Source organism: Molothrus aeneus, chromosome 6 (assembly GCF_037042795.1).
Source record: "Molothrus aeneus isolate 106 chromosome 6, BPBGC_Maene_1.0, whole genome shotgun sequence".
Taxonomy (NCBI): domain Eukaryota; kingdom Metazoa; phylum Chordata; class Aves; order Passeriformes; family Icteridae; genus Molothrus; species Molothrus aeneus.
In genome coordinates, this window is record NC_089651.1 from 15981011 (window position 1) to 16053099 (window position 72089).

Genomic DNA, 72089 nt, shown 5'->3' on the forward strand with positions numbered 1-72089 from the left:
TTTGGAAATTTTCCACCTATTCTACTGGCTGCATCCATGAGAGTATTTCTGCCTCTGGCAATAGATTCTGCTCAAGTCTCACTATGCCGATGAGACATACGGCTCCGACGTATGGCTCCAGTATATTTCTTGAGCGAGGAGGGCTGGTGTGAGCAATACAGCAGGAGGTGCTACAAATAGGCAGAAAGTTTTGCAAAAACATGGAGTGGGAAGAGTGTGCTCTTGCAGCTAAAACCTGTGCTTTCTACATCTAATGGAAACAGTGCTCTGCTTCCAAAATTGCACAAAGCCGGCAGCTAAAATAACTTCTTTTTGACCTTTTTATCTTCTCCGATCTCTCTGAGCCTTGCCATTCTCCTCTTGCTGTCCCCAGCCACCTGCCTTTGTCATTAGCAATAATCAGCAGCAATAAATAGGAGACATTTCATTGCTGAGGAAGCAGCCTGAGATATTTTGGGCCAAGCCATCCGGGCTTGAGCTCACAGACCCCACTAGCCAGCAGGAAAAGACACAGCTAAAGTCACCTTGCTTCCTATTGTGGAGTTACAAGTTCTGCTGTGAGCAATGTGCCCACACACAGCAGCTGAGAGGGTTGGGTCCCAGCTGGAAGTTGTCTGGGCTGGAGAGGAATTACCACCCGGCAGGGGTTTCTGCAAAAGCAAAGGAAAGAAGGCAGAAAAAACCTCCAGGGGCAGCACGGCTGGAAGTAAAACCCAAATACAATGCATCTCTGGTGGGACTAGTGAAGGAAAGAGAGGAGATCTCTGTTGTGGGATGGACTGAAAGGTCTGTGCAGGTCCATGCAGGACTTGCAGAAGAGGCAACCTCTTGTTGGTTGTCAGGGTCTGAAATTATGTGACTGAGAGGGGATAGGACCCCAGACTGGGGAGGATGGATCATCAGGGCAGGGGGATGGAGGTGCTCTTTCAGGTGCCCAGCTCTAAAGATCTATCTGCAGAGGCAGATACCTTTAAGGCTCTGGGTCTCACGTGCTTCAGTCACATTTTAAAAATAGGACAGGAGGCTTCCACATCACTTAGGTATTTTGGAAAATTTTACTCAGCCTTTCTACAGCTCCTGTCAATCCTTCTCAGTGTGGTGCCGAGATGCATTCATGGCACATATACAAATAGCACACTTTCCTGGCCCCTCTCAGCCATGGCTGGAGACACCTTGAAGGAGCTAATGGTTGGATTTAATGATCTTTAAGGTCTTTCCAATCTTAATGGTTCTTTGATTCTGTGACTTCCCCTCCTCTCCTCACCAAGAAATGTTGGGGGGAGGAGATGCCTCTGGCTCTCCTGGCAGCAGTGCCCCCCTGTCCTTGTGGTGTCAAACAAGACACCAAAAAGCATAACACCACAGTAACCAGAACAAAGGCCATCTCAACAAGGAGATGCTTTTACCTCCAGGGCAGAAGTGATGTCTGGATTCAACTTCCTCCTCGTTTCCAGGGACTTTGCCACCATGGGAGAGGCTGACCCAACACAGAGCCTCTGAGGTCTCTGACACAAGCCAGTGGAAAGATGACAGCACATGACATTTGCAGATCCCTTCACCTGCCCTGAAGTCACTGCTGGACAAAAATATTATCAATAGAGAAGCAGATCAGGGTAAGGACACTGCCTGGTATGCTGCCCATTACAGGAGCTAGCAGTGGGGAAGGATGTTTCCTATTTGGGCTCTTTCAGATTGGAAAACTCTACAAAGTTCATCTCAGACAGTCTGATGCTAGGGACTGTTTGTTCCCGGTTTTGGCAAGGTCGTGAATGATGCATGAGTAACAACATCCCCAAATTAGTGTAATATGCTGTACCAGGTTAGAAAGCATTCTCTAGCTCTGTTTTTCCTCTGCATGTGTGTGTATTTCTCTTTAAAGGAGAAAGGAAAGAACTGAAAACATTGCAGTTGTGTTTTTGTTGGTTGGGGCACTGATGAACCCTGTTCCGATTGGGCTGGTTATGAATCACCGGAGAGCCATATCCACACCAAACAGTGCTGCAGCCAACCTGATGTCTGCTTGGCAGTCGTACTGAGCAAAAGCTTCCTAATTATTGGTTTTTTTGCTGTCTGAATCCTAGTGGAATAAAGAGAAATGAACAAACTACCTCTGAATTTAGGAGACTGAGTGCAGAGGAGGGTGAGCATGTGTGCACATGCATATGTGCACATGTACTAATGCACACATGGTTTGCTTTGACTCTTGGGATAAAGGAGAAACCTTTCTCCCTGATTTATTTGCCTTTGTCTATCTAACTCCCTTTCCTCCCTTCCCTGGCTGATTTTGTTTGGGGCATTTGCAACATGCCCACCTCATCCCGACCATCAGGAGTGGGGTTTTCCTTACTGTGTCCACAAAGGATATCACCCTTCCTCCTGTGGCACATCCCCCCAGGGCTGCTGTACCCAAGAGCTGCTCTGACACTCCCCAGCCACCACCTCTGCCCATTCTTTGGGGAGGGAGTCTTCAACCACATGGCACCAGCACCTGTCCTCTGCCCCAAGCATTTCTCCCACTCCCACAGAAGCGCTGACACCCTCCCTGAAATCCTGGGTTTAGCCCCTTCTCCTCTGACTCATGCTCTTTCCACAAAGGGATGCCTTGAAATCCCCCTCTGTTGCAGTGTGAAGCAACATCCTGTTTGCAACATCCTGTTTTAGCTATCCCAGTTTCCCAGGTGTGCCAACCTCTCCCTTCCCCTCCCCCTTGCCCCCTTGCCGACTGCTGTCTGTCAATCTTAACATTCCAGCAAGGGCATCATCTGGTTGGTCAAGTTCCAAAGATGCTTCCCAGCCCTGTCATTGGTCATTGGCCAGTCTAGGTGTCATTTTCCCCTGAGGCTGCCCCCCTCCCACCTGGTTGGTGGCACACCTACCCCTTCTCCGCCCCCTTTCCCCGGGCTTAAAAAGACACGGGACCATGGGGTTGGGATTCTGTTGGAGCTGTTACCAAGATTCAGAGATCTGTGACCATGGAATAAAACTCTGGATTAACCCTCCGGCAGGATCCGTCTCCTTTTCCTCTTCACCATTGCCTAAAGCCTTTCCATTAGAGGTAAAAACTGAATTCCTGCTTGCCTGGACTTGTTCCAAATGCCAGCTGCAACATACAGCCAGCCAGGGGTGTCTCTGAGGTGGAAACACCACAGCTGCCACCTCTGGTCAAGCAGCAAGGGCCAGAAGAACCCAGGCACGTTCCACCCGCTAATATTGGGATCATATTCCAATACCCCTCCTTTTCCCCCTTTCCTCCAGGGCTTGTGGGAGCCACCGGAAAGGTGCCACTGGAGGATGCTGAGCCTCAGCTCTGGCCAGCACCACCACTGCTTTTTCCCACAGGACCCTCTTGGCAAGGGGGAGGTCCCTGGCGTCAAAGGCCGCGGAGCAGAGCGACACCGGGATCTCGGACCGGTGTGGTAAGAGAGAGCTCTCTCCCACTGGGTAACCCGGCAGCAACTGCTATTTCAGTAAACATATCATTTTGTGCTCAGTAAACACACATTCCAGAGGAATGCTCTCATTGTTTTTTTGCTCTGTAATGCATTAATGAAGAAATAAAGTTTAGGTTGTGTAATGGTGACAGCTTGAAGTCATTTTGCCTAGTGTTATTTCTCAGCAAAGGCTCAGCTCTCCCTGGAATGGGAGAAAGAAAAGACGACCAGATTTCACTTCAAATTCACCAGCATGTGCAAAAAAACAATCAAAAACCAACAGCAGTTAACTCACTTCCACATGCCCCAATAAAACTACCTCTCTCACTCACTCCGAGCTTTGTCATGTATGGGGTTGTTTATGGAGGAGACAATACAAAGTGGGTTTATACAAGGCTCTTGTTTTAATTTTTGTTTTATATCCACTGGAACCCTCAAGTAGTGAATTCATTTCCTGATATAGTAAACATTTCTGATGGCCAGGATTCCTTCTCTTTTCCCAAATGAACACAAACCCCTGCTCTAACTCACCAGCAGTGCAGTCTATACAAACAGACCCATCAGCTAAATTTTCAAAGAATGCATCTTAAGCACACAGCTAGGAAAATAAACAAACAGCAACACCTTCATGAGAGCCCAGCAGTCCCTGCTGCAAGTGGGAAGCTTTTCTTCCCCAAAATTGCTTGAGCCCTCAACTGCATCTGGAAAAACCATCAGATTTTTCCCATTACTACAGAAAACAACCTCATCCTTGTAGCTGCACACCAATGGGTGCTGGCTCAGTGCTACATGATCTCCACAGCCCCTCTGATTTGTGACCCTATTTGCACTATGCAAATGTCTTCTGACAGCTCTCTTTTCCTGTCATTAAAACAAACAATGGCCCCTGAAACCAAAAAGGAAATCAGTAACAGGCGAAACTCTTTTTCTCTCTTTTTCTCTCTTTTTCTTTGCTTTTTTTTTCTTTTTAATATTTTTTTCTGGGTCTGGGACTAACTGTTAGTAATTATCGTGAAATATTCACAAACCTTTTCTTCTTCCAAACTGTTTTACTCATCCCAGTGGCCAGCCCAGCATGTCTAATATAATTGCACTTCCAAAAGACCTAAAATGAAAAAACCCAAAACAATGATCAACCAGGTAGAAAAAACACCTCCTGTCTTTCTTTAGGTTTATGTATCTCTATATTCGTACATGCATGGAAAAAAATAATTATATTACTAATTTGAGAAGCATTAAAAATAGATCCTAGTGTATGAAGTAATGAGAAATAAGAAGGTATTTAGGACTGGGGGAGGAGGTTCTCAGGGAAGAAGACACACCTTTCTCTTTAGTCATCTCTCTATTTTCCAGAGTATCTATCCTGTCCTACACTCTACATCCAGCCAAAATGTTTATTGTTGATGGCCATGCCCTGCCAATAGCAGGTAGAGGACACCTGATTCCACTCCTCACAGATGTTCTGCTTTTGATTTCAGTGGGAAAAGCCTACATTCAGAGACTTCAGCATAGTTACATACTCCTGGGATTTGTTTCTTTGTCTTTTAAATAATACGATATACATAATCCTAAACTGGGCCAGTTTCCCATCCCATCACACAAGCTTTGTGCCTGTAGGGCTCAGCTGAAGTCAATGGTGTTAATGTTGACATAAAATCGTAGTGACCAAGTGGGAAATTAGGCCCGTAATACTTGATTGTCTTTTGCAAAAATTTTCTAAATGGTCTTAATGGTTTTGTTTGTGGTATGTGTTGCTCACTCCTGATTGTACTTCTGCCAAGTTGTACTTTTAACTATAAACACTGACCTCTCAGAAAATTTGAAGTAAAGCAAACCAGAAAAGATGTTCAAAATAATGTTACAACCTAATTTAGTTTATCCCTTGGTAATTTCATTTGTAGATAATGACCAATGCAAACAAAACGGAACCCAAGCCGTTCCAGCCTTGCAATTGCTTTCACATGTGGGCACACCAGTTACAGCCAGCATATGGTTAAGTCTCTGTCTGCATCAGAACAAGTGTTTGGAAGATGGGGGGCAATTTGAGGTGACACCAGCCTTGGATCTCTGCTTGTAGGTGCCACCTATTGAACATTAGCCAATCTGCCCACCTTGGTGAGCCCACCCGGTCAGATCTTCATTTTTTCTGCAATCCCCATCCTTAATTCTTCCAGTATCAATCAATCTACTCGACATGTCAATCCCAGAGGAAATATAGCTGGGTGACTGCTTGCCAAATTCAATTAACCATGCAATTGTAGTCCTGTCTCCTGGCCCTGTTCCAGTAAGATATTTGCATGCTCTCTTGATTTTAATCTCATGATCTGCTCCAAGTAAACCTTGTTGAGTTTAGGCCGCTGTTTGCAAAGGCTACAGGAACTTCACAGATGTGTTTGACATGCCATTATTACGTGAATGGTTTCTTTGGCCGTTTCTCAGTCTTTGGGCTGGTTGTAAACTATGCTGCCTGACTGCAGTTCAACTATTTGTTGTTGCCTTTTTTTTTTTTTTTTTTTTTGCTAATTTTCATTTGTACTCTTCTTGATGAGTTTCTGCGTGTGTCCCTGTTTATCTCCGTCATGTGGCAGAGGTCCTCTGCTTTGATTCGAGGAGTCTGGAACCCACAAGCAGCAATCAAAACCAGTTATGCAAACCCCTCACTGCACAGATTTGCACAAGTGTTTGTCCCACAGCTCACATTTACACAAGTATCTCCAACATATCCCCATCCTCTGAATATTTGAGCAAGTGTTGTTGTACCTGCCTGAGCGCTTGCCAGAAGCAATCACTTGGAGAATCACTGCCGGTACCAAAATAAACTCATGGTTTTTATTTGAGGGAGGACTTGTAAATAGTATTTTTCTAGCATTCACCCATTTCTAAGTGGAACTCCCTGCGTGATGAATGCTGTTTACAGCGCAGCTCTGTTGTGAAACAGGGAAAAAAAAAGCAGATTCTTGCACTTGCTGGCAGCACGCCAATGCAGTGGAGGAAGATACATCCCCTCCTGCTGTCACTCCATTTCTTGCCCCATTTCTTGCTCTGCTTCACACTCAAAGCCCACATGGATACACAGGATTTTCATGCTCTGGGAATGGCAAATTTTAAGAAAGATGAATGGGGAAGTCCTAATCTGGGTGGAGAAATTTTGACATTTTCTCTACAAGCCTGGCCCTGTTTTCACCACTCAAAGAGGCCTTAAAGGAAATACGTGGTACACCCTGCAAGGAATGATGAGCCAAGGCAAAGACAGGGAAAGCTCCTCCCTAAATAGGGGAAATGCAGGTATCAGATGAATTTCTGAAAAGCATCTCTTCCTAAGTCAGCAATGGAGCTGCAGTAACAGGAGGGGCTCAGGAGAGGGTCAGGACCTGGTGCAGCACAGGAGGAAAGCAGGCCAGAGAGCCAGAAGCCCCATCTCCCCCACTTTGTCTCTCCAGGTAATTGTGGATTCTTCTACACACCCCAAGAAACCCACACTTTGCAGTGATGAAATCACACATTTCTCCCACAAGTAAAAATTTTCCTCTCTGCTTTTTCCCATTTTTACTGTGTTTACAGTGAAAGGGAAGTCTCTTTGCAGATGGAGCGTAGGAATGGGAGAGTTGTATGTCTCTGCAAGAGCCACATAGTCCTTCTGAAATCCTGCACTTTCAACCATTCAAGACCTGCTGTTTTTCTCTCCATGTCATCCTCAGGGAGGAGGAAAAAAAAACATCTGGAAGGTACTGGTGGCTCCAGGGTGGCTTGGAAAGCTAAAAGATATGAAGGATTACACAGAAATGCAAGCTCAATTAAGGCCAACACTGAAATCGAGAGCAACTCTGGCAGTGTGAATGGCATTACTCCATATTTCTGAGACTTGAAGCTGCTTTTGGTCCAAGGTCTGATCACTCCCCCCTGCTCCCTCCATCAGTTCTCATGTTTTAAATGAGAGCTAGGTGCAAGTGTCTTTTCCTCCATGGAGTCCACTGGTCCCCAGGCTGGAAAGTAGTTGCCAGCTTTAGAGACACTTTAACCCTCTTTTTCCATTTGAGGTATGTGTCCTCTCTTCACCCACACTTCTTTGCTTTGTTTTTGGTTTTCTTCATTCCCATTTTTAAAGCTGATTACTTCCCTTGCTGCATTAACTGTTCACCTGTTCCTCTGACTGAGGAATGGCTTAAACACTCTTTTGACATGGTCCCTTGAAAATGGGTTGCACGGCTGCGGTCAATGAACATAGCGTGGGAAAAACGCATTAATACTTTCACCAGTAACACTGAGGACGGCTATAAATAAACCCTTCATTACAGTATTTATATATTATTACATCATATAGCCACTTAAACCAGAGAGCAATTGCAAGTGTTGAATAATGTAAGGACAATGGCCTGTGCATTAGTTCCACTGTCATTGGCATTATGTGTTTCCTGGTGACATCGCCGCGCTCTTTGCTTCACCCAGCGTTGCGTGACATTGGTGGTGACGTTAGAGCATCAACGGGCCCTCTGCAAATGACAGACAGCACTTTGCACGACACATGTAGCCTGGTATTATATAATAACGGTGCTTCACTGGAGAATTTTGGCAGCACATGCTCTTTTTCTGAGTGTCTCATTCAAACCAAGTGTCAGTTTCTCGAAGGTTTTCTTTAAAGCAATGGGTCCATGCTGCAAGGGCCCAGAACCCTCCATGCATGAAGGAGGGAGATTTGCCTCACAGTGATCAACCATGCATCTTGGGAATCACCCCATGTTGTGCTGATGAGACCTGTTGGTTCCCAGGTGGGTCCTGCCTGCTCTGCTGCCTTCTCCAGCTAGAGCCAGAGGCATAGCCAAGAGAGATGGTGAGGGCAGGAAACTGGAGATGCTCAAGTCTGGCAAGAAAGAATTTCAGTGGTGATACTCACACTCATATCATCTGAATCCAGTTAGGGGGTATACAGAAGATTTCCTCACAGAATGAATCAGATTACTTAGGTGTGTTTTCAAATCACACAGAAGTATCATAATTCTTCTGAGATTTATTGTTGTTGTTGTTTTTGTTGTCGCTGCTCTTCTTCATTTTTCTTCCTTTTGTTGCTGCTCTTCTTCCTTTTTCAAAACACTTTTCGGGGTGGGTGGACACATGGTTGGTGTGACTGTCCTTAGACTATGGCTGAGTAAGCTTTCTTGCTGAGTATGGATTTCAGTTTCCCCAGTTTTGATATGCTTCCCCTTAAGGAAGCCCGGCAAAACAAAACCCCTTTCTCTTGGCTTGAATGTCTTGCTGCTGGTTTTTGTGGCAGGGATGCTCATCTCAATTACACTGTGGTCAGCAGCATTCAGTGCCTCACTGATCCTCACTTGTCAAACAAGCTCCTGTGTGGCACAGAAGACTGTGCAGAGTCTGAAGGATCTCCACCACAGTACTTGGAAGGGGCTGCTTCCAGAAGAAGTCATTTCAGATGTTGAGAAATCTCATCTCCAAACTTGTCCTCACATGACATATGACCAATTTCTGCACAAAGATCTGCAGTTGACTTTTATTACAGCTCTGATTTAGCTGCTTCTTTGATTTATCACAACAATGCACATTCAATATCTTTCTTCTGATGTGGAGGCCAGAAGTATAACTCTACTCATATGTTTGTATTCTCGGGACTTCGGATTTCGCAGATTCAGAAACTCATTCATAGAATCACAGGATTTAAGGCCAGAAGGAACCATGAGAACATCTGGTATAACTTCCTATATTTCAGAGCCATTCAGTTGCAGTCAATTAGCCCAGTATCGAGCCCAGTAGCTTTGCTGCATCTTCGAGAAAAACATCCAGCTTTGGACATACCAATATATGGGAATATGAACACATCAGAAGTTGGAGACTCATCAAATTACTTGATTTCGAAGCTCACATTAATTTAAAAATGTGCTTTGTTTCTAATCTGCTTTTGTTTGGCTTCACACGTAGACATCAGCTTTACACTTTTCTCTGCTTCATAACTGAGTGGCATTGCATGGCACCCTACATTCTTCAAAGCCTGGAGTTGGGTTTTTTTTAATCCTGGCACCTGGACAAAAAGTTGATCTATTTGTGAGTCAACTTTACTGCAGTTTTAGCTATTTAAAAACTTTTTGCACTGTTGTTTGCATTATCATTTGTCCTTAACTAATACAGAAAAAATTCACTGGAGATATTAAGAAAATATTTTTCAAAATACTTTCATTTAGAGAAATGAAGAGAAATTGAACTTGCTGATGTAAAAACCAGACAGACATTTCTTGCTGAAACAAGGGCTCTGACCAGCCTTGCCAAAGGACTTCTGAGCACTTCACCCATCTCTCTGCACAGATGTGTTGTATATTACTACACTCTCCCCATCCCCTTTAGACATGGAGATGGAGATAGATCTGTGTTTCGCACCATCAAGGTATATTTTCCATCTTTGAAACTATTTGCGCAGCCTTATTCTACATCCTTTCTATTTTTCAGCAGCTATACCATTCACTGGAATTCCTGATCCTGAAGAGCTTGATCATGGCAGTAGCTTGTCCTTCTGGCTATTTGTCAAGGACATACTTTTCTCACCATTGCAAATTTACACCAGAAGCTTTTAAGTTTTGCTTCCTTCCCCCTTCTGAGAGGTCAGAAATTTTAATGATATACAAATGGCCTTCTGATAGAGGCTCATTTCAATTTTCATTTTCTGAACTTTATGACTTTCTGCACTCCATTCAAGTGTCTTTGGTTTTCATTAGTTTTAGGGTACTCAATAAATAGCAGTGGAAGAACTGGGAAGCATCAGATACTTGTCTCACATGGATTTCTCCATCTTTTGCAGTACAAGAAATTCAAGAAAGCTGCTGTTTGGGCTGAGAATGCAATAGCTGGACACTGGCAGAGAGAAATGCCAGTGGAATGTGGGTACCACCTATCCACTGTGTTGCTAATATTGTAGGTTTTACCTCTGGGCCTGAAGAGCCACGTCATCTGTGTGGCTGCAAGTCATGCTCTGAACTTGTTTTGGAGAGCTGGTGGGTGATTCTAGAGACTTACAGCTAAGGAATGTGGCTGTGTCTCACACAACACTGTTTCAAAGCATCCAGGCTGGAGTTGTTGGCCCCCCAGGAGCCACAGAGTGTGGAAGGGGGAGAAAATCATTAATATTAATAGCACCAGCCTTGGAGGAGCACCCCAGGGCTCCATCAGTGAGGACAATGCCAGCATGCAAGGTGGAGAGCAAAGTAGAACACTGTCCCTTTGCTCAAGGACAACCATGAGACAGATGTACCTGAACACACAGTTACTGCACCTTTTGAAGGCTTCTGGAAATGAGCTATCACTTCTGTGGGGTCATTTTGGCAATGAGGATATCCAAAAGACTATGAAAAATGAAACTTTCTCTGAAACAACATTTTTACTTGTAGGAGGAGAGCATTTGGATGGAGGCACCCTGGTTGTTTGTAAAAACCAGAAGAATGTAAAGTCTGTCGCAAAGCCTGTCAATTCTGGAAGATTCTGACTTCCTTCTTTCTGGGTTTTCACACTGTTCCATCATTTATGAAATAGTTACACATCCCATGCTGCTGATATATGACCCCCCCATGGATTTTGCCAGTTTTACTGGGAAGGAGCTGAAGTCCAAAAGAAAATTAGAGGAGCTGAAGGACTGAGCCACAGGGGAAGCCTCTGGTAAAGGCAGGAGTTATCCTGCTTTCCTTGCCACACTTACTCTCTCTTTGAGTCTTGCAACAGCCATGGTAGACAACAGCAAGCTGGCCAGAGTAGTGACCACACTCCTGTAGATCTCCGAATATCAAAAGCATTTTGGTGTGGGTGTGCAGGCTCAGCCTCTCCTTCACTAAAAAAAAAAAAAAAAAAAAAAGAAAAAAAGAAAAAAAGAAAAAAAGAAAAAAAAAAAAGAGCAAAAAAGTAAAAAGGTATAACACTGCTGTGAGGGAGCCAAAGGTGATTCTTCCTTTTTTTCTTGGCCCTCTTGCTATTTCTGTGGGAACTCAGCAGTATTGTTTCCAGAAGGCTTGGTCTCTGTCACCCAAGTGTTTGGCATGTTTGGGGACACCCTTACTACTTCCCTTTCCTCCCCTGCAGAAGAGTCCAACTCAGCTTTGACCACAAAGCCCAGGAGGCCTTGGAGTTTGTCTGAAACAAAAGAAAAAGATTGCGAAAGGCAGTGGTGTCAAATAATGGTTCCATTTAGTAGGAATTTTGCTCCCCTTGCATTCCCAGGCAGCACCTGCTGTGTGAGGCTCTTGGCCAGCTCCTCTGAGCCTCTGTGGTAAAACAAACAAAAACAGCAGGGAAAAAAATTCCTCTTTATAACGCCTGTTATCCTCAGGCTACCTTCCAATGCTGCCTTGCCTCCCCATGTTGATTGTACTCTCCAGGGAAACAGGCTACTATGGGGCCAGAAAGCCTTGTGCAAATGGGCAGTTGAGCAACGGAGGAAGAGACCCTGTCTTATTGAAAACAAGACTGTTTTCCTTCTTTTCCTTCATGTCTAAATGCAGAAGGGTCCTGATTGTTGTCCCTGCCAAGAGAAAAAAAAAAAAAAAAGAAAAAAGGAAAACACCCTGACATGTTATTACTTCCATAGCAAAAGCAATTCGGAATTATCCTGTTATCCTGCATTAGTGGAAAATAGGGCTGGGAAGGGATGGGTATCCTGGCTGGAGGGGCAGGGGAGCATATCTTTGTAGATGTTTATAGTCCCCTGTTCAGCCCTTTCTGTCCACTATTCCTTCTTACATGTCTTAGCATTCCAAGGCTCTTCAGAAGTTGCTTTCTGTTTCCAAGCATGGTGGAACTGGCTGTGCTGGAGTTTATCTATGTTTGTCTGGGGACTGGCACAAATGGCCCACCTGCCTTTTACCTGCTCAGCCTTCAGCTCTGCCACACCACCAGTGTTGCTGGTGGAGGCTTGTGCAACCTTCAGGAACCAGGTTAACCTCTCACAAGAGTTTGAGGACACCTTTCTCTCCTCACACTTCCCCTGCAATCCCCGCTTGCTCTGCACATGCTCAATTGAGGAAGGAAAAAGACATTAACCTTAGTTTTGATCCTACCTTAAAGCAACATCTTGCAGATAAGCTAAATAGCCCTGGGACAGAGATTCACAGGCTGCTGTGATCCCCTGGCTGGACCCTAGGAGTTGTAGGCATCACTTCAATTTCTGTAGCAGAAAGCTTATGTCTCTCATTAACACTGGAATTTCCATGAGTGCCACTGCTGAACAAAGTCCCAAGCCACCTGCCACAGTCCAGTGCTCATGCTCACAGAGGCAAACATCCTATCCCTAGAGCATGTCCCCAGCACTGGGGTCTTCACTAAACAGCCCTCTCCTGGTTGTGATTCCTCCTCCTGACCCCTTTCCTCCCTCTATACCCCTAAAGCCAAGCACAGCACATCGGCTTTTCCCAGTGACTTTGGGATTTCAGGCCAGAGTTAGCAGTGAACCGGCCAGAATGGTGCAAGGAGCCTGGATAATTACTGCTGGAATTGTGCTGCATAGGCCCCGTGTAACAAACTTGCCTCAAATAACCCAGCTTGAATGTCAGAGTCCGTGCCGTATTGTGTTTCACATTGTGGCTGTGGGAGCGCTTCCCCAGCAGGAATCAGGGTAACAAATCCCTTGCTCTCGCAGGAGGGCCCCATAAAATGAATGATTCTGGATCTCACGCTCCTGAGGAGGTCTTGGTTACTCCAGCAGTTGCCGCTCATAGCGGGAGCGACCATGGGGGACAGAATGAGGGAAGGGTGGTTTGGCAAGCTTTGCTGTATCATCAGCCCAGTGTCAGAGCAGGAAGGAACACCAGGGCTCTGCTCTCCCCTCCAATCCATACTTTTGCATAGATGTTAAATTAAAAAGAAACTAAAAAAAAACCAAAACAACAGAGAGAGGATAAACCCTGAGGCTTAGATTTAATTAAATGTATCTGCTTGAAATCCTGCATGGCTGCTGGTGCAGGAGGCTCCCAGTTTCTGTCAGCTCAGACTTACCTGCAAGCAGCACCAATGTCAGTACATTTATGGGGTGGCAAAAAATGAGACATGCTTGCTCCATGAGCACCATGCCAAACCCCCCTGCTCCCTCTTGGAGCAGCTTATGGCATCCCCTCTGCCAAGTCCTGTGGCTCAACATCCTGCACAGTTGCCTCTCCATCCACATCAGAAACCTGAACTCCCCCACTTCTCCTTGGGAGAGGGAGTTCAGTTCCCTGAACTATCTCCAGTCTCTTCTTATCTTGCTTTCCTTGTCAGCCAGTGAACTGTGAAGTGACAGCAGAGAAAAAAATGAACTCTGACCTCATTTTTCCCCCCTACAATTAGCCAGAACTGTGCCTTTTATTTTTTTTTTTCCTCCCCATTTTTTAAATGATTAATAAGACAACTTGGTCCTTAGCTTCTGCAGTGAGGCGAGTGTGCTGACAAAGCACTGCGATGCCTCTTCCAGGTCACCCGGCAGCAGGCCATGCCTTTATGAAAACATAAAAATTGGAGGGACTATTTGAAGAATTTGGAGACTGAGACACAGGAATTTCACCCTTCAGACCCTGGCAACTGCATGTCTGTGGTGGTCTCTGAGCCCCAGCGACTGCCATGGAAAGGAGTAACTGCTTAACCACAACCTGCAAGCTGTGAAAAGCAGACTTTTTTCTTCTTATTATGTTTCCTTTAAATATGCAGCCACTGCCCTTTACCTGTTTCATGTGGTGATGGCCTCAGGCTGTGCAGCAAGATGGATGCAGTGGCAGAACACAGATCTGTAAATACTATCAGTGGCAATGCACAGGGAGATCCTCACTCCTGCTCACTCTGCACCTGAGCATCGCTCTTCCATGTGTGCTCATCTGTCTCTTGAGTTTCCAAAACTCCTGTTGCAGTGGGGAGTAGGGAATTAAGGCCAGGTGGAGTTTATTCTTTTAGATCATCTTTCCTATTTTTGTGCCTTCTTCATGCCACCTGTTACATTTGGAGACAGAAAAAAGCCTCTGTGCACTCCCAGGCACTGCCAGGGTAGGAAGAACTCATCCCAAAGGATGCTTCAGAGGGGGCAGGCTGGCAGGGGAAGGACCTTCACCAGCACAGGCATAAATGGACAAAGGACTGGAACAATTGGAAGGACCTTCACCAGCACAGGCATAAATGGACAAAGCACTGGAGAGCAGCACGGGGGGGGGGGGGGGGAACAATTCTGCACTGGCCTCTGGTTGATGGATTAACAACTGGATTGGCTTTCTCCCTTAACAGCAGGTAGTGCCTGCCCTCCAGTCCTGTCAACTGGAAAGCATCACTTAAGGAGCTGCTTTCCACACCACTCCCAGCAGACCTCTCTGTATCGCTGGGGCTTGAGAAAACCAATGACAGGCCAATACATGCAATACATTCAAGACATTTTAAAAGCAGACGAGCGTTCCAGTGGAGTCTGTCAAGCTGCAGGGCTACAGCCAAAGGGGTAGTGGGGTAAGAGGTTTTTTGAAGGCATCCTTGGCATGTTAGAGAAACAATTTGCTCTTAGCTATATCTGTGGAGTGGCATGTAGCACAAACGCTGTGATTCCTGTCCTATCATGATGTCCTTGTGTACCAGCTGTGGGTCACTCGGTGGGAAGAGAAGGCTGTGCTCTTGGCCGAGGGACAGCAGGGGAACTGCCAGGGGAACTCTGGGCAGAGTTGAAGGCAGTGGGTGACCATGGAGTCTCCTCAAGAGCCACAAATGCAATGGCAAGCCCTTCATTACACCTTTTGATACCATCCAGAGCGTAAAATGGATTTCAAAGCTGCAGCACATGCCTGAAAGAGGTGCATTCTGGAATCAAGGCTCTTGTGGTTCCACCTAAAGATGATCTGCCCCACAGGCTTTTGGTGGCCTTGGTTTTGTCTGTTCCATCCCTGGCTTCTGGGTGACAGGGCCTGCCTTAGCCCCCACAGCCTCTCTCCACCTTTCTGCCCTTGGTGCTAACCAGCTCCAAAGTGGAGTGTTTCCCTGCCCTTCCCAGGAGGCCTCCCTGGCTCTTTCAACCTTTCTCACAAGAACTGTTATCTGTCCAGATGTGTGCAAGGGGGAGGACTCCAAGAGAAGCCTTCTTCATTACCTCCAACAAACATTCCCTTTTCTTTGGCAGATGCTTCCCACTCCTCCCACTGTGCAGCTGGGACAGGGAGAAGATGTCAATATTTATGGGGCTGGTAGATATGGTTTTCAGTGTGGCCATGGAAAATGAACAAAAACAGTTGCTGTCCCTGGACAAGCTCTCTGAACCGTCAGAGATGTTCTGCTAGTTCATGTATGCCCCTTAATAAGCAAAAACTCCCATACAATTGTTTAGCAAATGCTAGATTCTAGTCATCATTGTGAGCTTTTTTACTGTAGTACCTCCCAGAAGCGAGTCCGATTGGGCTCCTGTCACGCTATGCAATCTTCAAGCTGCCAGGGAGGCTGAATTCCTTTCTCTAGGAGTTGACAGTCCAAATAAACAAGGCAGACAAAGGAGAGGAGGGGAAACAGAAGCTCAGGGGAGGTGAAGTGAGTTGTCCAAGGTCACGCAGCAGGTCAGTGCCAAAGCTGGGAGCAGAACCCACGCTGCCAGCTCTTGCTCTCAAGTCCTATCTCCCGGGGGAAGACTGGGCCAAAGTAATTTATGAGACAAAGAACTTCTATCGCATCCCTCCTGGCACCATGAAGTTCTTCAGCTTGTGCAAATAAAGCACAGCCAGATAAAGAGGCAGCTGGGCACTAGTTATATTTTGGTTTGCTAGGTCTTTGTTTCTTCAAATGTTAGGAAAATTCTTTACCAGCTAAAATGATCATCTGGGTGGAAGTATCAGGGTCAAGGAGGAACATTGCTCTGGGGCACTGACCTGCAGATCTGGATGGTGGAGGTCAAGGTTGGATGGTATCTGCTGGAAGAGAAGTGCTGACTCCCACCTCCTAATCCAGCATGGCTCAGAGATGAGATGCCCTTCTGCTGCATACTGGCACTGACACTGCAGTGGAGGTGCCAACAAACAACCTGGGCAGGAGGGAGAAGGGAGAAAGATAAGTCAGTTGAGATAAAGAAACAGCTGGGCTCCATCATCATTTTCCTACGGAGTGAGATGAGGTATCTATGAGGTAACTTCTGTGAGGGCAACCAGGCAATGGACCTGGAACCTTCATCTGGTTTCAGATCATGGTGGAGGTGATGTGACTGCTGCCTGCAGGGAGATGATAATCTTGGGACTCACCTCTCCTTGTCTCCTCTGAGAAGTAGGAAAAAAATCCAACAAGGAAGCAAAGCAGCCACCTTAAGGACTCACGTGTTCTTTGCCTGAGGCAGAGCTGTGGAATCTAGTGCTCTCTTAGTCCCACTGGAGGCATCACTACTTGCATGCCCCATAATTGATCTTTCATCTCCTCAGGAAACAGAGAGTCCTGCTGTACACAGCATCCATCCAGATGCATGTACTTCACCATCAAAATGGTATCAGCCAGCTCTGCCTTTAAGCAACAACTCTGGGTGGTTTGTCTTTATGCTGTTGTGGTAGGGAAGGAGGGCTGGAGGCTGGACTAGGACATCTGAAATGTGTATGGGGGGGCTGTCAAGCTCAGACTCAAGCCCCAAAGTCCCTGTATGCCCTGTGCTATGAAGCAATAATCTGCTTGAAACTAAACTCCCTTTCATCCTGGCAGTGTCGTCCTACAGGGAGCTCAATTCTGAGAAGTGCTGAAGTACCATAGGTTTGGGAAGCTGAAGTAGTGACCATTCTTGCTTTTGCAGTTGGTTAAATGATCTTTCATTAACATCAGAATGTTAAACATCAGAATGTTCACTGCCACTTCCCTCTTGCCCCTCAATTACTTTTCTTGCAGTGCAAGGTGGGCCTTATCTCAATGGCAGGGCTAGGCAGGTGGAAGCTGCTCAAGCCATCCTAATTGGCTGAAATGCCACTGGCTGATTTTTTTAACTGTCTGCAAAAGGTTCATTATCTCCTGCATAATGTTTTGTTGCTCAGATGCTTGAGTGATGTAAGGACAATGCAGCAGCCATGCACTGGGTGGTCCTGATGCCCTCATACCTCCCTCAGCCCATCCAAGGCTCAGTAAATTCTCAGGACAAGACAAGGACCACAGCAGCATCTGCAGGAGCATGTGGTAGTAGATCAGCACTGGAATAGGAAAGACAGTTCAAGAGAAAATATTGGATGTCTTTGCATGGAAGAGCACTCTTATCAGCCCATCTTCCCAGCATGCTGTTCTGTGAACCAGGCTGTCTGTCAGATAAAAGACCAAGAAGAAGGAAAAAGAAAAGAAAAAGAAAGCACAGAGCTATTTATGTAGCATGACAGTTTAGCAATGGACTCCTAGAAAGGCTCAGTGTTGTCCCTGAGGTCAGGTTATTGAGTGCCACATCTGACAGGGGGGTGTCACAGCTGTCCAACATCACCTCACCTCCAGTAGAGCTCATCACAAAACCTCTGCGTGCTGCCAAATCCAGACAGAGAAAGCTGGCAGGATCTGCTCATTCCATCCTCCATCAGGCTTTGCAGTAGTGACGTCAGTGTGGTCATGCAATGAAAAATGCTGTCCCTTTGATGTCAGTGCCACCAAACCCAGCAGAGAGATTTCTGACTGAGCACTTGTGAATGAGAGCACTTGAAGCTGCTGGCCTGGATGTTTGTTTGAATCTTGCCCAAGTGGGTTTTTGGCCTGTAAATGAGCAGTTAACCAGGATCAGAAAGACTGGTTAATCAGCAGGGTCAGAAATTAATCTAAAACAACATTCCTAGGGGTATTTTGGTGCCTCTACCTCCAGTCAAATCCCTAAGAGGGCAGAGGAATGTGAAAGTTGAAAAAAAAAGTTGAAACAACTTTTCAAACTCAACTGAAGAGTCAAGTTAAGTTTGGTTCAAGTCTGAGACAAAGGTTGGCTATGGGTCTTCATCTATCAGAGGAGGTTCATCCCTGGTTCAAACAGAATGTCGTGGCCACTGGGCAGGAGTTGGAAGTGAGGAAGTAAGAAATTAAGGTGGTAGATTTGGCTTAATCCTTATTGAACATCTGGTTGCAAGAGGAAAAATACGTGGTCTAGCAGATCTGCCCCTCTCCACAGTTTCAGTTTGGTGGGAGACCAAGACATCAGTGAATGAGCAGGGGCATGAGTTACCTGCTATAGCCCTGTGGCCAGGGAAAGCCCCCATGACTCCAGCTGTGCTATGCATGGGCAGCCACAGGGCACCCAGAATCACAAGGCCAGCACAGCTTCAACCTCTCCCTGCAAGAAGGGCAAGGGTCCAAGGCCATTTGAGGTGCTCTAGAAAGTCTTCATGGTCACCCACTTGTCATGCTGACAAATCATCAATCCTCTGTGCTGCCACCAGTTTCTTGTGTGACTTTGGACAAGTTAGTCAGATCTCATTCTTTTAAGAAGTCCTCAGGACACCATGGAGATAAATAAGCAGAAAACTGAAGCTCTCTGATACTGTGGAGATAAAGGAAAAATAACCCCTAAGTACAAAGGATGGAAGCTAGGCACAATACACATTCACCAATCTTAAGGCAAGGTTAAGAGCTCTGCTCATTCATGCATTTCTGAGTTCCAATAAATGTCCCTTAACAGGAAAGCAAGTGACACTTATAGGTAACCTGAGGTGCCATTTAATTGGGTGTCTTGTAAAATACAAGTAGGCCTTTGGTGTTGGTTTCCCTCCACGCTTCACTCTTCCTCCCACTTGAAAGAGTTTGAATTGGCCAGAAACAGCAAACAATGACACAGAGAGTGTTTAACCATTAATAAGGTTAATAGGTTAGGGACAATGGTTAGGGAAGTAGCTAAATACACTAGTTATAGCTAACCAGCTGTCTTCTTGTCTCTGTCTTATTGAGCTTGGGTTGGGGTTTTTTTGCAAGCTGGCCCTGGTTAAAGTCTTTTCAGGAGTTAATGAGCCAGAGGAGAATCATCTTCCCCATGGGCATGTTTCAAGCCAATGGTTCTTGCAGGTTTTCTTGGCTATTGTATGCAGGAGCACGGCTGTGGTCAGGGTGGTAATGCTGGCTCTCTGCTGAAGGGCTGCACAGCTGGGCACAGCCCTGCCTCTTCTCTCAGCCTGGCCTCAAGCCTTGCCTTAGATCTTGGCCAAACTCACTGGTGCTTGGGCAAAGGAAACGTCTGGCCCAGTGCATCATCAGCTTCAGCTGTCAGCAGAAAGAGACATTTCAGGCTACTGTAATGCACATCCAGCTGCATGGTGAACTCATCTGAGGGCTGCTGGGGACACAGGCACACTGCAGCCTCTCCTGCCATCCTTCACTTCCACCTGGCTCAGTCCCTCCTGGGAGAAGGACTCCGAGTACTCACGGCTGATCCTTTGGCTGCCTGGCTGTGGCTGCAGGGGAGGGAGGACAGCCAGCAGAACTGCTCACAGCAGAACCATCCCTGGGACTTCCCTCATTTCTCAAAGAAACCAGCTCAGAAACATCACAGGGTCCATACAGCAAAACTCAGCACTAAAGCCTGGAGCCTGGGTTTGCTCTTCAGCCATCTGTTTAGGAACGGCAGCCTATTACTAAAAGGAAAATAAATAAGGTACTCTGAGGTGTTTCTGGATTGTATATGTGTTGATAGTTACATAACAACAAGAGAAGAGAGACTGTTGAATAAATTGATTAAAAAAAAAAAGAAAAAGAGTTGCAATATCTACATTTGTCAAAGAGCAGGGGTAGGGACAGTGAAGAGGAGCTGAGCAACCTTTTTTGGGTTGGCACAAGAAATTAGCATTTGGGGAGGGGTCAAAGTCTGTGGTCAGAGAAGTGACTTTAACCAGCTGGACTCTACTGCCTCCCTGCCCCTTGAGTAACAAGCAAGCAGCTTTGAAGACTGATAAAAACAAGTTTTCACTAAAGTCAGCACTCCCAAGCTCAGGCAAAGCTAAAAGAGGGAAGTTCAGGCCAGTTTTTGCTTCTCCCACCAGCCAGGCCACCAGCTGAATCCTGACCTCAGCATGTTTTTGGCAGGTGACAGTTTAAAACCAGGAAGGACAAGAACAGGAATATGAATGCACCAAATGCACCAAGAATCACCTAAATTCTCCTCTCCAATGTGAACTGAAACCCATAATCAACCATTTCAGAAATTCCAGCAGAGCTCAGAGCTCTGACATGGTCCATATAGTTTAGAAAATTAATAAACATCCTGACTTCTGAATTGCATAGAAGAATGGAAGCTATCTCACTTCTTGCTCAGATACCAATGTGAGACTTGCAGTGTTGCCAGGTAAGGGGAAAAAGCTACCTTGATTTAACCTAGAAGCAGTGTTCAACCTGGAAAAAGCAGGAATCATTCAAAGGAACTATATCTGGGAGGCAAAGTAGTTTTGATGAGGGTCCCTTTATGATTCTGACCTGCCATGAGGGATGCTTCAGGTACCAACCCAAACCAGTTGCTATGAGAACTGTTTTCCAAACTCTTGAAAATTTTGTTCTCAGCTTTTCTGTGAGCACCTCAGATCTGATCCTACTCTTGCCACTGTTGCTGGACACAGTTGTTTCCTAATGAAGTGATGGAATTTGGGAAGCTGTGCATAAAATGCAAAGGGGCTGCAAACTGGGCTGAGAAAGAAGAATGAGCAAGCCATGTTACACAGATGGACTGGTAGCTCTGTTTTCTCAGAGCTTCACATAAAACACTAAGATACCTTCAAAACCTAGAAAAGAACACAGATGATTTATTAATAGGGTCTCAGGGTCCTTTTACTCCATGTTCAGTTCCTTTTACTCCATGCTCTCTATATTCATAATACTCTTACTGAACATAAAATATTTTTGGTGCAGGATTTCCCAGAGTTGAAACCACTGACAAGGGACTATTTGCATTAACTGACACTGAAACCTTTTTTTCTCTCCCCCCCACTGACAGTTTTATTTTGGACAAAGTGGTATTTTTCAAGTTAAAAACCTGAAACTCTTTCAAAGGAAAACTCCTGATCACATTGAAGAATGAGCACATAAAAGGACCCCGTAGCCTGCACACTGAATTAACCTGACCCTCTCGCATCCACTGGCTTCCTGGCAAGCCTTGGCAGGTGGCTCCCTCTCCCACACCAGTGGAAACTTTCACTTGCTCTCACTGTACTTTGGGACGGAGAGAGGGAGCCGGGGAATGTGCTGGAATCCATCTTCCCCCAAACCACAATGTTTGCTGATGCCGTTTGTTTCTATCTGATAAAACACAAGCAGCGAGACCCGCTCCACTCTCTTCCTCCCTCTGACGGAGGAATGAGCTCAGCATGCCCCGGCGTCCCAGCCAAATCCCGCGGGGGTCATGTAATCGCATTCCTGCTCCGTCTGCCTCAGTTACCCCACTTGGACATGTTATGTCTCCGTGTTTCCTGTTGTGGCATCCTCGGCATTCCCCAGCACACTCCCAGGCGCATTGCTGCTCTGCGCACGTCACGGGCCAGGACGCGCTGCTGGCACACACGCAGCTGGCAGAGGCAGCGGGGGCATTCCTGGGACAGACAGGTAAAAGCTCCTCCAGGCCTATTCTGAACCCAGGACTTTGCAATCATGGCATATCTGGGCACACGAACGTGTTTGACTCTTGCCTTGGCACCATACTGACAGAAGGAGACCATGGGGGAGTCGGGATTTAGTGCTGATTTTTGGGGATCAATGGGATCAACCAAGAGGGCATTCATGCCCTCATGCCGTTTGCTATTGGAAGTTTAGTGAGTGTTTTAGAAAGAGCACAAAACTCATGAGTGCTGAAAGCTGTTGTAAAAACACCTCCTAATGAGCAAATTAACAGCAGATTCCCAGATCTCATCAACCAGGGTTCTGCATGAGACCCAAAATGATGGGAAAATCTATTTTAAGAATGTTTAGGGAACTTCTCAGGATGTGATAATTTAATTATTTTTTTTTAGTGTGCTGAATATAATATTTTGTGCACTGCTCCAAGTACAGCCTCTGTTCAGTACCCAGTGCCTGTGCAGACACATGAGGTGGTGAAATATGGTGATTAGGGGTCTCTGAGGAAGTGTGAGAGAGGAAACTCACTGTGGAAGCATCCACTTTCAGCCAATATCACTGTCTTGCTTCACAGGTGAAAATATATTAAATACAAACCCCTTGATTTTCAAGGTCCAACTGATCTGTATTCTTGTCCATTTAACTATGTGGCTGAATGAGTGAGCAATTCATGAGTGATTGGGATAAGAGATGGGAAACAGTGAAAATAAGGACAGAGTACAAAGAATACCATCAATAATGTGATATCATTGCCTGTCTTGCAGAAAAAGTCACATAGATAAAATCAGTTTTTACTGACTTGCAAAGTATCAAATATTATTTTCCATTCGAACTTAAAAATGTCCTCAGGTCTGTCTGCAAAATATTCATGAATTGTTGGCTTTTTACTTGCCTGGTTGCATCCTGCCCTGGGGTCACATCCTTCAGGCAGAGATGGCTGTGTTTGTGCATGGGTTGGCTGTTTCCTCATCCCATCCCCATGTAGGACTCTGGTCCTGTTTTTGTGCTTCTGGTCCTGTTTTGGTGCTGCACAGATGATGGGAGCTGTAGTGACTTTAGCCTGGAAACAGGCAGGAGTGTGCTGTGTTGCAGCTGCTGTGATGCTCCCTCTGTTGTCTTCCATCATGGAAAATCTGACAAATGAATTTAAAAAGGGGAAAAACAGTCAAATGGAGTGGATAGAGGAGGTCTGGCTTAAACACAGAAGATGCAGCTCAACCCTACTTGCCATGGACATGCCTGAGGGTAGCCAGGGACAGACACCTGAAAATCACAATAAATATTGGACAGAAAGAAGACATCATTGTTTGGCTCCTTCCCTCCCATCCTGCTCCTGTTTGTACAGTCCCCATAATGACACATGTATCTTGGCCTGCTGGACCTTAGACTCGGGTGTATGTGTGTTTTGGGCACTGAGTTCAGAGCCCAAAATTAGAAAGAGGATGAAAAGAAAACACTTTTCCAACACCACTTAGCTGGAATGAAAGCATTTCTGCTACCTCTGGCTGGCAAGAGCACCCACTGGGTCCCAGCCCCACTGCACAGGCATACAGCCAGTCCCTCCTCACCCAGGAGAGCAATAAATTATTGCTTGTATGGCAGAGCAGGGACCCAGTCCCACCACGCACACTGGAAGAAGCAAACCCCAGCCCTACTACTGCCCATGCAGAGCAGCTGGAAGTATAAAAGCAAGCTAGAGGCAGGCAGAATTACCTGTTTCCAAAACCACTGTAAGATGCTCAGCCTCAGGAATGTGCAAGCTTTAACAGTCTCAGAGCTGTAAAGTGCTGGAGGAGAAAGGCTTACCTGGGCTGTGGGCTTGCCAGTCCCACAGCACTGCCCCAGCAAACCCTGCCATACAGTGAGAGCTGGCAACAGGGAACCTCACAGTGGGTGAGGAGGGTCTTTGGGAGGCTGGGGGACCTGGGAGAAGCTTCTGACTAGCTGCCAGGCATAAAGAGTAGCAGAAGTTATTGCTCAGAACTTAATTTGTACCTTGAAAGTGTTCTGGTGTCCAAGCTGATCATCAGTCAGTGAAAAACTGTGCCAAAAGCTCAACCAGAAAGGGGGACTTTGGTAGGAAGGAAAAATCAAAAACAAATCTGTCCCTTCTCTCCTGAAGGTGGAGGTGAGAAGCTGCTAAAGGGCTCAAGTAGCAGTGTAGCTATTGCAGAGAAGATCAACTGGACCCAGCAGTGTGATGAGGCAGGGACCATCCTCCTGCCCCATCTCCTCAACCTGCACACTCCCAGCAGATGGCTGAGGCTGAGCACACATGCAGATGGAGAAGGCTGTGAGAACTACATGGATTTTGCTGACTTGGGCTCCAGCAGCTCTGGTTTTCCTCATCTGAAACCTTGAGAAAACACATTGCCCCACAGTTGTATTGCATGAGTAGCACTTGAATAATTAGTGTGGAGTTTTGTGGAAGGGGAGGGAGACGTAGGCACAATGTAATCTGATATTTGTTTGATATATTCCTTTGATATCGCCAATGATTATAAATCTTGCAAGATACTGTAATGGCCTAATTAGCCTTACCACAGGAGTCTTTGAAAATAACACTGCAGGGGTGATGTCAGCTTTACTTTAAACTTAAGTGTATACTGAATATCTGTGGCATGAACAGAAGCACCAGGACACCAAAAAGGCAATATCAAGCCCTCACAGGTCAGGGAGTTAGAGCTTTGAGATGTATGTTGCATATCTCTCATTTCAAGTTGCCGAGTGCAAGACATGAGGGATTGGATGTGTGAAGGTTGTCAGCCTTTGGGACTGGACCTGGGGCCAGCCAGAGCCATGCTGAGTATGCATAAAGAGCTACAAAAAAAGCTATTCAGGAAAACTGAAATATATATGGTTCTTGCTAGGTAACACAAGGAGTGGTTACACTTTGCTGATAGTCCCTTGGTGCCTTATTTCCCTCACTCTGAAATTAGGATGATGGTTTGCTCTTATCTCACATGTAAGCCACAAAGATACATTCATTAAATTATAATATTTATAAAGAATGCAGACACCAGGATGAGACCCTCACAGAAAGACCCAGAAACTAAAGCCTAAGTTAAGACAATATTTTCTAAGTGGGAGACATCCATCTTGTGACAATGTTTAGTTACAGTGACTTTTATCTCTGCAATGCCAGTCAAGCACTAAATCATTGCATTTGATGGATGCTGGGGCAGCACGGCCACAATTGCTCATTGTCAGGCTGATTCAAAGGTCACAGCTTTGCTAAGCTTTGGATCAAAATCCAAAACAGTCCCTATCACGTCCCTCAAGTTTGAAAGAACAATAAATTTACTAATTTAACTTTAGTGTTGGGTGGGAGCTGGTGCCACCTTTATCTGTTTCTCCTGAGAAAATAAACCCAGCATCACCATTCCCAAAGGAGCACCATGATGCTGCAACATGCTATTAACCTTCACAGCACAAGACAAAGGCTCTGGGGGGAGGTGAAGGAGGGCAGGATTTTGTGGGATGACTCAAAGTCTCTGCAACACCTCCCTTGATGAATGGCTTTGTGGAAGTGGCTGTGTGCCCCTGAGCTTTGTGAGGGTGATGGTGCTTGAGAATCAGACTCTGGATGCCCACTGGAGCCTGCCACAGCTGTGGCTCAGTGGCAAGGACACTGTTACTGAAACGACATAATAAAAAGGGATCACTCTTTTGGGGTGATCACTGTAGAGGGGAATCACCCACTATTGTGGCTCACTCTTAATCCTTTAAAAACAAATATACATTCTCCAGCATTATAATTAGATGGTTTCAAAAAAGATGTAAGAAGTAGGCACAGATAAACCATCTATGATTCTAGCTTTTAATACCAAAATACCTTTTTAAAATTTACTTACCTAACTTTGGTTAACAGGTGCTACTATGAGGTTGTTGACACCACTGTTGCCTAAACACACGCACCCCCCATTTCCTTTTAATCTGGATGCATTCTTGGAGGAGCCCAAGGGGATCACTGAACCACATAACACAGCCAGATTGGAGATGGACAGAGTGGGTGAGAATGAAGCCAGAGGAGGAGTGGATAGGATGAGGGTGATGAGAGACTGATGCCTTTGAGAAGGTTCAATTCTGGCAGAAATGGAGGAAGCACTGTGGACTTTATTCTCTGTCTGCAGGAACATCAACATTGAAATCTCTGCTTGGATCTGGATTTGTTGACACAAAATCCACTGCCCAAATGTGGGGGGTTGGAAACAGTTTACCTGTTACATTGCCAGTGCTATCTCAGGAACACAACTCCACGGGCTGGAGCAGTTGTAGTATATCTGTCTCTTATTTAGTGTGTAACCTCCTGGACTGAAGACATAATGTACTGTCTATCCTTTCTGTGATAAAAATAAAGCATATAAAACACACACATATACACACAGTCCCAGGCCAAAAATTCCCTTAGGGGAACATACTGTGACCAGATAAGAAGGTACTAGCTGGCACGTAGCTACCTCTTTGCTTCCTAGCTGGGACACTCAGGGAAGGGTGGAGTTGGTTTTGGTGTGGGGCCACAGGAGAAGGGGGAGAGAGATGTCATGGGATGGATAGGAAGATAAAGGAAGAGCCACGGAAAAAGCCAGCTCAAGGAAAAAGAAATCAAAAGCACACTGGACTTACTCCAGGTTTTCATAACCTCTCCAGCCAGCTGTAAAATCTGAGAATTTTTGGGCCATAGACAGCAAGCCCATGTCCTGAGGGACTGAACAGGAGGTCTTTGGGGCTCAGAGCATCAACTTTTATATGAGATAAAAACTGGCAAACCTCCTGGAGACTGGAAATGCTTCTGGAAAACTCCTGGAGAGTTGGCATGTGTATCATGGATGACACTGGATGTGGCTGGTGCTCTACACGCTGCACCCCCTGAAGGTCAGCTTGGGAGCAATCTGGTCTCTTCTGGGGGCTCATTTTTTCCATCTCTCCCCTGCTACTGGTTCTTTTCAGCAGATGTAGTAAATTTGTGGGCAATATCTTCTTCTAAATGACAGGTGTGACTGGCATCACCTCCTGGGCTCATGGGGAGGCTCTGCTGCCAGGTCCTGATTGCTGTGTCCAGCCCATCAGAGGCTGGTGGGATTTGGGAAACACGGAAGAAAAGAGAGCTTTAAAGGAAAGGTGGAAGTGAAAGAGAAGGGAAACCAGAGGCTCAGCATGTTTATGAAACAAACCTTGCTGGAGATCCCAAGCCCAGCTCAGCATCCAAGGTCACCAAACCCAAACCCACTGCTCAGTTTTTCACTCACTCTGGGTTCTCTGTGAAGATCCATAGCAATATAATGGATGAAGGAGAATTGCAGTCATAATCAATCCTTATCACCAGTGTTTACACAGTGCTTTAAAACTGTCAGAACCACACCAGTGCTTCCCTTCCTGTCAACAACTTCTGCTGGCTCCACAGCTTGGCAACCAGCAAGGCAGAGGCAGCTCCCACATCGTACTTTTCCCTTCCTCAACATCTCTTGTCCTCAAGCACCTTCAGGGAAAGCAATTTTTAGAAATCCAGCATCCGGATGAGATTTTTGGTTTATCTTTCTTTTGGACAAGGTGATAGCCTAGGCTGTAACCTGCTTCTGCCTTGACTCTCCCTGCATGGGAAGGGCAGTTGTGCTGGTACCCTGCCAAGGATGCATTTTACAGGTGTCTGCTGGCTGGAGGATGCCAGCAGCCCAAAAGATCACCAGTCGTGGGCAGGGCTCTTTGGAAACATTTTCACAACTAACTGGCTTAGATAGTGGAGTAAAACATGCATTTCCCAAAAGAGGGCATCTTATTTTCACTTTGATGGATGGGCTCAAGTGTTGAGTCAGAATGAAAAGATAATATTTGTGGAAAGCCCACATACTTCAGAAGAACTTAAGCCTTCTTTTTCCTTTGGTCTCTTTGTAGTATTTTTAAGAAAAAGTTAACTCAAATTTTAAGAACTGTGCTAGGATGGAATAAGAAAACATTTGGTTCTGAAAATGTCAATATTACATATTTGGACATTTTCTCTGTTTGTTTTCTTAAAACAAACAAAACAAAACATTGAAATTTATACTGGCTTTGCTAAAAATGTCAGTTCCATCAAAACGACATTTTGCAACGAGAAACTGGTTTATGCTTCCCCCCCTTTTTTGCTGACTGCTTGCACTTTCTTCAGAAAAAGTGTCCGTCTGGGTTTTACTGGGAACAAACACTTTGTGTGCATCCAGGGGCGTTTGCACGTGCAAAAATGCCTTTGGTTGTTGGTGCCTGCATGGCAATGCACACACCAGGAAAAGGTTCTGCTTATGGAGCCTTCACCTGCAACTTGCTTGGACTGAGTGAAGAATTGAGCTGTGGCTGGCTCATGAAATAAATTCAAGCATCCTCTGCCTCAGCTGTGTGGACCGACCTTCCCGGGAGGGAGACACAGTCCTTTATTCCTGTGCTGCCAGGTCCAGCACTGGTGCCAGCCCGGCCCTGCTGCTGCCCTGCAGGAAAGCCACCTGGCCTGTACACTCCTGGGCAGGGCCAAGGCTGCGCTGGCCCTGGGCACTGCAGCAGGAGGCTGTGAGAGAGGACAGCCCGGGAGCCATCACAAACACAGGTTGCACTGTGAGCACCAGTCAGTCTGCAGAGCGTTTGAGTCAGTGAGGCGTACTTCCCATGGGAACTCTTAGTCCTGGCTAACTTCAGGCAGGACCAATTAGAGCAGGGAGTAAATACACTTAGCATGCTCAGGAAAATACATCTAAAGCTGTTTATACACATTCCTTTGGACCAGTCAGCAACAAAAATGTCCTTACAGCTGTTTCCTCCTTCCTTTCTTCGCTCTCTCTCTCTCTCTCTCTCTCTCTCTCTGTGCCGCTTCAAAAATAAAGCTCGCTGGCCTCACCTAACCCTTGCTGGGTTTACTCCTATTCACTCCCAACTCTGTCAGGTCTTGTGTGCCACCAGCCCCTCCACTGGTGAGCTTCCAGCAGACTTCTAACTCTGCCATTTTTCTGGCCCCCCTCAAGGAGCCAAGAGGAAAATTCAATGCAATAGAAGCATTTGAGGAAAAAGGCTTGCATGTTTCCTTATAATCAAGGAGCTGATACCCAGCACCAAATCACCTTCATCACCTCGGGCCACCTTCGTCATCAGGCTGGGGCTTTGCGCACACGGTGCACTCGATCGGTCCTAATGGCACCCTGAGAGCCACTGCCAGAGCCATAACTGCTATTTAACGAGGATGATCTCAGGTGATGGGGCCATGGCCGCAGGGACCACTTGCAGGGAACAGGGAACCCGGATCTCATGTCCGAGACCACTGCCCTACCCACAGGGTCGCTCTTTTTCCTCATTGCTATCATGCTTGACTCAATGTGCATGTTTTATGATCGGCCACATTAGCTACATGGGGATTTTCCTGTTTTCCAGGTGAGGGACTGAGGCATCTGTTAGAGAACTCCAACTGAATGATTCAGATGTGCAGCATAAATAGGGTTTGATCCTAAAGAAAAATCTTCCCATTAAGTTTCACTGTGAACCAGTTTCACAAAAACTGGTTCATGATGAAACTTAATGGGAAGATTTTTCTTCCCATTGTTTCACAAAAGAAGTGGGGTACTCTAATTTGGATTCATTCTAGATGAGAAGGGTTTTCTCTTCAAAGCCAGGATAAAACATGAATACAACTAAATTCTCTATGATAAAAAAAAACCCAACAAACCTTTTTTTTTTAATCTGGACAAGAGTAGTTGGACTTACTTTATATTTCATATAATCTATTACACCACTTTTTAAAAAGTTGTTTCAAAATTTTAAAAATAGCACTTTTCATACTAAAAATATTTCAAGATATTTTGAGTTTTGACAGAGCTACATTCTCCAAAGGAAAACCTGTGTTTGCCCTACCAGCTGTTTGATGATTTTTTATGCCATACAACTTAGGTGTCGGGGTGTCAGCACCTCCAGAGCTGGGCAGGCAAGAGGGAGAGATTCATCTCCCCCGGCCAACAAGGATGGGCAAAACTCTCTGGTTTCCAAAGCTTTCTCCTACCAGTCCAGCTGGGGTTACATGGCCAGCCAGTATGTGCCAGACAAACTGGAGGCCAGCTCAGAGGAATCCACTGGGCATTGAAGTCACAAGTCCAAGTTTCTGGAAAGAGCTGTCTGCCAAGCTCAGGGAGGCTGAGCTTGAGAACATCTGGCTGAGAGACACATGTGCATGCACACACACACACACACACATGCACACACAGCAATTCTCAGAGCTCAGCTAATATAGCATTTGCTCAGAGTACTTTAAAGCTTGATTACAGTGATCACAGTGGCTTTTGAGCACATCTCACTAATGCAGCAGTTCCAGGCTTTATCTGCTCAACCCTCTCCACCTTCCCTCATGCTTGTACAGCAGAGCAGAGCCTAATGTGCTGGATGTGATGCAGTGCCTCACTCTCTGGTCCATAAAGTAGGAAGCCCACAGCCTGGATAGAAACAAAGACAGGATCCCACATGTGTGTTTAGGTCTGGAAGGTTAACAGTAGGTAAATATCTGAGGGGAGGGGAAGGCAGGACCAGATGTGTTCAGATGAGCAAGAGAGGATCATGTAGTCATCAAAATGCAAGATACCTGTGTGAACTGCTTGATTTTGTCACAGATTTCTACACATCTAAAGAATAAGTGAAGTGAAACCCCCTGTCTTGGGTCTGAATTGTCTAGGAGAGTTCCCCCTCCATTCAGACATAGTCTTCCAAACACATAGGAATGAAGAAGACTCTGGTCATAGCTCATATGACTACACCTAGTCCACACAGGAAGAAAGAAATGGTAACAAGATCAAGAACTTTGCCACACAAAGAAGAATGTAAGCCACACAACTACACCTGTCTTCCAAAGAAAAACCACTCCTTCTGAAACAATGCTTGAAAGCCATGCTTGATGATAAACCCTAGATGATCAATCAGCCAGCAGACTCCATCAAGAAAAAAAGACCATTTTTGCATGTGTCAAGTCCACCAGCAATGCAGGACAATAATGGGGGTGGTAAGAGGTAGCCAACACTGCCCAAAGAGCAGGTGGCAATGTGTGCCACAGAGAGCCTCAGCATCGTCCCTCAGGAGAACCTCTGTGATAGGAAAACCCTGCAATCACTAGTCAGCCTAAGCAAAGAGCAGTCTTGCTGGAAAGCTGAGACTCAGTGAAATCCATGTGTTAACAAGTGATTAGTGCCTTTCCTTGAAAATTTTCAATTATTTTTCTTTTATTGGAAATCTGAAAAGCCTTAAAGTGAAAGAACTTCAGCAGCTGAAAAAGTATCTTTAATTTTCCAACAGAACCTGTAAATTTCCATGGAATAAGTCAATGAAAACAAACATTTTGTCACTCGCATCAACATTTTCCAGGAAGGAGGGAGAGGATAAGGGGAAACATTATTTTTGACAAGGTCTGCTGATTGGCAGAGCTCTTTAATAAATAGATCAGGCCAGAGCATACGACTTCAGTCCACATGGCAGAACGGTTGGTCCTTGAAAGGCTGATAGAGATCTTGTTGGCTGAGTTTCCCCTGTGGTTGACAGAGCATTAGCTAAAGACAGGATACAGGCAACCAGTCCTGCTGAGAATGACTGGATGCCAAACCAGTGGCTGGCAAGACCTCTAAAAGCTTAATGATAGAACGCAAATGCTCACATAGAGACCTGACCAGCAGAGAATTTGCTAGCGGGGAAACTGCAGGCTACCACATACCGTAACAGGAGCTCACTCTCAAGGAGTGAGGAAAAAAATAACAAAAAAGAGAGAAGGTCGGCTCTCCAAGCATTTCCAAGGTGGTTATAACCTTTCTCCAAAGAGGCAAATCCAACATTAAACACCAGGAGAATAAATCAGCTGCAGGGACTGGCAAAAGGCTGAGCATCTAAATTACAGCAAGGTCAGTAGGAAGCAGGGGGCTGCTCAGAGGGAGCCGGAGTGAGAAATTCAGCACATCTGGTAGGTACAAAGCAATGCCCTTCGGGCAAACTCAGCCCCCCAGCCCACCCCTATGCAGGGCCTAGAACTCAGCAGAGGGAACAACACACGCAGAGACAGCCACGGGGAGGCCCTGTCTGAGGGAAATCCGTCTGCAAGAGGGTGGAGGGGGAAAAAGAAAAAAAAGGCAGGTGAATAAATGAGAAGCAGCAGTGTTAAGGCTGTGCAGCTCGTGTGGCCGCCTGAACAGATGTGAGCTGCTGCCTCTGCTGGCTCAGGGGATGCTCTCCTGCTCTGGAGACAGAGCTGGCTGCAGTGTTTGCTTCGGTGTGGTTGCATGCATGCCAGCAGCAGGGCTGCATGTGTGCCAGCAGCAGGGCTGCACCACCCCTGGCACAAACGGCCCCACTACGGATCTCACAGGAGAGCTCCAGGGCAGCCCCTGCATCCCCACTGTAAGGTGCAGAGCTTTGCCAGCCCTCTGCTTCACACAGCTCATGGGACATAAAAATCAATGCAGAGAAGCCTTACAGCTCCCCTGAATGTCCATGGGGAGCAGGCAGGCCTGAGCACTGGCACAGCACAGGAGACAGTCCAAGCAGATCTCCAGAGAAGAAAATAAAAGAGTAGCGTGCAGCTGATTTTTCTGTTGATTTGGAGAGACTTGTCAATCAAACACCCTTTGAATGTGTAATGGGTGGGTTGCAGCCCAAACCCATATTTACAAGAAAACGTCAATAAAAGCTGTATAAGCCTTGAAGGTACATGCAGAGGCGTGGCATGGAAAGCCAAGCTGAAAACCAGAGCAAAGAGCAGGAAAAATAAGAATAGAAAATGTTTTGTTGGAGAAAAAAGTAGGTCAGAGACTGATGATGTTTTGGGGGATGTATCACAGAAACACAGAATATCCTGAGTGGGAAAGGATCCACATGGATCATTGAGTACAGCTCCTGCATGGAGGAACAATTAGGTGGCATTGCAATGCTGAGCTTAATTGGGCTGTGGGACCAGCAGAGGTTTGGTGGCCAGGCTCCCCTGGAAGCATCAGCACTGCCTGCACATCAGTGGGGGAAGCTCTGCTCTGCTGGGTTCAGTCAGGTTCCCCCATGGGAATGCTTCCCCGTATGGCAGCACTTTGATTTGCTCTCAGTTCAGATGGTACCAGATCGATCCTCTGGCCTCTGTCTGGGTTTGGATTTGAGTTTGCCACAGTATAAAATAGATAAATTCAAACTTTCATCTCAAATATCCCCAGGATTGTGAAGTGTTGTCAACACTTATGAGAATTCCATTAACATTTGAATACTTTACAGTGTAATTCCCTTTTAACAGTTCATAATTTCTTGCTTGCATTACTTTTTGCCGCTATTTATCACCATATCTAACAAGATTGCCCTTTGTAACTAATGCAAAAGAACATGAGGAGATAAATAGCCTGTGAAGGTGACATGGATGGCACAGAAAAGAAAAAAAAAGGACAATAATAGATATTCAAGCTGAATTAAATCTGGAGTTCTAGAACTTCTACCTGATGGTGGCAAGGAAAGTGCAGAAAACCTTGCAGATGGCAGCTCCTATGTGACCCACAGGAGTAATTATTTTCCAGTGTCCCAAGGAAGGAAACAGAGTTGTTGAGTGTCCCTCCCACTGCTCCCAAATGCAGGTGTTGGTACAGTGACAAACTGCTGTCATCCATGGTGGTGTCACTCAGAAGAGAACACTGGGAATGGGTCCTTTGTCCCCAGCTCTTCAGCCTGACTTTGAACTAGTTCAAGGTATTGGAACACCAATGAGAAGATGAGAATAATATGGATATTTCAATATGTATAAACACATAGGTCTATCTATGTATTATTTGAATGTGAGCAGACATGTAAATTTACATTACCTTTTTGTTCAGCTGCCAACCTCTGCTTAGCCCAACCCACAGGGACCTGCTGAAACAGTGGCTCAGGTGACTGCTTTGCTCAAAGGCTTGGAGGAAGGGAAGAGCTGTGGCCGAGACCCCAGAGAAATTGCTGCATGGGGAAGGGAGAGCAAGGATGTGAGCTGAGGTGCTCAGTGTCGCCAGGACAAAGCCAGTCGGGGTCAGAGTACAGCCTGAAAGGCTTATAAAGAAGCATTTATAAGTTCTCCAGAGTGGATTCAAAACTGGTGGTCGGTGTAGTGACTAAAGCTGCAATCCTCAAAGGTATTTAGGTATTTGATTCTCTGGTCAACCCAAACCTTTGAGGATCTGGACTCCAGTGCAAGGACTTTCCACCTAGGCAAGCATGAGTAATAGTTTGGGCAAAAGTTCCAGAAAAGGGCCACATGGCCCTCAGGTTCTAACAATGGCTTAGATCCTCAATAGGCGGGTCCAGTTCCTCAGAACCTCTCTGAACTGCATGGGTTTCACACACTGTCTTTATGTGCGGTACTCTCTGCCTTTGCCAGCACTGCCATCCCCTTGAGCTCCTGTTGCTGTGGCAAGGCTGAGGTTCTGCAGCACTGGTGAGGGAGCAGGGAGCCTTTCTGGGAAGATGGGGAGATAGGGGAAAATGAGGAGAGTAAGGAAAAGCCAGCGCAGTTAAGGGACTCAGTCAAAAAGCTGCTATAGGGTAGGATGGTAGGTGCACCTTGTAGGGGGGAAGAGTTACTAAATTACACAATGGAGACATTCTAATTAGAGGTGGCTATCACCTCATCTAGTCAGATATACTATTTGGCTAAAGTTGACACGTCCCGGTGGACCATTTCAGCTTCAATCAGTTTTAAAAGGAAGCTTTTCTTGGTGAAAAGGAGAGAAAGAGACTGACTGATGCTCTTTATCTAGTGTTTAGGACATTGGCCACACTTTAAATCCCTATTCTACCTGATTCAGAAGATCCCAAAAACCTCTGCAAGTAGGAAAAAAAATGAGTCTGGGAGGTGATGGTTTAAAAACACTGCATTGGAATGTTTAAAATATGTCAAAAGTTCTTTTTTTTTCTTTTTTTTTTCTTTTTTTGAATGGGAAATTCATCAAACCTGACACTTCCCATGAAGAGTTCTGGCTCCAATGAATCGGTATATTTGGACACTCCCTGATTCCTCCCCACCTCCTTCACCACCATTTCAGCCAAATATTCTTGGCTGGTTCTAATTATACAGCCATATATTTTTATACACACACACACAGCCAGTGTGCACACATGAAGGCTCAGTAGTCACAGATCAGACGGGGAGGAAAGTGTTGATAAGACCTTAGCTGCTCCACAACATAAAAAATTGTCTGAGAACCCTTTTCCCCCTCTTCACCTCACCCTCCCAGGAAAAGCTCAGCAGAAGAGGTAGTGGGCTCTGCAGATGGCAGCCACATGCAGTGGCTGGCTGAGTCTTGGCATTTCTGCATTCCTCTAGTACCCTCCTCAGGTTTTGCAGAAGTTCACCTTCCTCTGGATGTGAGGTTCACCTTCCTCTAGATGTGAGACTGCATCTGGCCCTGCTGTTCCACTGCCAGGCATCCAGCACCCTTGAGGGAAGGTGAGAATTGGTGCTTTCCACACCCAGCGGGAGGCCAGGGAAATGGAGAAGTCCAGGGAATGCAATATCCTCAATTATGAAACTCAACATCAAGAGCTTCCACACTTCAGGGTGTGCTTACAGCCCTGGAGAAAAGGGTCCCTGTCTTGAGTCCTGGCATTTCCAGTGAGAGCCAAGGGCACTAAGCATCCAACAGACATCCAGCACCTCTCAGGATCAACCCATAGTTCAGGGCTGCTCAAGGCAGCTGGTAGGAGGCATTACCTGAGGCCAAAGCTGCTGACAAGGTTTCAGTAGGGGTTCCTACACCACATGAGATTGACTCTCTTAAGGAAGGGGGCAGGGGAAAGGGTTTTCTCTGAAAAGGATGGAAGAGTTAAAGTTGAAAGCAAACAGGCCACCCAGCTCTCCCTTTAACCCTCCTACAGCGGAAGAGACCCGAGGGCCAGCCAAATCTACCAGTTCTAGGAAATTATTAAAAAAAAAAGGACAAGCACACATTGGGGGGTGGGAAGACCAATCTATTTTCACAAGAATCTGTCCTTGATTAGAGCAGAAACATGGAAGTGGGGGAAAGAACCGATTATTCAGCAGAGAGCTCAGAAGAACAAATAAAAAAGGGGGAAAAAAAAAAACCGGCATATTTGTTCAGGGTGTGATAGAGAGACTTCCAAAGCTCATGGAGACAATTGGAAATTAGGTCTATTGAAGCAGAGGCACTGGCGCTCAGGGTGAGGAATCAAAGGGCAAGTCCCGGGGAGGCGGCGGGCCAGGGTGGCCGCCCCCGGGTGGGCAGTGACAGGCAGGCTCGAGCGTGTGACCTCTCATAAAATCCTTCCAGGGGGCTTGCACATATTGTGTGGCGCATAAGCTGATTTCCACACACAGAGATTCCTAATGAAGATGTCATTCGGGAGGGGAGGGGAGGAGACGGGGTAATGAAACCAGCCTGTCCGCCAAGCCCCCACCGGAGGTGGCACGGCTGTATAACAGAATATGTAAAGGGATGGGAAAAAATGCTGTTGGCCTCAATGCCATGCAACAAAACCAAAAGAACTCCATGTGAATTAAATCCAAACTACCTGAGCGCTAGAGGCTTGACGGAAGATCAAGAAACCCCTGGTTTCTTATTGCAGACCGGACCAGAGCAGCTTCAGAGAGTGCCTCTGGTTAAGAAGCAGTTATCATCTGCCTCAGACTGACCTGGCCAGAGTTTGAACTAGTTTGAACAGAGATTTATTAACCCTCACAGTCAGAGATCAATAAATAGCTTCCTCTCGAGCAGGCAAACAGCCCAGAATGCAAAAACATGCAACGAGCCTGCCACCAATCTGCTCTCCCCACATCCAATAAAAAGATGCTCTAATTCCCCAAAAGACAGCAATTTCTTATTTCTATAGTGTTTTGAAGCCAACTGTAATATTCACATCTAATTGCAGGGCCCTGGATCCCTGCCATGTAGAGTATGGTTGTTAGCAACATAATTTGTGCACTTCTCTGGGGTCATTTGGAAACTATCTGTGCTTACACCCTCCTCATCTGCTCTGCTGAGTGTGTGCTGGTCACTCAGTCTTATCGTGCTGCAAAGGGCAAGGTGCACCACTGAGATTTGTGTGCAGGAGAAGAAAGAGTAGATGATGTTCTTCAGGGTCAAAGCCACCCCAGTGCTTCATCTCTCCAATTAACTACTCTCCTAGGGAGAGAGATAAGGCTAAACGTGGGGTGGAATAAAAGATTTAAATTGCAGTTTGACTTTTTATTCTTTTAATTGAAACTTCATTGGAAGAAAGGGTGAAGGCTTACTATACAAAAAAAAGTGTTTTTCAGGCAAAAGTAAGAGTCAAAAACACAGGACTGGCATGACTGTTGTAGAAATCAAACCATGGATAAATGAAATGTAGGGAAAAGAAAGATGCTCTCACAAAGTGCCACAGGATCTTTTCCATCGGCTCCAGTGAGCAGTTCCACTCAACTTTGAAAAAGTCAAAATTATTAGCATTTATCTGTATTCACAGTGTGTTTCAGATACCTTAGCCATGCCTTTAGACAAAGGGATGAAGCTCCTTGCTCAAGGAGCCCCTGAGCTGCAAACCTCTTCAAGCTGGAGTCTCTACTGGTGATAATCTTCTGCTTCAAAGCTCTCCCATGCATTTTCTGTCAGTGATGGGTGATTGTCTGCTGTGTACCTTCACACTGAGTCATCCCTAACTTATTTCCCAATCCTTTCCTACATGTCATTATTCTTATTCATTGACTCCTGTCTCACATAATTCTGTTTACAAATCCTTCTGGCTGTCTCCAAGCATCTTAACACATCTCCATCTCCAAAACATGATATACTCTATTTTAGAAAAGTTTAAGAACTCACGCAGGTGGAAACTGTCAGGAATAGCTCCCTGTTACTCACTCTTCAGAGGCTACACAGGGGTGTGACAACATAAGAAAACCCTTCCTGGTAAAATCAGATCACAGCTTTTGACAGTCAGTGTTTTCAGACATATCCAAGCTGTAGCTAGAGCTTGGCAGGGAAGACTTTCCCTTACTTATAAAAGTTTTCAAAACTTTAGTTGATGTTCTCTCCACATCAGAAAGAAAACTGGAAGGAAATCTCGGAACTGTTCACAAATCATGAGGAAATTAAAAAAAAAAAAAATTAAAAAACCCCCCGAAACAAACAGCAAAAAACAAAGCAAGGCAAAACAAAAATTGGTACAGATAAAAATAATTTTGAAATATTGGATTTGGACTTTTCCTTGCTATTTAATGTCTTTTTTCTACTAGAAATTAAATTTTAAAATGAAATGCTATTTCAAGGTGCAAAACCTTTAAATTTCTAATCATTAAGAAAAGAAAAAAATTGGTTTAGAAGACTTGTAACAGTTTTGTAGGCTGGAAAACTTGTTAAAACCATCCCATTTACCACAAACAATTACAGTTTGAATACTTTTGTCTTTTGTGACAGAAAAAAAAAAGTGAAATAAAATTTCCAACCCTTTCTAGCAGTGACTTCATGTTTTTGTAACACTTTTCAAGGTGAGAGATGCACCAAAATAAAATTCTGACTTTGCCCAGTCCCTGTAACTGCTTGGAGCCAACAACGTTGTCAAAGAAACTGGTGGATCCAAGATCGTTGATGGAGGAAAGAGAGAGGGTCTGAACTGAACAAAAACACTTGTGCCAGTGAGTGAGGTTTGTGTGGTTTGCCCCTTCTTTCCTGGCTGATCATGCTGCAGAACACACCCATCAAGGGCTGAGGCACAGAGCCAGGAGCCAAAAGTGGCCAGGTGACCTTGAACAAGCATCAAATTCAGCAGGGGCTCAAAGGACTGCAAGAGAGCCAGGAGAGGTGCTACTTGACCTGATGCTGGCCATGGGGGATAAATAATGCTGCTTTCCAGCAACCCCCACCTGTTTTTCCAGTAGTTTTTCATCCCTGTTCAGTTCTCAGCTGTATATCTGACTCTTCGTAAATTCTAAAAATTGATCCATTCAGGGCATAAGGGTTGAGGAAAAGAAAAGGGTCAGCAGATAGCAGGCAAGCCAGCTGCTGTGTTTATCTGGGGGTGAGGTTGCCAAATAGCTGCTGAGGGATGGGACAGTGGTGTGGCAGTCATTTTTCCTTCAGCAGAACTGGCACACGGAGACAGAACATATCCAGACTTGCACTTGAGAGCTTCCAGGATTCATTGGCCCTGACATCTTCTGCCAGAAATAGAGATTCTGGAAACCACATCCCTGTCAAAAGGCCATTACTGTACCACCTTGGCTCTGCAATGTGGCTCTGCTCCTTTCTACTGCCCTCTCCCGTGCCAGACACCTATCCCATCTCCTGGCAACTGCTCAGGAGGCATCCGTGTGCCTTCCCACCCACAACCAAAAGTGACTGGGATCAAAGCAACAATTAGGGTAAGACTTTCTAAGGCTGGTTTTAAGGTTCAGGTTCTGTGATGGTAGCAGCTCCTTGGGCCATTAAATATAATCAGGATTCCAGAATCTGACATGCTTTGCTTGCAAAATTCCTATTTACACTACTGGGAAAAGTAGTTCTTTGTTGAACACACAATATATACCTAGTAAAAACCTTCTGGAGGAGTGGTAAAGAACTCAGTCAACTGCAGCCCTGCTGGAGGTAGGACTGCATGGAAAAGAAAATGTCTGAGAGACACTGACATCAAATTTTCTGGGGTTGTTTTGCATGCTACCTGCTCAGTAGAGATCACAATGAAAAACAGGGAAGTGCCCAGTTCTCATAAGAACATGAATGCCACATTACATAAGCCCAAATGTCCAAACAGTGCAGTATTTTGGATGTGAGAGTAACTGGTAACAGGTATTCAGGGACGAATATAAAGAACAGGGAACAGACAGATATTTAGTCTCCAGGGAACAGCAGTATAGAGACCAAACAAAATGGGTGTCTGTGTTCCTTAGAGATACCAGGGCACATGAGGGAGCCTCCTTCCATTCTGGGGAAAAAAAAATCACCGGGGAAATGTGCCCAGTGGAAGTGAAGAAAACATTATAAATGACTTGGAGTCTGCCTCCCACTAACCACGGGGCAAGACATTTCATCTAGCCTGTGCCTTGGTTCCCACCATGACATAGAGATGTTGCATCACTGCAGGATGGAGAAAATGAAAGTATGTCATGACTGACAAATCCTGAGGTGTGAGGGATGAGGACCAGATGGGACCACTCCAGATGGGTAGGCTGTATGGGTGTCCCCTTTCAGCCACTTTCCCTTTGGCGTCTGGATTTTAGTCCCAGTGTCATGGAAGCATTGCAAAGACATTGTTCATTACACAAATAACTCCTGACTGCAATTCATTGTACATTATTTCCTTTCCCTTACTCATTATTTCTTCTTTTTAAGAAAGATAAAAACAGTTGCCCTTGTGCAGGCAAGAGAATACCAGACTTTCAGCATCCAGTCAAAAGAGTGAATCATGTTGGGACTCAAGTTGCTATTAATCTGGGGCTGAAACTTGTCTGGAGGAATGATTCAACTGAGTGTTGCACAGGGGTAAATTCAGGAAGTTCCTCAAAGCACCTGAGCACGTAGAGGGAAAAGACACCTAATAAATGGCCCCCCATAAACATTTCCCATAAACATTTCACTGGGCTGTAAGATCAGACGTGATTAAATGGCACAAGAACCTGAACTCTCTCTACCGAGCTCTCCCTTACAGGGTAACAAGAGTGTGGTGTGCTGCAGATGAGAAAAGAGGATTTTTCTTCCTCCCAGCTCAGTAAAACCAGGGTTTGTATATACAACATACTAGACTTGAGCATCTTGCACTTAAATGTAACACCCAGAGCATATGGAACGAGACACAGGCTCTGCCCAAATTGCTTATAAGCTGAATAAGTAAGACAGGCAGAGAAGTGTTGCTAAGTGAGGAGCTGAAGCATACATGGAGCTTCAGTGCTTTCAGCAAGGTCCAAGGATGATTTGGGGGTCCCATACCCAGTCCCTCATTGCCATGATGGGAGTACTGGCCACCCTACCAGCACAAGGTCCTCTGCAGCCAAATACCTACAGCATCTCTGCAGATGCTGCTGGATCTGCAGACCCCTGCTAGCCCTTTCCCTCTGTGAGAAAACATCCTGACTAAATAAATGTATTTATTTGCTCTTGATGTTGGAAGCTGAGATGTTAGCACCTTGCTGATGATGGGAGGGACCGTAAGGCCTGAAGAGCCAAACTGTTTTCTAAATTGTAACCTGTTTGCGTCATGGCTAGACCCCCTTTACCCCAAAAGGAAAAGGGGCACTAGATTAAATTCATCCAGGTATTAGAGGAATCCCAGCTCTGCTATAGATAATACCAAGCATCACTTTCCTGTTTTAGGTGGACTATTCTAAGCACTCCCAAAGCAGCGTGCCTCAACACCCCAAAATGCATCGTCTTGGCTGAGTATGCCAAGGTTAGCCAGCCAACCTTGTGGTGGCTGTGCAGGGGAGGACCCAGGCCAAGGCCCCCAGACAATGTGTTCTCTGTCTGAAACTACTCCAGCACTCAAGACCTGCCTTTGTTGAAGATGTTGTGGACAATGTCAGTACATTTGGCTCAATACTGAGGAATTAAAAGGAGTCTGAAAGTTGTTATAGATAAGGTCAGATGTTCCAGGGAGGTCCTCCTGACTTTAAAGTCTATGAACTTAAAGGAAGTGGCTATGAAGAAATTTAGGAGAACCCTCTGCTGCCTGTTCCATCTCTCATGATGGGATTTGACAAAGACAATATTAATCTGTACTGTATGCTTTCATGTGCCTTGTTTCTTGAATTTTCTCTGAGATTTGGTCTGTACAAGCAAATATAGCAGCAATTCTCAAAGAGGGAAGAGTTAAGATTATTTTGACAGTGTACCAATATTTTCTACTTTTCAGAAGTTTAAATTTGCATTACTTTTTCACATTGTGCTGAGGATTAATCCTCTATGCATTCTGGAACAATACAAGACACCATTAGGCAATGTTAACTTTGTGCTGAAGTTTTTTGGCATAAGGTGCTGTATGCTTTAATCTATTTGCAAATCAAAAGCCAACGCTTTGCACACTTCAGTGAAAAGCCAGAGGCAGACTGCCCCACTGGAAAGGTCACCAGATTACGACTCAAGGGAACTCTTCGAAGTTTTGCCACTGATTTACTGTTCAATCTTAGTCAAGTAATCTCTTTCCTTTGTTCTTCTAGTTTTCCTCCCATTCTTTGTGTTTTCTATTCAGGCTGCAGTTCTTTAGAGCAGGAGCAGCCTCCTCGTTTCGTGCTGGTCCTGTGTCTCAGAGCAGGCCCCCCTCTCCTAGCTGAAGAATTCCTACTAGATCCTACCACAACACAAAGAGTTCAGAGCCTAAACAGTTCAAAAGACTCTGGCTTTCATTGACAGGATCTTCAGTCTCTCTCACTTGCTTCCTTAACACAAAGCTTTTCAGAAGAGGTACCAGCCACCTACTGAGTGAGTAAATTCCCAGTCAAAGGGTTAAAATAACAAACTTCATTGAATAAAGAAGAGAAAGGTGTTTAAGAGGAACTCAGATCATACGGTAAACTAGGTATTAGTTAATCAATAGTACTCAGAGGTGAAGGCCATATGGAGGAGCCAGAAATCATTGCACAAGTTAAGCAAAGTTTAGCAAGCCTGATTAAGCAAAGCGTTAACTATTTTCTGTGAAAAGTTCCACCTTTCCTCTAACCTGGCTCTGGTAATGTATGCCAATCTTCTCTGGGACTGACTCATGCATTAAAGGCTCCAGTGGAAGTTTTGAGACCAATCCATGGACAATACTTCTTTATTGTCCAGACAGTTCATATACTGCATGTTACATATAATTCTCCTATTCACTGGACCCTTGATCCAAACTCTTCTGGTAAAAGGACTTGTGGGCAGTTTACTTTCTGTCCAATGACTTCATTGCAAAGGATTTTTCTTCTCTGTTGAGCTTGCCATGTGCAAGCTTTCCTTCCTCTTGTTTCCCTCCTCTTGTTTCCCAGTTTCTGGAAATAATTTGTGGTTTGGAAATGGAAATGCCCTTGTAGGCTTCAAACTGCTTAAAGCCTGCCATACCAGATGAGTTCATTGGATCCATCTAATCTGCTCTCCTCTTGCCATCCATGACCAATACATCCATGTCCTCTGTTGCTTCAGAGAACAACATGACTGCACAGTAGCTACAGGACACTTCAGCTTTACACAGAGTCCTTTCCCTGCGAGGAGCTGACAAAGCATCCTTCCCACTTCCACCCTGATCTGCCCCAGGTTTTCTGAGAGGGTTTCTCAAGGCATCATCTAAAGGACAGAGACCCCCCACAAGGATAAAGAGACTTAAGGGGGACAAAGTACATTGGCACATGTCAAAAAAGGGCTTCCCAAAACATAGCACAACAAACACAGATCAACCCCTTCCAGGACTGCCTTGGCTCGCTTCCCTTGTTCAAAGAAATTGGCAAGCAAATCTTTATTGTAAGAGACAGAACAGAAGCTGGAGGGGAGGTACTGAAATCTGGGGATAATTCACAAAATCCTGGCCTGTGGTGTAGAAGGAAGCTAGTATTATGTATCTATCATTTGTATTTCTTTTGTTACTCCTGCTAGATTTAAGCAGATATAAGCAACCTAAAAATGATCACATCTCATTTTCAGCTAACATGTTTCCTGGCTGCTTTTAAACTAATGAGAAGCAGGTATAAGCTAGGACAGACATTTTTCAGCTTGCTCATTCATGTCAAGGTCGTCTTGTGCTTCAGAGATATCTTACATAGTGCAGCAGGATTACTTTTTCAATAAGGTACAATTTAGTAAGACAAAGATACCAGATTTGGTCTCTTAAAAGTCTGCCATTTTGCCCAAAGAGCATGACCATAGTTCTCCAAGCCTGGTGACTCCACAGGCTCATGTCTTGTCTTTTCCCATGGCCAACAAGTAGTGTCAAAGCCACAGAGCTGGACTTGGCTCTCTGTCCCTGAAGACATGGCAGAGAACCATCAGGAAGACCACCTGTGCTCACCTCAATCCGAGCTGGGCTTGCCTTCATGCCCGCAATGGGTGCACAGAACCAAAGGCACCACTCTTGGGATGAGGGAAGCGCCAACCAGGCGTCACGTGCCAGCGGAAATGGTGGGATGCGTGGTGTTACATTGCCACCTTGTGGAGAGCTCCCACTGGAGACCAGTGGAGAAAGATGGCTGACTAATGAGCTGTGGGCGGCCAGAACATCCCTCCACCGCTGCGTGCCCATGACTGGCTGAGCACTTGTGCCCTTGCTGTGACTGAATGGGCCACTACATGTTGCAGTTATTTTTTCTCCAAGGGGTGAAGCCCAGGAGCACCATGCAAGGCCTGGAGGTCCTATGCTTGGGCAACATCATCCCATTGCTGCAGTGCCTGGACTTGCAGGCTTGGTATTAACGTTTTTTATAGGTGTTGCCAACAGGAACCAAGAGTCTGGTCCTAGCTCAGCCTGCAAGAGTCTTATGACAGTTGCCAGTAACTCTTGCAGTGCTGCTGCCCACAAAAGAAGAGTATAGCTGTGCCCTGTGAGTCCAAGCCCCCACAAGGTCAAGGAGAGAATGAAGGAAAATGTATTTCCTTTCATTAAGTGAGAAGCAGCCTCTGGTGGCAATGCTTTTTATATTAGTGGTGTCCCCAGAGAGGTTCAAATACATAAACCCACAACATGCTCCTCCTGTCTGTGTGATGGAGTACTGTGTTGACAGACTGAAGAGAATTACTGACAAATGCTACCATGTGGACTCTCACAGTGATGCCATGTATTGATTTCCATCTGGTGATGATGTGCACTTTTGCGATTGCATTGACACTATTCTCCCTTTTAAGAATCTGCAGACTGAGTTTTGAGTGAAAAGAATTAGCATTGTTTATTATTTACTCAGTACTAGAGGAGGTCTGCAACTTTATGGGCCCTTACAATTACAATGAGAATAAAAATAATCACAGGTCCCTGTCCCAAAGCCCTTAGCAAGAAGAATTAAACATGACAGAGAGAGGCAGGCAAACCCTGGGAAGGTGAGCTCCAAGAGCAACAACATCTGACAAATGACGCATAGATAACTCCTTATTGCCTGTACATCAATTTGAAGAACGGTAATGGCTCTACATGAGGTAAAATACATCCAGCACCGATTAGTGGGAGCAAGCTGCCCTCCCAGGTTGTCCTCTGCCAACACATCCTCCACTGAGTGTCTGGAAGTAAATAAGAAAATCCCTCAGCTTTGGGAATTGTGGTAGATCACACAAGTATCTGAAGCGTGGGCTGAACTTTTCAAGACCTTGAGAGAGGAACAGTCTTTGATTTCAAGGAAATATGATACCTCCTCAAAGAAAGGGTCACATTCTTTGAAATGCAAGATATGGACAACTGAGGAGATGTTGGCCAACAACAACAGGACATGAATGCCAACATGTCCTGAGGGAATAAAGGCAGTAAATTTAAGTTCCAGAGGTTTGCCATGGGACTTTTGCTAAACCCCATTTGCCAGCAAATTCAATGTCTCTTAGAAAGAGACCTACAGAGCTGTGAAAATGTGCTGGTACTCATGAGAAACACAGACTGTCACCTTTCTCTGAACAAAGGTTTGTCTTGGTAAACGCAATGTCAATAGCAGGGAACATTTGTTTTGCTCCAAGGCGTGTAATTTGATATCTCATGAGACCTTAGTTAAGACACAAATACTTTGCAGCATATGGAAATAGTAAGGCATGTACTAGACCTACCAACATGTGTTTCAGTGACAGCTTTCAACATATTGTTATTAACTGGCAAGCATTATTGTAAATAGTACCATTATTAGCAAGATTATTTCAAAAATTGGTTATTAGTCCAATTAGGTTTAGCATTTTCAGTAATAATCTAGATGACACAAAATCTCTGATAGTGGGATTTGCAGATAGCATACAAATTACTGAGATAGTAAAGAAGAAAGAGAACAGGCTGGACTGGGGAGAGGGGTACAAGAAGTACCTGCTTAAAATTATCACAATGCAATATGTGCATTTTACTAGAGGCAAATGAAACTTATCACACCTGGCAATAAAAGCTGAGATTCAACTCCACCCATCTCCTGCCCCCAAAAGCATTTTAAGTAAGACCATAGGCTTCCTCTATGGTCAATGAAGAAAAGAAGGCACCTCCAACAGGAAAATCTGACTGAAGTTTGAAGGGTTGAAGCCAAGGCCCTGTGTTTAGGGTCAAAAATCTGTCTTGCAAATCTGCATAAAGAACATCAAAATTAACCACCTCAGCATGAGATCTCAGTACAGTGTTTGGTGACTAATACGATACTCAGGTGTAAAACAAAAGGCTTTACCAAGTAGAAACAGAGAAGTGGTTTTGTCCCTGAGCTGGCCACTTTAAACTCATGAGAAGAATTGTACCTTTAGTCTTAGCATCCCCAGTTCAGGAAGGATATGGACATCTCAGTGTTCAAGGTAAGTCACAAAAATGACCTTGCAAGAGAAAACAAGTCTTGCAATGCTATGAGTATAAGCCTTTAATCTGCTGCAGTTAGTCTAAATGTGGCTTGATATTTTTATAAGTAGGTACTTTTGCATGGAAAAGACACCTTACAGACTTTTCAAGTCTTTCACCAATAGACACAAAAAGACTGAGAGAGAATTCAGGCTAATGTTAAACAAATGCATCTGTGAAGCAGGATACGATTTCCTCACTGTGCGGGTAGTTAATACTAGACATGTAATGAAATCACAAAACATTTGGAGTTTGTCAAATACAAACTGACATTTTAGCACTTTGGCACACATGATTACATGGGAGTGCTTAGGTTTAAAAGCATGTGCTTGGACAGTTACTGCAGAGCAGCTGATGCATGGTAACTCATCAGCTAAAGTTAACCTGTTCTTGGATCAATATATTTGATAAAACATTCACTCCACAGCAGCTCCTATTAAAACATTTTGCAATATAACTATACCCGAGAGGAAAAATACAGAGATTCGCCACAGTCTGTTCTCACCTAGGGATCACAGAAAAATAAGCCTACACTAGAAGTAATGGGATATAAAGAAGAGGAGAAAAATCAAGCTGCACATCTTTATGTCAAAGCAGTAAAAGTCACATATGGAGGATGAGGGTGGACAGCTCCATTACTCTAAGCTCAGTCTTCTGCACCACAGAAGCTCTACATTCTTCTGAAAACCTCAAACTTCATTTTGTGATTTAGATATCCTCATAAACACTAAAATAATGTCAGCCTGAAAAAGCAGCTCTGACAGAGCTCTCTCTTTTGTTTGAGCCAGTGGTCTAGCAAAACCTTAAGGCATTTATTTCAATTGCAGTTGGTGCATCCTTACAATTACCCCAGCAACAAATGCCAGTATTACATGCTTCCCTCTGTTCTTGGGCTGCTTCTTAGGCCCCCCCAAGCCCTACAAACGCTTCCTATTCTCTCCCTCCATGGCTGAGCCTCCAGCTTTATTTTGGATAATCTCAACCAAACAGTTTCACATTCAGTACACATAAATCTGTGCAAGTTGATCATGCAGGGACAACATAAAATAAATGGAATTGAATACCAAGATGACACAGAAGAGATTATACTTGACTGTATTATTCATTTCCATATTTAATTCATTATGTTTCTTCTTCTTTTTTTTTTCCCTTCCCCCCCCCCCCCCCCCCCGCCTTTCAATTTATACAGAGCTGCAACACATTTTCCAGCCTGCTGTGCTGGAATGCTGCAGTGTCAAGGGACTTTGCAGTTAAATGTAAGACCTTGTTGTTGTATTGTGCACTGGGCCTTCGTCCTCAGGAAACCGACAGCTCCAAGTTAGATAACAACTGGTAAATCATCCTCTTTGCTAAGTGTTTGCAAAGGCAGGTAGGAGGGCAGGAAGGCAGCTTCCTTTAGAATAGGAAAAGAAAGAAACATCTCTCTTAAGGGATTAAGAACTTCTCTGACCATCCATCTTTTAAGTCACCTCCTAAATCTTTGTTTTTCCTGATACCAGTATTTCTTGACCTTTATTTTTGAGTTGGGAGAAGACATCTGTCCAAGGGCTCTCAGCAGGGTGGGAAGGGCAGAGGAGATGTGAATCAGGAAGAGGAAAGGATACCTTTCCAGGGGAGTGAGGGGGAAGAAATCCAGAAGTCAATTTTCTTTTGTACTTCAGCAATGATCATTCATTATTCTCTAAGGGTTAACCTTGCCTGGAAAGCCCATGGGAGGAAGTGTACACTGGTTGGTTGCAGGGACCGGATAGAATGACTTAATAGAACATGTTTTCTTTTCTAGCCCTGATTCCCATGATTTTGTAATAAGCCAACCTTGAATCAGCTAGCGAAATTTCCCTTCCGTATTCTCTAACACTTCTCTAAACTCACCCCCGTGCTTCTGGAATGACCTGAAATTTCACATTCTCCCCCAACATGCAGAGAAAGCTGCTGACTTCACTCCCCTGCCTAGGAGCCAATGCTGTGCTTCTCACACCTCTGCTTCAGCCCTGAGCAGTTTCTACCTCAACCCAGCTGATATTCCATATAAGCACTGGTAACTCTTTTTTCTTACTTTTGTTCATCTGTGTATGAAGTAATATAGTCCCATGGTGGCATGCTGGTGCATGTAAAAGAGAAAAACAAAATACTTAATCCTAGCCAGATGAAAGGAAGGGAAAAAGCAAAACAATAATCATGAGATCCTCCACACTCCTGCTTGGTAAATTTTCCTTCTGAAGCCAGCTGTTTGACAGATGGCTTTAAAAGTGAAGTTGTGTTCACTTCTCTTAGACAGGCTGATAGTCTCATTCTGTTTGTTCATTTTTTGGTTTGGAAAACTGCAGAGACAACTGGATGGAAGTCACTGTTCTTCAGGTTAACAACTTCATTGTACAGCAAAAAACCCACTGCAGTGACATAGGGTGTACTGAGGATAGAACTGGCAAGATCTGAAAGCAAATTAGGATGGAGAGGAGAGGCAAGTCTGGACAGGGCTTTTTCAATTGCCTTTCCTGCTCTTGCAATGTCCACAAGCTTAACTTTTGTATGGTAGGAGTTCAGTGAGAACAAAGATTTCTGTCACCCTCAAAAATGATGTTATTCTGTGAGATCAGTAGGTTGTGGGTTTTCTCCAGTATCTCTGATTTCTCTTCACACCCCCTCCAACCCCTACCCACTCCTTCCCCCTTCCTGCCATGTAGAAGAGAGAATTTCTAAATCTCTAAACATTTTTCAAGCCAGAAAATCTAGTTATATCAGTTACTATACTTTATTTCAATAATTCCAGGATGTTCTGCTTTGGTCTTGGCACTTAAACTCAGCAGGGTCCCAGACAGTGTGAGTCTCTGTTCTCTGCCCCTTCCATTACTTCCATACAGTTGGTGAGGCTCCTTACCCTCTTCATGGCCTCCTAACAGCTCTATTTCTTATGGAAACTCTGAATAACTATCTTTCTCCACACCTTCCCTTGACCTCCTCCTCCTCCCACAATTCCAGTTGAAGGGACAGTTAACCCTGCCCATCCATAACACCACCAACAGCTGCCTGCTCTTTTCTGCTCTTGGAGGCTGCTCTGCTCCCCACACCACTGTATGTGGTTCACCTGAGGAGATCACCAGCTACTCAAGGTAGGAATATCAGCTTCATATGTCTGCTCAACACACCATGAAGGTGCAAGAATCCTTTTGATTCATATTTCTACTGACCACAGTTAGGTAAACCATCACTTGGGTAACAGTAAGAGAAGGTGACCACATTACTGGGTTGGGCTTCTCTCTTCAACCTGACATTGTTGAACATGCACCTTTCTGAAGCTGATGCATCTTCTCCAGCTGTCTAGTCTTTTCAGGGCAAGGACAATTATTTTCTGTTTGCATGTCATCTGTGCTACCCAAAAGGCAGGTCTGGGTCAGTTAACATCATTATAGGACTAGCACTCGTTATGGAGACAGGAGGGAGAGGAGAGTAGAAGAGGGGGAAAAATGGCAGACAAAGTGAGTGTCTGTGGGATTAAGAACAGCCGAGGGTGGAGAATAATAGAAAAAGACATGGTGGAAAACTCTGTCAGCACAGCCTGAATGGGTCTGTTTGCACAATTTCATACAGGGACAGATAAGAGCTGCTGTATGGCAAGCCAACAGCATTCACTGTCCTCCAAGGAAAGACAACACCTGGTATGATGGAAGACTACAGATCTGACACCTCTCTGGCTTTCACCGCACACAGAATTTTTTAAACTGCAATATATTTCTAATTTATTGGCCACAGGAATCAAGAAGACACTGAAGTGAGCCACTCCACACCCACATATTTTCATTACATTTCCATAATCTAGTTCCAAAAGCCTCTCAATATCCCTCATGGGGAAAGAAACTGCAAACCTCTTCAAGAATATTATGACAGTGAAACAGTTATGACACATGTTTCTCGATGGCACTTTTAAACTCATCCTCAGTACTAATAAACAACCTATTTTCTTGTTTGTGTGCTCTGACAGAGCAAACACAGAGCAACCCTGATCAGTGAATTCTGGTTTTCTTCCAGCTGATCCACATACAGTTTAGTGGATGAATGTCTATTGCAAAGTAATGCAAAAGTTACATGGGATCAGCTGTGCTTAAAAGCTTTGTGAAAGAAGTGTATTTTCCAGGAAATGCCTGAGATTAGCTGGGTTGGTGAGACCATGGTGTTAGTAATGCCAAGGTTGTAGGTTTGATCCCCACATGGGCCATTCACTTAAGAGTTGGACTCAATGATCCTTGTGGGTTCCTTCCAACTCAGAATGTTCTGTGATTCTGAAAGGTGAGACAAAGGTTCTTTAGTGTGCAAAGGATTTGCTCCAAAGCCCACTGAAGCTGCTGCAAGGACATAGGTTGATTCCAATGGTCTTTGGATCAGAACCAAGGGGGAAGTACTGGCGCCAGGCATAGAGGGTAACATAAAAGAAGGCACAGAAAGTAAAATTCAAATGTATATACAGCAGGAGAAATCCTAGCCATACTGCAAATTGCTAAAAGATACTGTTAAGGATCTGTTGCATACATGGTATACAGTGGTGAAATGTCCCAGATCCAAACCTTGCCCATCACACCATGATCCATACAGTGATACCACAAGCCACAGCACCAGTTCCTCAACCAGGAGATAAGAAACTATGCATTATAAGAAGGAAAATCATCTTCTGTGTCTATGAGATGGTGCCTCTGCTGAGATAGCCAGTGTACACCAGCTGTTATGTTTTTCATCTGTTGTACTACGCTGACATACTCATTTATTTCAGACCACTGCCATCGGATGCCAACAGCTGCAGCTCATCGGCCTACAGTTGTTTCTGATGAAGTGCCTTTCAGATCAGAACATGCCAATCCGTCAAACCCAAGACTTCTGGGTTTGGGGCAAGAGAGTTCGACCTACTCCCTCCAGTTTTAAATTCCACTTTTGTTTTTAAAATTAAACCACTGGTAATAAAAGAACAAAACACAAAGCAGAAGTCAATATTGAAATCAAATGTTTCAGCTGATGTTAGAGGAAAAGGATTCAGAACTTGGGTTTTCATTTTGCAAAAATTTTTCAAATTCTGGCTGTTGGCCCAATTTTTAAACCCAGGTTCGGTTAAAAAAAAAATCCTGAAAATGTTCACAGGATAGGAAAGCCATTTCCTGCCAACTCTATATTGGCTTACAGTTCTGACGCATGCAAGCTGGATTTGAATTAGCAGATTAGGCCCAGATCCAAAAGGGGACCTAGGTACTTAAAGTGGGACTGAGGTATGTGAGGCCCAGACAAAGGTCCTCCTCAGTCCCTGGAAACCACTGAGTTTTCAAAACTAGTAATTCTGCTTTGGAGAATGCCTGAAAGCACCTCAGCTTTGACATGCACCTCCATGCCCATATCCCTTCTTCACCTTCATCCATACCTCCCCAGGATCTCCTGGAGCATGGCCACCAAAGCCAGGCCTTTCAAACATGCAACGGCAACTCCACTTTCTTCCAAAACACAAACAGAGGAAGAGGTGGTACCACCTTATCATACAATAGCTCAGTGCTTGGAGCACACACCCAGGCAGAGCTGCTTTCCCTCAGCTTGTGAGGACTCAGCCCTGCACTGCAGAGGGTGCCCTGGCCAGAGCTCTCCCTCTTCTTCCCCCTGCACTTCAGCTGCAGGCAAAAAAAAAAAAAAAAAAAAGATCTTGGCCCTGGTTTCTTCTGTCAAGTTTTGTATAAATACCTGATTTTGCTATTTTCAATGTGTGAATATATAAAACGCTGTCTGAGGAAAACATGCCTAAAAGCCATATGCTTTCTCTTCAAGAGAGTCTTCTGGATTTAAGGCATCCCCTTGTCCTCAGCATTGCTTTTGCCTATCTTGGGCATCTCCACAATCAGCGTGGGCCTGTTTCCTCTTTCCCCACATTTTGTGGGTCAGGATGAGGCTCTGTGGGTCTCACCCCTTGCACTCCCTGGCACACACAGGGTCGGTTCAGCTCTATCACTTGGTAGGAGGACACAGCCTGCTCTCAGGCCCCAGAGGAGTGCAGCCCCACTGTGCTGTTATTCCTGCCTGTGCATTACAGAGCAGGGAATTAGGCTTTCTTGTTTACATTTTCTCTTTTCTCTTTCACCCCCTCCTTTTTTCCCCCCTTCTTAATAAAGAATGTTTTTAAAAACAAGTGCCTGCATTTGAGCTCCTGCGAACTCTAGTTTCCTTGGAGAAATGTTTGTGCTCTTTAACTTAAAGAATTTCTGAAACATATAGGAAAGGAATTTCATAAACTGCTCATTGAAAAACATTCCATACATTCCCCTCTCATCCAGAGACACCCGTGTGTGGTCTCCGACAAGGTCAGGTTTGGGGCTACGTAACGGGGACAAAGATTCCAGCGCTCAGAAAACAACAGATACCACAGACCATGGGACGGGGGGAAAGGACCTCGTGACTCCCATTGCTGGAGGCCGGGAGACCACCGGAAAGCCAACAGACAGTAAACACTGTGCGTTATCCCAGCGAGGAAAATCCCAGCGCGAACCTCCCACATCTCTGTTGAGAGAGTGACATCAGGCGCTGCTAAGGAATGGAGAAGGGAAAGGGGGGGGAAAAAAGAAAATAAAAGAGGAGAAAAAGAGAAAAACAGTGTTTGCCACTTATTATTTAATCTAAGAAAGGTGAGGACAATGAAGGAGGTCCTTGAGAGGCAGACTGGATGGCTATTGCAAATGGTGGGCGGTCAGATTGGGAGATGATTACGGATGCATGGAGTGGTGGGAAGAGCACCCTTGGTTTAGATCGCCTCCCCTCCATTTTGAAATCAGGGCAGCATGTTTGCCAGCCCTGCCATCCCTTGGGGCACTCTGAAGCTCTAGGAATGAGCTCTCTGCACATCTTCAGTTTACACTGTTTGCAGAAACCATAACGTTATTTCCAAACCGAGTACTTTGAAACATGCCAAAGGCACCATTCCTAATCCACTAAGATGGACATGACTCACGGCAGGTCTTAAAACAAAATTACCCAAAGTGAGGGAAAAGAAGGCATCAGGGAAATAGTCTCTTGGAGAAAGTTCTTCTCCAGTACCTGATGAAATGTCACAAGATGGATTTTATTACAAAATTTTCCACTGAAGTCTACATGCTAGAATTGATTTCTGAGTTTAGATCAACTGGAAACATGTCAGTTCACAGGAGATCTTTTGAAACCTTTGAGAAAGTCCCCTACATAAATAAGTTCAGACTACATAAATGTCCGAACTGGAAACCTTCTTTTTGTGGTAATTGGAAAGCAAGGCCCACCTGGACTATCATTCATGTTGCCCTGCTTATCTTGTATCACCATTCACACTAGCATGGATTGTACACCACCACTGGCACTATAAAGTGCAATTGTTTCAATTTTGTGAGGTATTGCTGGTTTTTAGAGCTCACTCTTAGTGACAACATCCATTCAATGAAATCAGGATCCAAAGCTTTTTATCTGCTCCTTGTGTCACTCCTGCATTTAAGCAAATCCATCCTCAGCAGTTTACCAGTACACTAGAAAGATTTGAACCTAGGCTGTTCTTGCTCAGACTTGGCTCCATTCACGAGCAGGGGGAAAAAATAAGCTTCGACTGAAGATGTTAGACCTTTAGTCACCTTTACAAAAGTTTCAAATTGCATTAAACTGGCCACAAACAACAGCCTGTCTAGATTTCTGTAGCAAACCACAAAGAATGAAAAATGGCTGACAACAAATACAAGGCTCTTGACATTATAGTTGCTTAACTCCTTAAATCTGGGATCCTGAGTCAGGAAAAAAAAAGTACAAGGCATAATTACAAGTATCCAACTTCATCTTGTGCATCATCCTGACTGGATGAAATGGCTGCCACAAATAAAGCTCTGCTAGCAAAGCACAACAGATTTTCTTCATTGCTGCTGCTCCTGAAGGTTGTCTCTGCTCTCCTGTTTGTTCTCTCCTAGCTCTTTATAAATTCAGTCCAGATATTAACAATATCCATTAGCTTCTCCAGAAGATTATCTCAGCTTTAGTGACTGGAATGCAGGGATTAGAAAAAAAAACCCATTTGGTTTTGTTTTTAATAAAAGTATATGTTGATTTAAAGTGATGGCTTTTAACATCTGTTGTGCAAGTCTTTGTGGTAATAACCCTCAGAGATTGTTGGAGAGAGAGATCATTTAGTAGGTAATAAACATCAGTGATTTCATTAATGAAATATTCTAGCATAGACATTACAAATGGGAAGAAGCAAGGCTTCCACCTGCTTAATGATTTCATTGCTGAGGCTAAAACTGGCTGCTGCTGGCAGGGCAGGAGATGCCCTGGTACCTCTTTCCCCAGCTGTGGGCACATGCAGTGGAAGAAGAGGTGCCTTGGGGGCCTATCAGGAAGCTTCTAACTATCAACATATGAGGCACAGATTTCGAAATGCCTTACCAACAAGGGGTTGTCCTTAGTTCCTGACATTGCTGTAACCCAGCTGACAACTCTTTCTTGGAGCACTGGGTGCCTGTTAGCTGGAAAATGGTGATACAGATTGCACTGGGTGCCTGTTTGCTGGAAAATGGTGACACAGATTGCACTGGGTGCCTGTTTGCTGGAAAATGGTGACGCAGATTGAGCCAGGAGTGCGGGAAGTTGAACTACAGTTCCTGGCAGAAGAGGTGAAAACCTTCTGTAGGAATCTTTTCATCTTCCTCCGCAGGGAGAAGTTTTGAATGCAATTTCCAGCCAAACTCAAATTTCTTCTGGAAGTCTTTATTGATTGTGTGTGTGAATGTGGAGGGGAGATCCTTCAGAGACCAGTTTTACAAACAACAACAACAACAAAGCTGAAAGCTTCAAAGACAAAAAGATCATGGGGTGGAAGAGAGAAGTTCTTTCCTATCTTGCAGACTTTCAGAGAGTCAGTAACAAATTGAATGATGGGGAAATGCCCCTGCCCACATGAGGGTCCAGGGCCCCCATGCACCCAGAACATATTCTGGTGCCTGTTCACAGCAGTTATCTTTTCCCTGCACAGCAAAGATCAGGGCATGAGGGAAAAAAATGTGCCTTTGTATATTAGCTCATCGTGTGGCCCTAGGCACAAAGAGGAACAGTAAGTTTTCTCCCTCTTCTCCCCTTTATCAGCTAGTCAGCAGGTCCTGTCCTACCTGAGATACTTGCCATACCACAAGCCGTCCAAGGAAGTGTTCAATCCCATTTCTGAGCCCTGCTCCCTCCTCAGTGAGGAGAAAGGTACCCCAAAGCCTCCTTCCTCCAGCCTTGATGCTACCACAGAGGCCAGTCCTGGCAGGGTAGGCTCTACACACTGCAGAGAAGCTCAGTGCTCCTCTGGAAAAAGCACATGTAGGGAGTGGGATTTGCACCACAGTGTGCTGAATCAAAAGCATCTGAAGAGTTGTCCTCCCCTGTGGCTTTGCGGTGAGCTTAGGAAATCCCTTCTGAGCTGTGCTGAGGGATCTCTTTGAGGCTTCTTGGCTTCCTGCAGCCTTTTCCTCCCTTGTCAGACAGCTAAGAGGAAACTGCTGATGCTGGCTCCCCACAAGACATCAACTGCTTTCTATTATTTGGGGGCACAGGTTTTCCCACTTCTTGGTGACCAGGGCCTAACCCAGGGTTCTCTACAAACCTCCTGTGGTGCAGAGGAAAGAGCTGGTTGTGTCTGCAGGGAGAAGGATCACCTGTATGCCTGCTGGCATCGGTGGTCTCCAGCCAGAAGGACAATGGACACTGATCTTTACTGCGAATCAAGAGCATCAGCTAAGATTAATGAAAACAAAATACTTGGTGGTTGAGACCAAGTAAATGCCTTGGAAAGACAAGATGGTTTACACATTTTCAGATGAGCTAGCAGGCCAGCCCATAGACAGCATTTTCTTGATCTGGAAAATGAAGCAAAAAATACAATTCCTTCTGAGGGATTACAGCTTTAGTTCTGTTTCACCTGCTACTTAGCACCCCATATTCTGCCAGTGAAGACAAAGCCAGCTTTTGTTATCAAGGCTACAGTAAAGGAAGGGATGAGAAAGAAAAGAAGGATTGTTAATTTTCTTTGCTTAATAAGATCTGACAAACTGACAGTTGTCCCAGCCACTAAGGAAACTGTTACCCAATGTGTTTCATGCAGTGGATATATTACCTTTTTGTCACACAGTAGGAACAGAAAGAACAGACTGTCCTGGACTCAGAGATGGGTGTTTTAGGGCCATATCTAAACTGCATGGCAGACTCATGCCATGCTGTCGCCTGAGGTCATTGCCATGAGAGACTTCCAGGAGAGACGATATGATTGAAGACTAACTCATGTGCACAGGTTTCCTTCCCATGACCACTAGGACACGTGCAGGAGAAGATATTTTGTGCCCTGAAGAAAAGTCAGGGAGCTGAGGCAGAGTCAGACACCTTCTACTTAAGAGAGATTCATCTGGATGCATCATTTACAGGCAGAAGTTTCTTGAGGACCACTGATGACCTTACCCCCCTGTCCTAGTCAAGTTCTGGACATCCCAGATGGTCCCACAGAGACACCATGGCCCTACTGTGATGTTTCCCACTTTTTATGAAAATGCACTTTTAGCTCACATTAACAAACAGAAATATTCTTTATCCATCAATGCCAGATCCATTTGAGGAGAGAGTTGGTGTTATCCATAAAGCTGTCAAGAAATTTTCACAGGTTTTATCAGGTTTTCTGAACTGAACAAATCAGTCCTGAATGTTTTTGGAAATCCTCATTTTTCTGCCTGACTATGGGGAGTTTTCACATTTCAAGATGTGGGGGAAAACTGCAACTACCTTCAACAGCAAAAATCAGTGTTTGTTAAAAGATGCAATTTTGTTTTTTTGTAAAACTCTTTTGATTCTCTCTAGAAGACTTTACCATTATTTAGGCATCTAGATAATAAATAAAATATTGGTAAATATAAAAAAGATTACTTGTAATTACTTCTGCCAGGAGCTAACACCAAGGGCAGTTTTGCCATAGATGCTGTTGCCACTCAAGCCTTTGTTGATCCTGTACTTGGTGCCATGGGAAAAAGCAGTGGTACACAATTTAAAGAGATCTGCCAATTTAATAAACCATTGAGAGGGGATACTGGAATGCAATATTTCATCACCCAAATCCCCAAGCTGCAACCAAGCTACTGATTTTCTTTCTTGATATCCATTTCTTAGTAATTGTTGCTTTGTTCCTGTCCTCAGAGGAATGACCCTGACCAAGGGACAGCTGTAGACACTCCATCCAAGCAAAGGATGCTGCAAGAGACAATGCCCATTGCCTCAGCTGCCCAAAGCTTTGGCCTTCATGCTTTGCAGCAAGGAATCCACATCCAGCACAAACTGCAGGGAGAAGGAAGGGACCAGGACGAGGAGGTGAAATAGTGAAAAAGCTGTGCGTCCCAAAGAGAGGCACAAAAAGAAAAATCTTTCACTCTTCCTTGGGGACTGTCTAAAACACTTTGATCCAATCATGGCTTTAATGAGAAGGATGCCTCAGCTGCCCCTAAGCACACACCACCACTGGTCCTGGTGGACTGAGATACCCAGGGACCCAGACCACAAAAGAGAGAAGTAACCTCAGCAAACAGAAATTGAGGAGGACATTGAGTTTTGCTGCTTCTTTTATCTCTTCTTAGCAGCCTAATTGGAGTGTAATGAATTTAGGGTTGGTGCTCACTGCCAGATTCACTTCTTTGATGTGTTTTTGGCCTCTGTGCTACAAAAATGCAATGAGAACCAAAACCAAGATGTTACACCTCCATAAAGTGTCTCTGGGTTTACCATGAGATTCCAATGCCTGTGCCAAGTGACCAAAGCCACTAACAGGCCGCTGCTCGCCAAGATGCTTGGGTAATGAATAAGAAGCAGAGAGAGATGCCACTGTGAATCAGAGTGAGGAATGCACGCTAATGGCAGCAGAGGTGGACCCCGGGCTGTAATGTGGAACAGAAGAGTGCTGTGGTCATGCTCCTCTGTGGCTGCAGCTTACAGGAGCAGCTGGTGGTGCCTGAAGGCCTGTGGCAGGCGAGGAGGATTTTAGGAGGTAGGTAGAGTACTGCTGTGCAGGGACACAATGACACAGCACCACCAGCTGCTCATGCTCCAGCAACCAGGTCACTCTCAGGCCAAGGGTCCCAAGGGTCTTTTCCCACCCCATTTTAACCATCCCTGCCTTAGCTCCTGCAGAGACATCTCTTTCCCACATGAGCCTACCATGTTTTGCTTGGCTCTCAGCAGGGCATCCCCAAGGGCAAAGAGTAGCCACTCCATGGCATGTGAGTGCTCAACACACAGTGCATGCTCAAGAGGCCATCACCCCCCACTGCCCACCACATGCCCTGTAAGGGTCAGCATCCCAACACTGGGGACAGCAGAGTCAGCAGGCTGTGCATGCAAGCAGCAGGCAAAGCTTGGAAAGGCCTCCTTGGGGGATATCCAACTCCAGAGAAGAGATAGGGATCCCCACCACCTCACTTAGATCCTCCAGGTGAATGATAACCTGCCCTTGAGCACACATGAACAACCTGGTGATGCCTACCAATTAAAATGTCCAAGGGCCCCACATAAATTTTCCTCTCAGAGACAAACAGATAAATTATGGGAGTTTGGTTCTGTAGAGGCTTCATTAAGTATGGATGTTTTCTGTTTCTATACAAACACCAACTAAGCAAGCCCATATTAGATGAACCAATGCATCTATTCCAAAAATCACAGCCCAAAGGAAAATCCAACTGTTTATCTGTTTCCCTGTCTGCAATGATCTTGCTCACGATAAAAAACGATGTGCCTCCTTGGAAAAATCGTGGCCAATGACAGTTCATGTACTGGCAGAGTATTCAGGGCTAAATTCCCTCTCTATTTAAATCAATACAGCTATATCCATTTTAGGGAAGCTATCCCCAATTGACAGATCCTGGGAACCTGGCCCTGAATCTCTCTCTGACTCAAACAGCCTTTACCCTGTGACTACATATTTGAGACATGGGCTGCTGATAAGATATGCTTCTAGTTAAATGCAGCCCTCCTTCAGCTATGATTCACATTCAAGAGCAGTTAAGTGGTCCAGCTGTTCTGGACACAAGCCTTCCCTCTGCAAGAAAAGCACTTTCTGGAAGAGCAATACTCACACAGCTTTGCTGGTAAGCAGGTTGTATACCCAAATCCCAGAACTGTGCTCCAAAGCCTGACACTAGAGGCAGGGACAAACCCTCTTCCTGCCTTGCAGTGGCCATTGTCACCTTAGTTCCATGAGATGTGAGTGGAGAGCTACTTTACACCTTGCTCATTACTCAGGAGAGAAATTATGGAGTCTGACTGAGCCTCTCTGTGTTCTGGAAGACTCAGGCATCCACACCAGCCACATGTAGGTAACATTTAATGGGCCAGTAGTAAATTAGTGTCCCATGGGACCCGGAAGGCAGCCCCTGAGACCAAGAGCGTGCAGCTCCTGTGATCTGAAAGCAGCCTGATCTCCCCAGTGGAATACATCTGTCAAAGCGAAATGGAAATGGGACACTACCTGAGGACATTAACCCTGTGGTTTCCCTGTGTTCCACAGGGAGCTAAGTGCTCCATTTGCCGCTCCTGGGGACCATTGCTTGGCCATTGCCATGAGCACATCCGACCATACACGTGCAAGGAGACGTTCTCAGCTGAAGGGTTGGAACAGCTCCTTCTATTGAACATCTGGACTTACACATATAAACTACTCAACACTCTCTTCCAGAATTACAGAGTCTTTCATATCTTATCGCTCAAAAACCACTTATCAGCCCATGGCTTTCAGACTTCAGTCTCTCCCGTCTGCCAGAGTGGAACCCAGCCATGTACAAACACGAATAACAGCAGCCCCTCTCTCCTCTCCCACACTGATGGCTGCAGCTCCTCTGATGGGGGCTTGAACTTTGGGGGCAGCAGGAACAGCTCCATCCACCCTGCCTGCTGGGGACAGGCAGAGGAAGTTCAGCAGAGTTTAACCCCAGGACAATAGATCACTGGAGCATGAATGCATCCTCCCATCCCAAGCTGAGGAAGGTAGCAAGTTAAATGTACATATTTATTCTCTTAATTATGATGACAGACAATAAGGAAACATTTGTAAGCTTGCATTGCTGCTGCATGGGCTTTGGGCATGGCCTAGAACCTCCACATCAAACATGCACAATGAAAGACAGGTTTGTGCACATAAATTAATACTAATAATTGGAAATAGCCTGGACTTGCCAAATAAAGGTTTCTTTCTGACTAAATAACCCTTTTTAAAATACCAACAAAATGCTCAGAGAAAGTTTCATTTACGATATTTCAAAAGTGCTGTTCAGAAGGGGAGAGAAACTCTTTTATTATCCTCCTCTGTTTTTCCTCTCCCTTTCTCTCTTAAAGAAAAGAAAGGTGCAGAGGAGGAAGTGCAAGAAGGGCTTTTGAGCTTGTGAGCCATGAAAACACTTCAAGTTTCAGATTCATTGGGCATCAAAATTTCCACACACCCCCCTTCCAAACTTTTCAAATCCTTCCATAAAAATTCTGAAATGAAATGGAAATTCCTTCCTCTAAGCCATAAGAGATGACATCATTAGACTTCAGCATGGTGCTAAAAACATGAATGTGTGCTGCAGCACCAGATACCAGTCTAGACACCTCAGCAACCAGAACAAGAGCAAACCAAGGGGGCTTTCAGCAAGCTGCTGGGGCTGGTGCTGCATCAGGCAGCATGGAGATGGGGCTGGCAGGAGGAAGGCAGTGATGTTACAGCAGAGGAAAGCTTAACATAAAACAGGACCATCACTAGCTCTGGACTAGCTTAGCTAACATATTTCTCAGTTGTATGGACCGCACATGGGTCGTACATGTTTTTGTTCAGTCCAAGAGAGGTCTGTCGCAAGAACAACTGTCTCTGCTTTTGTTACGAAACTGAAGTTCAGGCACAAATCTCGCCTGATGGGTCTCATTCCAGCAGCCAATGATACAATCCAGAGAATAAACATGATCATCAGGTACCAGTTGGGAAATGGTAGGAACTAGATCTGCAGTAGCAGTGGCAGGAAGAGAGGGTACAGGTGCCTTCCTTTCGCTTCCCCAAGTGTCCCCCCAACCCACATGCACTTTGGCCCCCATCAGCCAGTCCTCTCTGGCAAAAAAACATACTTTCAGATGCTGCTGCCAAACCTCAGAAATGTATATTGCTGTTCTGGCTATGTTCAGGAGGAAGGGGAAGGGAAAGCAGTGTGCAATTTTCAACAGTTTCTCCTTGGAGAGGGGCCCCCTAATTTTCTGAAAGGGGCCATCGAGGAGGGGGGAGAAAAAGCAAGAGGCTCTGTCCCATTTTAATCCCTTTTCCTAAATTAGTTATACACAGGGAATTCATGATGGAGTTCCCTCTTTGGGCTCTGAGCCTCAAAACATTTCATAACATGCAGAGCCCTTCTAAAACCTTTTGATCACATCCCTTCTGAGACCGCTGTGTTTATGTGCAGAGCTGTGCGCATGGGCAGATGCTGAAGGGAAAGACAGGGAACAAAAGTATCCTGTGCTTGTGGCACTGCAGGTAGGGCTTGCAGGACAACCCCAGCAAGGGGGAAAACCCAACAAGAAACCATAATACACAGAACAAAACAACGGAGGGACAAAGACCACTAGTGCTGCTGTGAGAGCTTAGCAACATCAGCCACAAATCTCTTCCATGCCGCTGTCAGGACAACCTACCTGGAAACTTGAAGCTGGCTCTTTGCCGTGTTGAAACCTAGTACAGAGACTGCTGAGTGCTCTTTATTCAATGGGAAATTACCCAGTCTGCACAGAAACAACCCAAAATAAAGATATTCACCCAACCTTATGCCTTCACCAAACAGGTTTGACATAAAGCAAGGACCACTAAGTGCCAAGCCTGGAGATGATTTCCACAAGCCCATGAGAGGCTGGAAGCCTTGGGATTACAGTGCATCTCCCTGCCCTTTGTGTTTTGATTACGGTCCTTCATAGCCTCAAAGCCTTAAAGATAGAATAAACTGCTACTGCACTTAAGTAATTTAGGATCCTGCAGTCCAGTCACAGTATTTCAGCTGACCAAGAAGGGCAGAAACCTCTCCTCAGATTACCCAGCATGAGGTCTGCAAGCCAAGATCCTCAGCGGCATTAGATCCTCTTAGAAATCAGGGGTGCTTGGGCATTTTAGTAAATATATTCAAGGACCTAGACTGAAATACCAATGTCCACCCCCACCTAAAAAATGATGTTACGCATCTGAAAAAGTTTACAAAGGTGACTGTGAGACTGATGCATTTCTGGAAGTCTAAGAAGGGGTACTGGTATTTTTGCTAAATTTTACTCAATACTTCTTATTAAAAAAGAGCTCAACTGGTTTAATTAAAAGTCATGGTAAATAGATTTCCTTTCACCAGTGCCAGTGCTTTGTATGGACACATTCAAAGGCATTCACTTCCATTTGGTTAAATTTTATAACTGACTCTTCTAAATGTTTCCACATGGTGGCTTGAATTATTTTTTTCTTTTTCCTTTTGCTTTTTAACTAAATCAATTTTAAACCAATTTTCATTACATTGGTGGTTTTGCATGTCCACAAGGCCTGTGGGCCTCTTGGATTTTAAAACTTGGCGTGAAATCCAGCCCAAAATGCCAAGTGCTGAAACCCAGTGAAAATGAAACCATTACAATATATAGGGGAAGCTGCCTGCCACTCAGCCCTGCCCACGCTGCTGGCTGGACTGAGAGCACCTTCCCTGAGGCACCAGTCCTACACCAAACTGTGTGCTAGGAATGGCTAAAACTTGCCTCTGGACACTGCCACTGCTCCATCCTGAGCGAGTTTGGGATTTGGCAGCAGCGAGCTCAAATCCTGGCTGGTGGAAATTGCTGGAAGCACAGCCTGTGAGAAGATCAAAATCCTGATCAGGAACCTCTTTAAAACTGTGGCTTCAAAGCTGACTGGAAACCTGGCCCTGGGCTTCCCTGCAATTCAGCTTGGGTTTGCAAACTTGGCTGGTGTTAGGTTTATTGCACCTAGTTTGGGGCTTTATTGTGAATATTTTGTGGAGATTCAGCTCTTGAAATGAAATGGGCTCTGTTGTTCAGAGTCTGGACCAGTGTCCCTAACATCCATAAGCTCCATACCAATCTATTTATCTTCATGTAAAAGTAATTGAGGGTCTGATGCTTTATTTTCAAGGTAGAGGTCATTGCTGTGTATTATCAAGTCAGTAAAATTGGGTGGGTGGGTGGGTGGGTGGGTGGATGGATGGATGGATGGATGGATGGATGGATGGATGGATGGATGGATGGATGGATGGATGGATGGAGACTACTGACTGCTGCATATTGGAGAACCTTGACTTATAAAGCAACTTTTTAAACTGGTGATGAGCCAGGTTTGTTATGGTCCCGTTCTCTACCACTGAGTCTAATAAGCAAACCAAAAAGCAAAAAGATGTTTTGTAGAAGCACCTAGCAGCTGGGATGCTTCAAAGCAAAGACAGCAGCCTTAGAAGAAACACCAGCAGAGGTGAAAGTTTTCTGCCTCCCAGAGGGTTTGGGGCAATGAAGAAAGCCAATAATACTGCTGGTTTCCAACACTACTGATTTTAATACCTCTAGAAGTAGAAAAGAATGGGTTTACTTACTGTCCAACTCCCTTTCCCCCACAAAAACCCTCAAAAATGGTGACCATTCAAAGCAGAACAAAGATGGTTCTTGGCAAAGGCTCAGCATGGCTCCTATTACTGAGGAGAATGTGGTCATGTTGCTAAGATAGGAGCCTAGGAGTCAGGCCACTCTTCATGGCTATCCCACCACCCCACCGTGTAACCTTGGAAAGTCACGTTTCCCCTCCATGGTTCCACATTCCTTGCCATTCTGCGCCTCTTGGCTATTCATGCTGCCAGCTTTATGGTCCAAGTCTGTCTCCTACTGTTCTAGCTACCACCGTAATTACGAGAATTTGATACATGCTGCATTCCAGCACCCCTTCCCACAGACCTCTGTTAGACACCATGCCAGCTTCTACCACCCCTTCCTGGGACATGCACGCACTGTGAAGGACAATCTGCCCCTGTCACCCACCAGAAGCACCTCAACACCCAGCCCCAAAGGGACTACAACCCAGGGAGTCACTGTTTAGCAGTGACAATGCAAAGGTATTGCACAAGAAATACGAGGGGTTTGCCCTGAGGTGCACCTCTACCCCAGCATGCATTTGTCATGACTGCTTGAGTAAGGCAAGGGTTTATCCCTGACCTCAGAGGGCTGCTGAGCTCTCTGGCAATGCCTGGACTTTGCAGCCTGGCATGCAAGCACCATTTTGCATGCAGTCACAAGGTCCTTTATGACCAGCGCAGCCCAAAGCACCAAAAGAATGTCTGGGTGTGACACTAGCACCCTTTTTCTTTACAGGGGCTAAACCTCTCTTGTGCCAGAGGCAGGACTTTCACAAAGCATGAGACTTTTGTCTTCCCTGTTTTGCTCTAAGGATCCTTAACTCCAGGAGCCACCACACCACTAGAGTACAGGTCCTGCTTCAGCTCCAAATTCTCATTGAAGGCTGATCCTCAAACACCTTCAGGCAGCAGCTTGCTCAGTAGCTGCTAAATTATCTCTGAGTAAGGCCTCCCATGCTGGGCACAGGGGATACACATGAGGAAGGACAGTCCCTGCATGAAGACTTCTCAGCCTCAACAGGGAAGTGACACAAAGGGGAGGAGATTAAACAGTGCTAGTGAGATCACCGTGTAGAGAACTGGTGAAGGTGGGATTAAAACTCAGAGAGCACCAATTAGCTGCCCTGCACACCGGGGCACTTGGTGCCTTCACTCCTTGCATGGCATTTCCACGTGTGTACATGGACACACACACACATATGTGTGTGCGTGTGTGTGTGTTTATATCTGTGTAAAGGTGGATGTGGACACACAAGCTACATTGACAAAGACTGAATGTGCACATCACAGCTGCAATGACGTTGTGATTTGCCCTGTGCTATCTGTCAGGAGCTCACAGCTCCTCATGGAGATCCCTCCTGACCCGACCCAGCAGGAACTGAACCGCACTCTGACTTCTCCAGGCTGAGCCAGCACAAGAAGCTGGGATTTCCAAAGGTGCAGGCAGGACAGGCAGATGATTGCACTGAGATACTGTCTCAGCTCCTCCTCAGAGTTTGGTGCTGTGTGTTTTATCAACAAATAACATGTCTTTACTACTGCCAGCCCTGCTGAACCACTGAAGCTGCAGACAAGCAAGCTGTGTTTGCTTCTCTTTCATTTGTCATCAACACAATGGCCAGCCAAGTTCTCATTCCAGCATCTTACTTGTTGGTAACAACAAAAACAGGCAAAAAGGGAAAAGCTGATTTTTGGCAGGCTGTGGGCATTTAGAAACATAGGCTTGGATAGGTAAAGTGAAAAAGGCCCAGTATGAAAATCACTGGGGATATAGAAACATTAGGAAGCCAGAGTTTAAAACCAAAAAAAGTAGACTGGTTGGGTTTTCAGATTCCCCTACTTCTGCTCTCTGGTATGGTGTTGTGTATTAATCCTCTCCCTTCACCAGCACAGGGGGGCCTCACGTTAAGTGACAACTTGGTCAGAAGGAGACCAAGAAATTTTCTGCAAGCATTTCACTTCCTAAGGGCTGCACACAGGGATCATTCCAGGTTTGGATCACAGTCCTGCTGTTTACAGGATGCAGAGCTCAGGGAAGGGAAAATGCAAAGAACAGTGACAAAGACCGCTGAGGGAATATCTCTGGAGTATGTTAGTAGGTTGCTGAAAGGGAGAAACAGTTTTGAAACATGAGCACAGAGATAAAAATCTATTCCAAGGTGAGGATGAGCTAAATACATCAAAGGCCTTTCAGCACAATCTGGGCACATGTGAACCATCTAAATAGTAAACAACGCATTTACTACTAATAGCCTCCTAATTTATTTATGGAGCCCCATCACACCGCAAATCTCTGTCATCTTCTTCACACACCAGTCACCTGGCACCGGAGGAGCTCTGCTCTGCCCAGCCTTTGCTACCTGTTTTTAGAGATAAGCACTAAATAACAGAGCCCTGCAAAACATGATAAGGCCCACGCTTCAAGATGGTTGACTGAAAATACTCATTTCCCAACTTGGGGACATTTCACAAGCTGTCTTAGTGCCTTGGAGCACCTCAAGCAGCGGAAGGAAGAGGAAATACAAGCACAGAAGCCAACACAATCAGCCCCAGGGTTGGGGAATCCCTCCTCGCATGTATATATGTGCATATGGATATATATCCACATTTGTCACTGCTATGGCAACTAAGACAACAAAGATATCCTTTTAAAGGCCCTGCAGTAAGGAGGAAAAATATTTTGCTATATATATATCACTGCCTATTGACGTCAAAAAATAACTTAAAATAAACTAACCTGTAAGTTTGGATCACGCTGGTCCTTTTTCCTCCTCTGTGGATATTGGAATAACCTTCACGTCACAATGACCATCTGTTGCCTTTCATGGAAAAAGTAACCAAAGAGAGCTGAGCTAGAAAGTTTTCTATCAAACCCTCTCACACACCCTCACTGAAGCAACATAAAAAGCCCCCTCTCCTAAAACCTTTGGAGCGCTGTAATCCTGAGGGTCTCATTTAGTCCTTCCACAGGCAAAACCCATACTGACACCAGAGGGAAATTGCCAATTGTGGTAATTAGTAAAAACTAAGAACCTGTGGTAAGCTGTGATAATTAATTCAGCTGAGCAGCTAAAGAATTCACTGGGAAAAAAGCAAGCTGGCAGAAGGAAGTCTGGGCTGAATTGTAAAAATGAAACATAAAGTATAAAAGTGATTTTAGGAAGTTTGTTTCCACAGCCAAACTCTTGTAGATCAGGCTATCCTAACTCTTGTGCATGTATCTGTAGCAACATGCACAGTAGGACTGAATGACTTATGCCACTAATGCTACCACTGAAATTACTTTGTTGACACCACTAAGTTGCTGCTACACATCCAATTAATACAGGCAAATGGATTTATGAGGCAGAGAAGAAGGTAGGGAATTTAGGACCTTAGTTTGCCCTAAGCTGTAACCAATAGAACCCTACTAAAGCCAAAGTCCAAGGCAATCAAGCACAAGCAATGCAGCGGGAAGCTCCGCAGGAGAACAGGCTGGATGTTGGTGATGGTTCACTCATGCAAGGCATGGGGGCATCTTTGGCATGGGACTGCTCTACAGCTCCTTGCCCAGTGTCCAGAATCAACAAATGCAGCATCTCCTATCGCTTGGCCAGCAGGAGGAGATGAGAAATACACCTCAACCAAATATCATCTATTTTGCTCACCTCAGGAAGATTGCGGGGAACCCACTCAAGTCCCTTCTGGCTCAATGTATGTTTTAATCTGGCTTGAAGGAGGCTGAACTGCCTGCATGTCCTATCAGAGCCCCACAGAGTGGGTTGAGGCGTTCTCAGAGGATGAGATATGCCATCATACTCTCGAAAGCACAGAATTTATTAGAGATTTTTTTGAAGGCAGATCTCTCTAACTCAGAATGGTGAGCTTGAACAGATATAGCAAATGCAATGAGTCACTGGAGCATTGTGGGCCGTTATACACTATTAAGTCATCTGCAAGCCCAGGGTGAACCCATTTGCAATGTGGTATTACACGGCCACTTGATGTGTTGTGGATTTGGGTCTGTTCCTCTTCTCCTTAGGGTTTGTTTTTCTTCCCTTTTTTTTCTGTAAGGCAAGCTGCAGACTACAAATAACAAGAGCTAACACCATTCCAGCAGGTTTGAATCAGACTTATGAAGAAAATCAGCAATCACATAGGTTTTTAGAGGTTCAGAAATTTGCCTTCTCTCAAATTCTCCTTGGTCACCTGGTTTTCAAAACGGCTGGAATTGCTGCAATTCTCACCCCTCCTGCCCATATGTTCAAAGTTTCCCTCTAAGCACAGGAAATCAGAGTTTGATTTGCCCCTGGGCTGCAGAGGAGCACTGACAGCCCTCATCCAGCAGTGTGGTGTTACTGCATCATCAGCAGCATCCTGTGTTACTTAACTTCCTATTGGTGTGCATTCAGATACACATCTGACTTTTCTCACATCTCTGTTATCTCCCAAATTAGTCTGCCATCTCTTGTGCCATCAGTCACTTCACCTCTTCCCTACAACAATTTCCTGAAGTACTTTGCCTAGAGATTGCCTTCAGTGGCTCAGCCTGCAGGGCCTTCACCTTGTGGACTTTCATAAAAGACATAATGGAAGAGCCCCTCCTTATTTTTAATTCTTTATAACATCCAGCCTCCCTGTATATTTTCTCTTATGATAGAGGAAAACAGACAGGCATCTTTTGGAGATCTCCTCCCTACCTTTCCTCACCTGCCTATATGAATTTAGGAAGACAATACCCTAATATTTCTACTGACTGTAGTCTTCTTCAGCCTTGATTTCTGGAAGCTTTTAGAGAAACACCTCTGACACAGCACCACTCCTCATCCTTCTCCCACCTTTGATTTCTTCCTCTACCCCATCTCTATCTAACACCCTCCTTCATAGGAAATCACACAGGCATCCAAAAGCCCTGCTGAGTGCCTCTTTCACCTTTTATTAATGCCAAGTGCCACCCCTTCTCACCACCCTAAACAGGTCCAGATGGGATGTACCAGGCTCTCAAAGGGCCCCTGCACCTCTCTTTTCAAAGAGGGAGCTGCCTTTGCAAGGTCTGTTGCTTTATTTTGGAGGAGATATGGCTGAGACAGGTTTATCCAAAGACCACAAAAGTGTTAGGTGGTTGCCGAACACCAGAATAAGGAAAAAAAAAAGCTATAGCTGGTGGCTGCACAAAGTAGTTGTATGTTTTACACAAAGTAGTTGTATGTTTTACCAAGGCTGAAATACTAAAAATATGGAAAGTTTTATAGTACTCTGTGCTGCACCTAGAAAACTACAGGATGACTGTGGGACAAGTCAGACTGGCTGATATAAGATTTATGTCTGACATAAGTTATGTCTGACAGCTGCTAGTCCTGAGGTGCTTGGCAGGGAGAAATCCAGCTCTGATACCACAGGCCAGAAATCAGAAGAATGTCTTTTTCTCTACCCACAAAGAAGAAACACATAAGCACTATGCTCTAAAGCAGAGATTGCATTTAAAAAAGGCTGGCCACAGAATAACTTACAACTGATCTCAAGCTGAATATGGAAACAGGTTGCTTTGAAGATGTCTGTCAAAGACCCTGGTTAAAACCCCAATAGTGGCTAAGATCCAAGAGAAAGAGAAACAGAGAGGGGATATGGGGAAGCCTAGATTGAACAGTCATTTGTCAAGAGAATTGAAGTAGAAAAATAATGTGGAGTTCCAAGTCAGTGTCCAGCAAAAAACTAAAAAAAGGTATTTAGGGCTACAAGCATAGTTGAAACAAGCCAGACTTGATGAGAAAATGCTACAGCACAACGCCTGGTGTGCATGGCCACTGTGAACAGCACCTCCCTCACCCCACCGAGCTTCTCCTCAGACGCAGAGGAGGCACCTTGATGGAGCTGGGAAGCACCAGGGGGGACAGGCAGGCTTGGGTGGGATGGTGATGAGAAGTCAACTCTGCACACACATGCTTTGACACTCTCAATGGTGGGGAAACCCAGAATGAGTGGGTTTGTTCTCCTCTTTGAATACACCTCCTCAGATCCGCCAATTTTGGATATTTACCCTCTCTAAGATGAACCTAGGCTTGGCTGTGGACATTTCTGAGGAGCAGCATGCTGTGGCTTTCTCAGCCCACCAGTGGTACTTCTTATCTTTTAATTCCCAACTTTACAGGGTCATGCTGGTAAGAGTATTTCTTTGAAAGCTGCTACAGACTACATATATATATGCATTGGGATGAGCTCTAAGGCATCACAAACAGCACACTTAGAAAAGCTCCCCTTGGCCGAAAGACACAAAGGATGGGAACTGGATAGGTTCAGTCTGTGGACCAAAAGGGGATAGGAAGGACTAAATGGCTTCTCATAAAAGACAAAAAGATGGAGCCTTCTCTTTCTGCATGCTGAAGTACCAAATACATTAGAGGAGGGTTATCCAGAAACCAGCATATGCTGGTTCTTTTTTTATGCTGAATGTGTCAGCAAGGTCTTGGCAGACTGTGGGGAAAAAACAGAGTATCTATAAGATTTCAAGGTTGACACAGATCAGTAACCTCAGACGAGGCCTGTTATAGTCATTCTGCAATGACCCCATCTCTTCTTTCATCTTAGGATTCCACTAGTTTCATCCACTTGCTTGCTTTTCTTCCTTTTTTTTTTTTTTTCTGTTCATCCTGCATAACCAAAGTACCTCTGCCATGTTCCTTTGCTGGAGTTTCACCAAGACTAGACCCTCCCAGCGGGGCTTTGACAGATATGTCACAAAGCCACACAATGCATTGCCATGGAGGAAATGTCACGTATATAAATATATAATTTCATGGAGGAAACGTCAGGTCAGCTGAGGACCTGACAGAAAGGTGAGTCACTTCAGGCAGGTTGGTTTAGAAGATGAGGGCAAAGCTCTGCAAAAGCAAGTCCTCCTGGGTGGGTATCACCCAAGTTGGCCAGGTCCTCAGTGGATACAAATTGCCCTAGTTCCATGCAAATCATCTGGAAAATGATACCCTGGTTGGCAAGCTGCTAAGGTAACAAGTATACCCCAGGGCAGTGCCAACTAATGCTGGCTGTGGAGCTGCCCATTAGCTGAACTGGTAGTATCAGCTTATGTGAACATATTTGTGGCTCTGGTAAACCTGGAAAAAATGACATTTCCATGGGTTTGATGAGAAGTGAAACATTTGATGCTTTGGTCTCAGATTTTCTGCTGTCTTCCACAAGAAACAAAGGGTAAGGCTTTACGAATGGCCTTCTCTTTTTTCCCCCATTTGGTGCAAATGTAGGAAAAAGTGTTATCTATGTAATTTCAGAACTTGTTCTTTAACGCAAAACACCAAAACCACCAGAAGTAACTTTCTCCTGGAAAATGTAAGATTTAGCTTTGCCCTAAGCCAAAATTGCATACTGATTGCTATTCATCATTCTACTCCCCTCCTATGTACTCTATACGTCTCCAAAAGCTTACCACGGCAATCAAAGTTCAAGGGGTAGCTGGATGAAGCCGCTCTTTCCAAAACAGGTATTCCCCACATTTCTGCTCAGAAATGTCCTTCTCCAGAAGAGACTGGACAGCTGTTCTTTGTTGATATCCAGTCTCCCAGGACCTTCAGCAAACACATGCAGGAACCTGGTTACAGTCTAGGATAATATTTCCTTCCAGACTCGTCAGGATATGACAGGTTTTTTCCAAGTTACCAGAGCATGCACACAACCTGAACTCCAAAGGACAACTCCACAGTTGTTTGTGCTGTTTGTTGATCCTGCAGCCCACCTCATCTATCCAGCTGCAGGAGAACCCACCCAAGGATGATGTGAAAGCCTCTCCAGATCTTGGGGAAATCCAGAAGGTTATCAGCTGCTTCTCCTCATCCTGGCAGTAGGAAACATCAAAAGATGGGTGTGGAGTATGGATTTCTCCCCCAGCTTCCACCAGCTGGGCTTTTTTTAGTCCATCTCTCCTTCTTCAACATTTATAAAACGGGAGCAGGAATATCTGCCTCCCTTAGGAAGATCAGGTTCATTAGGGCTCTCTTCCCACGTCTTAGGTTTTACTCACCCCTCTGTGAAAGGATTCCTACAGCTGTCACTATAGTCTGAGCATCAAGGAAAGGCCATGCACAGCTGTATAGGGCTATCCTGTCGCATCACTGTGTACCCTGGG